This window comes from Epinephelus moara, chromosome 16 (assembly GCF_006386435.1).
Source record: "Epinephelus moara isolate mb chromosome 16, YSFRI_EMoa_1.0, whole genome shotgun sequence".
NCBI classification, from domain to species: domain Eukaryota; kingdom Metazoa; phylum Chordata; class Actinopteri; order Perciformes; family Serranidae; genus Epinephelus; species Epinephelus moara.
In genome coordinates, this window is record NC_065521.1 from 33,554,060 (window position 1) to 33,626,148 (window position 72,089).

Consider the following 72,089-nt stretch of genomic DNA (forward strand, 5'->3'; position numbering starts at 1 on the left):
GGGCTTCAAATATTTGCTGATCAGCGCAGTCGTTTCCATGATGTATCTTTGAATCGAAAGTGTTTTAGGCACAAGATTTGACCCTAAACAACACGAGTAATCAGTACTCTAATATTGATGCCTTTGCTTGCATAAATTAACCTTATCTGTTATCAATAGTCAGCTGTTGGTGATCAGAATTAGGTAATCGTCATCATTACACAACAAAGACCAGCTTTGTGACCTTAAGAATCATTAACGGGCCGTGACGCAAGCAAAACATGTAAAGTCACAAACATTTTGGTGGTAAAATGGTTTTAAAAGTTTCATCCTAGCATTTGTTTTGTCTGTTTAAAGAAATAATCTGTTATTTCTTCCCTTAATAATAAATGTTCTCCTCAAGCGCTTTTAACACACCTAATTATTTGAGGATGAATAATAAAATAGTTGAATCGACTTCTGTGGTGGAAAGTTATCAGCTGTTCATCATCTAACTGCCTTTTGTCACTCTACTTCTGCTGAATCTTCATTGCAGAAACTCCAAAATAACACAGCAGCATGTACATTAAGGTAAACAAAGACAGTGTGATGCTAATAAGTATATTTTTGAGATTCAGCTGGCGTAGGCTACTAAATCCTCACTGTATGCACAACTAGTGAGGGGCAACTGTGGACTTACAACTCCATAGGACAAGCTCCTAATAGCAAACGTAGGGTAGTCATGGCAACGGCAAAGCACAGAAGTATCAAGACAGTGCTTTTGTGTGTGAGTGAGTGTTGTCAGCACTTGGCAGAAACAAAATATCATGAACTCTGAATAGAAATAACACCACCTTGATATTTTTCTGGTGCAGTTTGGTGCAAATAAACTACACTGTTTTAGTCCACGTTATTGTTCTCATTCAACTTTAAAATGACAACATTATATTTTTGCAACTTAAAAGCACCGAACACTGACAGTTTTTTTTTCTGGCTCATTAGACCCCTACTGCAGTTAAAGTTCGGCATGAAATCATATAGGAACATTCATTCATTATTTTTTTTATCTTTGTGTCATGCAAAATCACTTGGCCCATCCCACACGAGATTATGAAACATTATTTTTCAAATATCGAAACAACATCCCAAATTAGCATGATAAACTACTTAATTTCTAAAGAGTATCTAATAAAGGGCTTTCTTCTCTTCTCCCAGGCTTTCTTCAGATAATTGGGTATTTTATAAGCTTCGTATGTGAACATCCATCTCAGTGTTTGTGCATCTCCCATATTTAGAAAAGCTATTTTTATCTCACTAAACAAAGCATCGTCACAATGAAAAGGACAGTACAAAACAAACTGCCACTGGTTCCCGCCCCCTAACTGGTGTAACAAAACTGGAGAGTGGAGGAGATGTCAGTCAAGCTCTCCCTGTGCACGCTCACTGCCTTGAAATCAGGCAGAAAGAAAGTGAGTGGTGGCATAATGCACCACAATGGTATAATGGTATAACACAGATGCACTTGACAGAGATGGCAAACTAGCTCAACGACATGGCCAAGCGCAAGTATGACGCTGAATATATTAAACTGTGGGACCTTGACTAATGACTACAGAGAAATCTGGACTCCCTGGCTGGACCAGTTGGGAACCACTGGTCTTGATTACTGTAATGCCTTATACTGGCCTACCAAAAATTACAGACCATTCAGAGTGCTGCTGCCAGGAGTTTAACAAAAACTAAAATGAGAGACCAAATAACTCCCATTTTACGTTACCTAAACTGGCTCCCAGTATCTTTTAGATAGATTGATTTTACAATCCCTCTGTTGGTTTTAAAGGCTCTTAATGGCATCACCCCCTCTTATGTAATAGATTCCCTATCACCTTATGTTCCTCCACAAACCATGAGATCCTCTGCAGCTGCTCTTTCAACAGTTCCTAATGTCACTACAAAAACCTTTGGAAATGCTTCTTTTAGCAAATACACCCCAAAAATATGAAACACCCTGCTTTTAAATATTAGACTTGCTGGCTCAGTGGACAGTGTTAAATGACGATTCAAAACATATCTTTTTTAACATAGCCTATAACTAGCAGCTAACTGTTTTAACATTTTCAATATGCATTTTTTTTATTAATTAACTGATTGGTTGGTTGATTAATTAATTAATTAATTAATAAATGTATTTGTCTCATTTCTCCTTGAATGAGTGTTGTATAATTGTATGGTTTTATTTCTTTGCTGTTTGTCTCTGCCGCTGAATTGTAAAGCACTGTGTGCTGCATTCTGTGCATGAAAGGTGCTATATACATAAAGTTCATTCATTCATTCTCCAGTTATTCCATGCCTGCAATTCCTCACGTGCCCACCAGTTGTCTGCACTATGTCCTCCCACCAACTTGCCAGTTGAGTACCTGCACCCCTGTGCTTTTTTTTCTTGCCACATTAGTGCTATATGAGCCTCTATTCCTTCAGACAATCTACAGTTCTGTTCTTCCTGCCTTTGTTCATAGGACTTTTTCATAGATGACATTTTGACATGTTAGAGCAGGAAAAGCAACAGATGTAAAAACAACAGAGATTAAAGGAATACTTCGCCCCCAAAATAACCATTAGTATATCAATTACCCACCTTGTGATACCTCCAATTTGTGGGGAAAAGTTTTTTGTTTTTTTGTTTGGTTTTTTGCATGCCTCCGGTGAATGAAGAAGCCAAAAACGGAAAAATTCTTAACAAAATGAAGTCATAGATGACCATGTTTACAAGGTTAGCTTGGTTTCACCAAAGTCCCACAATAACAGAGACAAACCCAACTGATTGAGGCAATGTCAGACCAGCAGCTCCCCTGTTCAGTGAGGTAAAATTACTATTTTTGTCAATAGAGTCTGGCTTTGAAGAGAGCATTGGTTGGTGTGAGAGCAAAGTTTCACTTTTAGTTCAGTTCCCTGTCAGAATGGGTCTGTTTGGGAAGTACTGAGCCTACGACTGGATAAATGAGACTTGACTTATACCGAACAGGTTGTGTGAGAGTGTGTAAACAAATGTTTTGATATAGATTTGATGTTGTGAAATGCAGACGTCCATGACTTTAATTTGTCAAGATTTTTTTTTAGTTTTTGGATTATTCGTTTATCAGAGGCACGCGAGAAAAATAAAGTCTTCAAACAAGAATTCCATGTGATGTGGTGTGTCTCGGCTGATGATGCCTGCATTTGGTTCAAAGCCTGTTAGATAGTAACACAATGTTGGTTAGTTGAAATGGTAGTTTAGAGACTTTAGGCTTAGTGTTCAGAGGCCCTCAAAATTATTAAATATGTCAGACAAAAGAACAACAGTTGATTAACTGTGGAATGTAGAAAAAGATTAAAAAGGATTCGCAGAATGGACCCTTTTAATGTCATATAAGCAAGCAAAGCACAGGTGTAATCAGTAACATTAATCGTGGCTGCATGACATTTAGGTGTGGTAATATGCATGCTGGTTTACTGGCATAGCTTACTGCCTAAATGGAAGTCATCCTTTATGTTACACCTGTGATGAGAATAACCCTACACAGATTCCCTCCAATAAAGAACATAATAATCATTTGCACGGTAGTAGTTAGTGTATGAGGCAGAGGGAATTCATTATTCATGTCATGTGTAGCTTTAATCCTCAGACTCTTATCCAAACTTGTGTAGAATTATTCAATAAAAGCTTATCAGAGAGGACAAAGAAATGCTAATGACCACAGTTCAGTATATGAAACACAAATCTGACTTTCACTGTCTGACAGTCTATTGTTTTCTTCCCTTGTATCTTTCCCTTTGTGTGTTTTCTTTTTATTTATTTATATATTTTTATACCATCAACTTTGATCTGTTTCTACTGAAACTGTTTCACCTTCAGAAGGGCTCCATAAATCTCTCTTGATCTCCCCGTGGATGAAAAGGCAGGTCCAGAATATGAATCAGCACCGGGCCAATACGGACTGTAGTCAGGCATAGCAGCATCTGAAACGTCTTTTATCTGTCTGCAGGAACATGTACATACACATACACACCAGAGGATGGTTTAGATTACAGGAAAAACATAGTCTGGTCTCTGCACTAACATCACTTCTTGAATGTTAATCTGCTGCAGAGGATGGTGATTTTAAGTGATACTGAGAAGGCAGACCTATTTCATCATGTCTGCACTATGGGCCATGGGCCACAATGGACTGACAGGCCCTTTAGTCTTTTTCTTTTTTCTTGTGATTGCATTTCACAGTTTTTATGGTTTTAAAGTTTTTGTATTTCTGTAGAGTTTACAGAATGTGTTATTAATTCTTCATATTGTTGTAGATAGATAGATAGATAGATAGATAGATAGATAGATAGAAAGAGCTTTAGTAACAACTTAACATTAACTTTACAAAATCTGATTAATAACAGAAGACATTTTAATTTAACTTACCAAGCTCACTTAATACTGAAGACAGAGTCAAAAGTTACGCGAAAAAGCTCATAAAACCTAAAACATATCGTTAATCTCTCCATATTAAACTGAAAAAATGCACCAACGGTTAACCGTTAGCCGTTAACTGCCTAAAATACAAAGAGTAAACGGTGGTGGTCGTTTAGTGCATATCGAATTATTATTCTAGTTAATTTGTAAAAATTTGACCAATAATGTGGTGTGAGATTCTGCTTAAAATATATATTAACAAATATACCGTACTAACTTGTAACACGGTTGCCACCTTGTGCCTGAAAGGGCAAACATACAGTCTAAAGTTATTTTTGCTCAGGCACTTTAGGTGTTCATGTACAAAACAACCGGGGCCCTGCGAAAACCTATCCACTTTGCTGGGAAATGTAGTGTAAAGAGCCGTTATCTCCACTCTGTATGTAACGCTCAGTACTACGACTCCCACGAACCCTTGCTGGCGCTCGCTCGTGTGGAGCGATATGGCGTCTTCTTGAAGCGTACATACATCGCAAGTATTTTATTGACAAGTGATTTAAGGTAAGTTTTAAATGTTATTAGTCGCGCATTTCACTGCAGTGTTTTATGTAGTGTAGACGTTTAACTCGAGTCAGGTTCAGGTGTTGCTTGTTTCGGCGGTTTATTGAAGATAGTTAGCATTTTTTGCTAAGTTGTTAGCTAGGAGCTAGCTTGTTCCAAATGATATGCATTGATTCTGCAGAGTTACTTGATCTTGTCTTGTTGTTCACGTCCCATATCATTAGTTAAGTTGACTTATTATTAGTGGTGAACTTTGATATGTTAGTCTGTTAGTCTTATAATGTACTTTAGATACTCGCAGGAGAATTACATTAAAGTGGTAAGGTAAAATAAAACCGTACAAGCCAACGACGCATGGATAAGAGCTGACATGCATTTGTCATAAACCAAACGTTTGTATTTGGAAGGCTGCAATGTGTTGACCGTTAACAGCATCCTCAGTGGACATTTGTCTTGCAGTCTAATAAAGCATGACACAAAAACATTAACAGAAAAACGAAATACTAGTCATATATGCTAAATTATGTAAAACATGATCAAACTCACAACACAAGCAATTTCTGTCAAATAATAATGTCGTTGGTGCATGGTTAGTGACCATTGTTTTTTACACTTTTTGCTTTATTATGAAGTTTTGACTGGAAATCAATTATCACCCTGGTTACTCTGAGGTAGATTATAACCACTGGGATATTTCCTTGTAACAACCTTCTGTTTTTGGCTGAAAAGGTAATAAGTATACCATTTAAAAAAGTACAAAAATGTAATTTTTTTATCCTCTGATTTTTTTTAATCTGTGCTCAAATAAACTTAAACTTGTATAAATTAAATATCCAGTATGCTTTTACAAGTTACCTGAACCTCTCATACATTTAGTGCATCCTAGTTTTATGTTCTGCAGGTAATCTGTGTGTTTATTTGTTGTAGAACTTGTTTTGTGTTTTCTAGCTATCATTTCAGCTCTGCCTTTTTTGTTGTATGAACTAAAGAGTTTGATGAAGTTGGAGCATAAACAAAATTAATGTTGCATTTGGGATGCTTAGCAATATAGTGAATATGATTGGTGGACTACAACAAAGAAGTTCTATGCTGTTGAATAACCAGACACCAACTACTATATTGCATTATGCATGACCTGAATTAAATGTTAAAGGTTTACTCAAAAATTACCTTGTGAGTAAATACCTTACAGTGCTGAATACCTTAAGAGCGTAACTGTGAGCTAGTCATTAATTCATGTCCCCTTAAAATGAATAAAGTACAGTTCATTATTAAGACCTACCCAAGCAAATGTCAAATAACTGTTTTTAACAGTAACAACGTGCTGTTTTTGGATTTGCAGATGGCAGCCGACTCCACAGACAAGAAGGATGCTGAATCCTCAGGGACCAAAGACAGAGAAAGGAAACGTAGCCGTTCACGAGAACGAGATCGTAAAGGCTCACCTTCTCGCAAAAGCCGTCGTTCTCGTGAACGAAATCGCTCAAAGTCTCCAGATAGGTAACTGAAATGCACCACAAATCTAGATTTAAATTCTTTTGTTATAATGTCTACATTATTATGTACGTTGAATTTATTTTGTTTTATTTATTTTGCACTTAACCTAAGTTTGCCTGATGTTGAAATTTAAAAAAGAAATTAACCATTTGTATCTGATTTTTATTCTTATGACAGAGAACGACGCAAAGACAAGGACAGAGACAAGGAGCGTGACAGAGATAAGGACAGAGAGAGAGGCCGTAAGGACAGAGACAGCCATCGACGTGATAAAGATCGCAGCAAGAGGTCCAGGTATGTGAACGCTGAAATACACAGCTTTGTGAGATGGAGAAGCATCACTTGTTAACATTAATACACTTTCTCAGAGCAAAACAAAAACTATGCTTTGCCCATTACTCTAAAGATTATTCATTCTGCGTTCAAGTCAAAGAGTTGTTGTGATTAACAGTTTACAACTTGTAAACAACATTCAAGCCAACGTCCAAGTTGTAATTGTGACTAAGAAACTGACAGCTCCAACGTATCTGACCTGGCACTTAATGTTCCAGAACTGTTCAACTGTATCCATGTTATTTTTTCGTATTTAAGAAAGTGTCAGTTAAAATAAGATGTTTCTTTTTCTGGCTCCTTTGGGTTATTGGACGTGTAAGAGTGGGTTAGATTACAATGAACATTTTGTTTAGGAATCATGCATTGAAATGACTGAATGTTTGTAATTTTGAAAGCGGTTGATCACACCTGTGTAAATTCACTTTCCTTTGTAGAAGTCTTTCTCCTAAGTCGAAAGACGCCAAATTAAAGAGAGAAAGGGATATAAAAACAGAAGAGGAGGAAGATGAAAAGAAGAAGAAAGAGAAGGTAAAAATCTGGTTTTCCTGAATCTTTCATACCATTACATCGTTTCTGAAGTCGTTAATCTGGGCGTTAAAAACATGTTGCTTCTGTTCAGGTCCAGCCTTTATCTTTGGAAGAGCTTCTCGCCAAGAAGAAGGCAGAGGAGGAGGCAGAGGCGAAGGTGAGAAGCTTCCTGAGGTTCTCATTTATCTTTTTCTTCTTAAACCAAAGGTTATTTTTTCCTGACTTCTGTTTTTGTTTTGTTCTTTTCAGCCCAAGTTCCTCTCCAAGGCAGAGCGTGAAGCTGAGGCTCTGAAACGGAGGGAGTTACAGACGGAGGAAAGGAGGAAGATGCTGGAAGATGAGAGAAAGAAGAGAAGGGTATTCCAGGACATGGGCAGAAAAATGTTGGGTGTGTATCAGCCTCTGGTTTATTCAGTTCTGCATGCTGTTTACAGAAGCATCAATGATTGTTAACTAAGAATACGTGTTTACAGAGGACCCTCAGGAACGTGAGAGGCGAGAACGAAGAGAGCGAATGGAGCGAGAGAACAACGGGAATGAAGACGATGACGGACGACAAAAGCTGAGAGAGGAGAAAGATAAAAGCAAAGAACTTCACGCCATCAAGGTTGGTCTTTAGAGAAACTGTAGCACAGATGAAACGCTGTATTTGTAAATATAAATTTGATTTGTATTGAGTCTGAAGCCCCGTTCAGTCTGGGTATATGTTTCTAGGGGAGGTGGGGTAATTTAAAAATGACCTGCGCTGGTTTAAAGTCAATGGAGTGGCCATGGAGCTCCCTGGTTGGCTTCCTGGCTTTGGGGTGCTTTAACATGAATCTATACTCCGTAGTATGATGGTATTCTGTTAGTACCCTTAACGATACTGATTTGGTGCCCAACCCTACAACAGACACCAAATATCGAATGAGTTTTGTGGCTCCTTGCACAAACATCCTGTCATGTTTGAATCAAACAGTAACAAAGATTTATGTAACAGAAACCTGCATGAATGATAAAAAAACCATCATTAAACAGATGAAGCCAACAATGTCACATATTCTGTGTTGTAAAAGTAAAGCTGCTGTGTGTAGCTGACCTTTCTGACCTTTGAACTTTTGTTTTCTAGGAGCTTTCCTAGCATGATCAAATTATGTATTAAAATTCAATATCTGAATGATGTAATTTACTAAATTTAATATCTCATCTTTACAGGAGCGTTACCTGGGTGGGCTGAAGAAGCGCCGGAGAACTCGTCACCTGAACGACAGGAAGTTTGTGTTTGAGTGGGACGCCTCTGAAGACACTTCAGTCGACTACAACCCGATGTGAGTAAACACGAAGGCACCGTCTCACTAACCCTCTTAAATTGAAGTAGCTCTTTTGTTTAGTTTTGAGTGTGTACCAGTCTGAACAACATGATGTTCCCAATCTGTGTCCCAGTTACAAAGAAAAGCACCATGTGCAGCTGTACGGACGAGGCTTCATCGCTGGCATCGACTTGAAGCAGCAGAAAAGAGAGCAGTCACGTTTCTATGGTGACCTGATGGAGAAACGGCGGACGCTAGAAGAGAAGGAGCAGGAAGAGTGAGTAAAACAGATAATCTGCTCTGTTTGTGGCTTTAAGAAGCCACAAGAGAAACTCAAAGTTTTGAAGCCTAATCCAAAAAATTAGGACGAGTGTATATTAAATAAAACTGACTGGAAAGTAGAAAATCACCCTCAACATGTGTTTATAAGACACATAAAGTATACACAGTTTGCAGTGCTTCAACAACTTCATGACGATATCTTTACTGTCTCCTCCACTCAGGACGAGACTGAAGAAGATGCGTAAGAAGGAGGCGAAGCAGCGCTGGGACGACAGACACTGGTCTCAGAAGAAGCTGGACGAGATGACGGACAGAGACTGGAGAATCTTCAGAGAGGACTACAGCATCACCACCAAGGGAGGAAAGATCCCGAACCCCATCAGGAACTGGAAGGAGTATTCGCTGCCTGCACACATCCTGGAGGTCATCGACAAGTGTGGCTACAAGGTCGGCACCCTGAGTCTCCACGTTGAAGCTTTCATGAGAGGAATATGACTCTCTGTAACTTTGATAAGAAAATAAAGCTGTTACTTAAGTTTCAGTTTTTATTTTCTTCTAATTGTCCTACAAACTGACATCTTCACACTGTGTATCACTGTCTTTGGTCCAAAGTAAATTTAATCACTGACAATGACTTCTCTCCTAATATCCAGGATCCAACGCCTATTCAGAGGCAGGCCATTCCTATTGGTCTACAGAACCGTGACATCATCGGTGTGGCCGAGACAGGTAGCGGTAAAACAGCTGCTTTCCTGATTCCACTGCTTGTCTGGATCACCACCCTGCCAAAGATTGACAGGTAACACAGTCCAGCCTCAAATAGTATCAAGTAAACTCAAAAATAATTTCTTCATTTTTACTGAGAGAACTATCTACTAACCACCATTGTTTTTTACAGGATTGAAGATTCAGATCAGGGTCCCTATGCTGTGATTCTGGCCCCAACTCGTGAGTTAGCACAGCAGATCGAGGAGGAGACCATAAAGTTCGGTAAACCGCTCGGTATCCGAACAGTGGCTGTGATTGGAGGAATCTCCAGAGAGGACCAGGGCTTCCGTCTCAGGATGGGCTGTGAGGTGAAGCATTCAGAAATTTAAATCTTTTGTTTCTTTTGGAGAAGCAGAAAAGCCTCTGAAACAGTCGCTAGATGATCTAAGTGTCTAAAGATAGCAGCAAATGTCACTGAAGTCTGTTCTCTACTTAAATAATTAGTCTTGATTCATTTTCTTTGTAAAAAAATGTTGAAAAAGTTCTTCATTATACTCTTAAACTCTAAGCCATACATTTGCCCAACTTTAAAGCAAACACTGAGAGATGTCGCAGTGGAGACAGAGAAGTGAAGATAACTTGTGCCTGGACTCAACATGTAGTGACTCTGCTAAAAGCCTGTTAATCAAGGGAGTAAAAAAGGGATAAAACAGCCCAGGGTTCAAAGGGGTTTTGTTGCCTTAACTTTTAACAAAAAAACATAATATTAGCCTCAGTAAACACACAGACTGTAACGATGCTTCGTACACAGAACACACACACACATTCACCAGCTGTGTGCCTTTCCTGTTTAAACAGATTGTGATCGCCACCCCCGGTCGTCTGATCGACGTGCTGGAGAACAGGTACCTGGTCCTGGGCCGCTGCACCTACGTCGTCCTGGATGAGGCTGATCGTATGATTGACATGGGCTTCGAGCCCGACGTCCAGAAAATCCTGGAGTACATCCCAGTGACGAATCAGAAGCCAGACACAGACGAAGCAGAGGACCCTGAGAAAATGATGATGAACTTTGAATCTGGGAAACACAAATACAGACAAGTATGTTTATCTGCAAACATCATTTATAAACCAGCTGCTCTATCTTTTTGTTTGTTATTAAGCTTTGTTTTTCCTGTTTCAGACGGTCATGTTCACAGCCACTATGCCTCCAGCTGTGGAGAGACTGGCCAGGAGCTACTTGAGACGTCCTGCTGTGGTGTACATCGGGTCTGCCGGCAAACCTCACGAGAGAGTCGAACAGAAGGTGTTGCTGATGTCAGAGGGAGAGAAGAGGTGAGACAGACACAAACAAGTGTAAACATGATACATGTAATTTATCTCTGGCAAGGTGTCTCACTGAGTGGTTTTGGATTGTGTGTGGTGCAGGAAGAAGCTGCTGGAGGTGTTGTCACATGGCTTCGAGCCTCCCATCATCATCTTCGTCAACCAGAAGAAGGGTTGCGACGTGCTGGCAAAGTCTCTGGAGAAGATGGGGGTAAGTCGCTGTAGACTGCACCAGTGGTCCAAAACTTTCTTCAAAGCACCTGAAGACTTGTTTTGCCCCTACTCCTTACTTTTAAGTGCCCCTTTGCCCCTCAGAGCAGAGTTAGAAGAGGTAGTGGTTGAAATCTTCCACTATAAAATCCGCTGTCTGTAGTCTTGAATGGTGCTTACGTAAACAGACCCAACTATGGCGATAATAGTATATTCACAATGACATTTGGCATTTATCTGATGGAGACAGAAAAGCAGCAGGCACCCCACATACAGAAGCTACACCCTTGCTGCAGTGACCACAGGCGTGAATCCGACCTGCAGCCCATGCTACCACTGTGCCATCAAATAAAGGCCAAAAAGCCCCAAAGAAATCTTAAAGAAAAGCTGGATTTCTTCCTAAAGTACAAAAACAACAAAAACAAAGTTTAACTTCTGTTGTTGTCTTCATCACGCAGTACAATGCTTGCACGCTGCACGGTGGCAAAGGCCAGGAACAGAGAGAGTTTGCGCTCTCCAACCTCAAGGCAGGAGCCAAAGATATCCTGGTGGCCACAGACGTTGCTGGTCGTGGTATCGATATCCAAGACGTCTCCATGGTGCTTAACTACGACATGGCGAAGAACATTGAAGGTAAGAATCCTCATTCTCACTTTTTGTTTTCTCTTTATTACCTTAATTTTTCCTTTACCTTCAACATTGAACTTGATATTTATTTTGTGAAAACAGTTGTGTAGAATTCATACACATGAATAAAAGTATTCACTAAGCTATCTTTGTGTTCTCCTCTTGCAGACTACATCCATCGTATTGGTCGTACGGGTCGTGCTGGTAAGAGTGGTGTCGCCATGACCTTCCTCACCAAAGAGGACTCGGCGGTGTTCTACGACCTGAAGCAGGCCATCCTGGAGAGTCCCGTCTCCACCTGCCCTCCAGAGCTGGCCAACCACCCGGACGCTGCGCACAAACCTGGAACCATCCTGACCAAGAAGAGACGCGAGGAGACCATCTTTGCCTAAAACTGGACCTTATATTCAGAACACAAACACACATCAGGGTCTCAGACTGTTTCACCGTGTTGTATAATTAATGTTTTTGGTCTCTAGGTAATTTACGCCCATTTCTTTTGTTCCCTTTCCACCTTACCTCTGTCACTGTCTGTCTGTTTTTGTCTTTTCACCCAGTCTGTTGTTGTTACCAGGTGCAGAAATAACCACAGCATCAATTTTGAGATTTTAAGGCTCAACCGTGGGCCGTTTGTCATCAATGTGCGCAAGTTTTTACTTACAGACGTGTAAATGTGGACTCAGTGTGAGATGTTTTGCTTCTATAAACAAGAAGTGATGCTATAACTGATCTGCACTGTATAAAGGCTACTCTTCAGATATCAAATGTGATAATTAGCAGCCAGGATGTGAGTGTAGACGAGTAGATATTACTGTGTTTCATTCATTTTCTGTTAGTTTGAGTTTCCTGACTGTTTAAGAGACCAAAGCCAGAGGTGACGGCCATTTTCTTTTTGCTTTAGACACATCCTCTGACTACGTTGAAATCCATCATTTTAAATATAAACATTTGTAATGAAGTGAAATACAGAAAATTTGAGTGACGTCTGGCTCATAATTGTCTTGTCTCTTAGTTTAAACTCAGCAAAGTCACACAACACAAACTACTGATACTACCTAGTTCAATGAGGTGAAAATTACGGTTTGGCTTCGAAGAGAGCACAGATGAGTTTCGTTTTTAGTTTAGTTCCCCTCTGAAAATTCTGTTTGGTAAAGTACAGAGCATATGACTGGGTAAATGAGAAGTGAATTATACCGCACAAGCTGTGTGAGAGTTTGTAAACAGATGTTTTAATGTAGTTGTGATGTTAAACATGCCCTCCTTTGACTTAAATGTATTAAGACTTTTCTCAGTTTTTGGATTCTTCATTCACTGTGGAAGCATGAGAGAAAAACAAAGTTTGCTTCATGAATTCAACCCAACACAACATGAGTAATATTAAACAAACGATGTTTTGAGGGGTTGAAGTATTCCTTTAACTTTAATTTTGGCTTATATTGCCATGAAAATTAAATGAAATGGAGTGAGGGGAGTGAGGGGAGATGTTAGCATAATGAAAAGCACCCAGAGTCTAGGAAATATACACTCACCAGCCACTTTATTAGGTACACCTTGCTAGTACAGGGTTGGACCCCCTTTTACTTTCAGAACTGCCTTAATTCTTGGTGTCATAGCTTCAACAAGGTGCTGGAAACATTCCTCAGAGATTTTGGTCCATACTAACATGATAGCATCACACAGTTGCTGCAGATTTGTCAGCTGCACATCCATAACGCACATCTCCCATTCCACCACATTCCAAAGGTGCTCTATTGGATTGAGATCTGGTGCAAAATTCTGACCCCACCATCTGAATTTTACAGCAGAAATCGAGACTCCTCAGACCAGGCATCTGACAGGAGTGGCACCTGGTGTGGTCTTCTGCTGCTGTAGCCCATCTGCTTCAAGGTTGGACGTGTTGTTGGTTCAGAGATGGTCTTCTGCAGACCTTGGTTGTAACCAGTGGTTATTTGAGTTACTGTTGCCTTTCTATCATCTTGAACCAGTCTGATCATTCTCCTCTGACCTCTGGCATCAGATGCTCACTGGATATTTTCTCTTTTTGGGACCATCCTCTGTAAACCCTAGAGATGGTTGTGTGTGAAAATCCCAGTAGATCAGCAGTTTCTGAAATACTCAGACCAGCCCGTCTGGCACCAACAACCATGCCACGTTCAAAGTCACTTAAATCACCTTTCTTCTTCATTCTGATGCTCAGTTTGAACTTCAGCAGGTCGTCTTGACCATGTCTACATGCCTGAATGCATTGATTTGCTGCCACATGATTGGCTGATTAGCTATTTGCATTAACAAGCAGTTGATCAGGTGTACCTAATAAAGTGGCCGGTGAGTGTATGTCTGTAGAAAGGTTCACAGCACTGTTAGAGTATATCTAATAATGAGTGTATTATTATGAAACAACAAAAAAAGCACCCAAACAATTAAAAGTACATAAAATGTCATGTTTATTTTGTTTTAAGTCATATTTCACTTAGCATTGTAAATCTATTTTCAAATAGAAAGCATTCTATACAGCATCAGGCAGGAAATGTCTCACTTTTTACACATTTGCTGTCTCTTTTTGATAAATAGAGGGAAGAGGCGTGTTGGGTCACGCTAGCACGCTGTGGTAGTCTGGTGGATACACGGTTATATTTAGTGCAGTTATTGCATTACAAAGCAACCATCCCAAAAAAAAGTAGTGCAATTTTTTTTTTTCATCTACTCACACAAAAAAGAGGAAGTCCAGATGGTCTAAGGCGTTTAAAGTTTTTCAATGTTAGGCTTAGTATTGCATACAGAATAAGACAGAGGAAACTAAATTATAACCCTTTGTAAAAATTGTGCTTCATAAATTGAAAAACCTCAACTGCTTTATCAGTTGCTGAATTGGTCCGCTTTGAAAAACATACTCTGCCAAAATATGATGACAATAGCTAATTGGTGAACTAAAACATGCAGGGCTTTAATAATAATAATAATTCACTCATTCATTTTATCACAAATTAACAAAAATTGCAGGCCTGATCTGGGACCGGGACAATTTTTAAAGTGAGTGACTTTTTAAAAGTGCCAGTGTCCACCCGATACTGTGGAGAAGAAAACAAATGTCCCCAATATTAATGTTTGTGGATAAATAAAGTGATGCATTCTGATTTATTTTTTTAAGTAATAGTGTTGTTAGTGGTGTGAGGAGTGAGTAGCCCCAAAGACAAGACTATCACTACAAGACAACGAGGAGAATCAGAATCAATGCATTACTGAAATACTTAACTGTAAAAAGAAACAATCAGATTTCATGCAACACTTGCATAGATTTTTTTTTTTTTCAATCATGCTGATTTTTTTTTGTCTTCAAAATATACAGAACACTAGATAGAGATACCTGTGAGACATGGAAGCAGTAAACCAGTAACTCCTAAAGCCAGCTGTCAACAGTGTCGACCCCCCCCCGCCCGCCCTCCTTCTCTCTGCTCGTGAAGCGGGTCACTGCTCGTCAGCATCACGTCCAACTTCATCATCGGCTCATGGACTAATAATGGTGCAGGAACAGAATGACATCGTGTCACGGGTGCTACGAGTCCTTCAGGAGCACGACACATTCGTGGGAGCTGAGCGCGACGATGAGTGTGTAGGACTTACACCTGAGGATCTGCTTTGATAATCAAACTGCAGTACGTAACGCAACGTTATGTGGCAAAGACACACAGGGAGGGGGTAGGAGGAGTGAGATAAGTGTAGAAACTGTGGATGCTACAATCAATAACGTGCTACAATCGAATTACAGGGCGATCGGTTGGGTTTTTTGGAGACACCGGGTGGTGCTGGAGGTGCAAAAAGGCATGCAAGCTTTACATTCTCTGAAGATCTGAAGAGGAGCTGCAGCGTGTCGCAGCGTGTGCTTGATAATATGTGAATGATTCAATGTAAACAAGCAAGTTTGGCAAATAATTCACCCTTTGAAAGATAACATTCCCTTTTCTTAGTTGTGTTTACATTCTCTGTGCGCGTTTTTTAGATTTTTTTTTTAAACCGTAGAGGTGTTAAGAGTGATTGTGCAACAGCAAAGACGGGTGAAGCCCATAATGCACTGTACTGTAGGTGACACTGACGCTGTACTGCAGCTTCTTAACTGAAACTGAACAAAAACTTAAACGCAACACTTGTTTTGACTCCCATTTTTCACAGATTTAAAAGTGCAGTGTGTAAGATTTAAGGGGATTTAGTGGCATTTCGCTGTGGCTGAAACATCTCCTGGTTTGGATTCCTTCAGTGTTCTTTGTGCAGGAGGTTTTCACCAGGAGCTGAATTATCAGCAGAGGTCTCTTCCTCTCAGAAACAAACAGACCAGGTGATTAAAACTGGTAAAACGACTAAATAACCCAATCTTGGGGCGGCAGCAGCTCAGTCCATAGGGACCTGGGTTGGGAACCAGAAGGTCTTTGCCCTTGAACAAAGCACCAAACCCCCAACTGCTCAAGACGCCTGTCCATAGGCAGCCCCCTTGCTCTGACATCTCGACATTTAATACATGTATAGGTCCTGTTTGTGCGTGTATTTGTGTGTGTGTATTTCAGGCCTGGATGTATGTGAGTGAAAAAAACTTAATTCCTCTCAAAGCAGCTTCATGTTAGAGTCGTGTTTTTGGCATGTCGCAGACAGGCCACTAGCCCAGCACCTGCTAATGAGTGCTCACCTGTTTTCTCTAATAACTTAAGATCCAGACTTTCAGAGGCCAAATTGTCGACAAAGGTCTCTCCAAAACAAACAGACTTGGTGTTTTAAACTGATAATACACTAAATAAAGGAATTTTACATTGAAAAAATCTGTGTGTTCCCGACACGCTCTTCGTGCAGGGGTTGTTAACTACAGTGGCTGACGCGAAAACACAAATGGCCTTATTTTAGAGCCAGTGTTTAGTTTGTCTGTTCTGGGCCTCTGTAGTAGCATGGTGGACTTTGTGGATGAGGACCCTCTCCATATGTAGATACTAACGGTTCATTCTAAGGTAACGAAAACTCAACTATTCTTATTTTCAGGTGATTATACACCGTACATTCCATTTCTGCCAATACACCCCTCTCAATCCTGCACACTGGAACTTTAAGTTAAAGATCTAAGACTTTTTTATGCACACAACAGACTAATTTATCTCAAATTCTGGTTGCAAATTTGTTAAAATCAGTGTTAGTGAGGACCTCTCTTTTCCCAAGAAACTCTATCCACCTAACAGGTGTGGCATATCGAGATGCTGATTAAACAGCATCATTACTATGCAGGCGTGCCTCGGGCTGGTCACAATAAAAGGCCACTCTAAAGTGTGTAGTTTGATCACACAACACAGTCCAGCGACACAATCTCCAGTTTCTTTTCTGTGACTTTGGCAGTACATCCAACCATCCTCACAACCTTGATGAGTGCTATCAGCAGCATGGGACACACCTGCGCCTGGTGTACTCCATGCACGTAAAAGACAGAACAGTGGTCGGACCAGGTGTCATCAGACCTCCTGAACATGCCTCTTTGTTTAGTGTGTTTTTCAGGGAGTGTCATCCACCCCCTACACTACTGACTCTGGTGCATCAGTACCACATGTCCAGAGTTTGTAGTAAACCTTGCAAGTTGCAAAAAGCGCGACAGGGAGACACTTTTGGACGGATATAAGCTGCTTTCAGTAAGTATTGTCGATGTTCTGGTTCTGACACTGGAGGTTTCTGTGGGTTTTGGATATATGAACTTCTGTTTTTCCACCAGATCGGAGGTGTTCTGGTGATTTTTTTTTGTGGCAAGGACATGCTGTCCATAGCACATTTAATATTGTGTTTTGGAGCTTATACCCTGGCTATGCAACTAGAGCGGGCTTCCTTTGGAATTCATCCGAGGGGTTGTTCATGTGGTGGTGAACATGGCTAAGGCAGTTGTCTCGGTGGCACGTTTGAAGCTGCAGGAGGGTTGCCAATTGCCATGACACCATCATTTGCCACATGCAGCATGGCACATCTCCTTTACATTGAGCTGATCAGGTTGTTGATTGTGGTTTGTGGAATGTTGGCCCACACCTCTTCAATGGCTGTGCGAAGTGGCTGTATATTGGCAGGAATTGGAAAACACTGTTGTACACGCCAGTCCAGAGCATCCCAAACATGCTCAGTGGGCGACAGGTCTGGTGAGGATGCAGGCCATGCAAGAACTGGGATCTTTTTAGCTTCCAAGAAATCTGTATAGACCTTTGCAACATGTTGCCATGAATGATCATGTTGCAACATGAGGTCATGGCGGTAAATGAATGGCATGATGATGGGTCTCAGAATCTCGTCAATGTATCTCCATGCATTCACACTCCTCGTACCATAACCCCACCACCACCATGGGGTACTCTGATCACACAATTGACATTAGCAAACCGCTTGACCACACAGCTTTAGACGCAGCGTCTAACATTTGCCCGATATAGTATAAACTGGGATTCATCTGTGAAGAGAACCCTTCTCCACAGTGCCAGACGCCATCAAAGGTGAGCAGTTGCCCACTCAAGTCGGTTACGATGACTAAGTGCTGCCAAGTCAAGACCCTGATGAGGACGACGAGCACGCAGATGAGCGTCCCTGAGACGGTTTCTGACGGTTTGTGCAGAAATTCTTCAGTTGTGCAAACCCATTGTTGCATCAGCTGTTGGTGGTTGGTCTCAGACTATCTCGTAAAATGAAGACACTGGTGTGTAGGTCCTGAGCTGGTGTGGTTACACATGCTCTGCAGTTGGCTGGTTGGATGTACTGCCAAATTTACAGCCTTGGAGACGGCTTATGGTAGTGAAACGAAGATTTAATTTACCAGCAACAGCTCTGGTGGACATTCCCGCAGTCAGCATGCCATTGGCGTGTAGGTGTGACCCTACCATGACACACTTGTGTAGTAATGATGCTGTTTGATCAGCATCTTGACATGCCACACCTGTTAGGCGGATGATTTGTCATGGAGAAGAAGTAGTCCTCGCTAACATGGATTTTAACAAACTTGCGACCAAAATTTGAGAGAATTATATCTTCTGAGCGCATAAAAAAAGTCTTAGATCTTTACTTAAACTTGTGAAAAATGGGAATAAAGGCAAAAGTGTTGCGTTTAAATTTTCGTTCAGTGTACATTGTGACCGTTAAGAGACTATTAAGTGTGTGTGTAGGTGTGTGTGTCTCCATTCACCGTCTTCAGAGTAAAAACTGACTGAACACATGGGTGGCAACATTTCTCTGAAACAACGAACAAGTCCATATTTAACATAACCAAACAAATATAGTAGCAATGAAACAAAACCAGGTGCCCATTCAGTATATACATTGTAATCAAATGCATTACTATTCCCCATAAGTGGATTCAACAGTAGACATTCCTACATTAGTTTATCCGTAAGGTTCATTCAGTTCCTGTTCTGACGTCAATGTGCAAATAGTCTTAAAATAATTATACTCATACATGCAATAGTAAAGATAGTTAAAAGTCTTAGGAATTTTAAGGCCAGTATATGAGACATCCTACAATAGAGAAACCTTAGGCAAAGCAGCTAAAGTTTGAGTTTGCGTACAGCTGGTAGCCTGAAACCTTTCCATTGCAGAGTTGAGTAGCCCTGTTGACTTTAATCTGAATGACGTGACCCTGGAGAGGTCAGTGCATCCCCGAAAGATAAATTAAAACTGGGAGTCTGGAAGAGAGCGACTGTTAATACTTTAAAAATAGACCTAAAGATGTCTACTTTATAAACTGGGCATCTGATTTTGGGGCAAGTGTTTCATCTGTAAATCGTTTGTTTGGGAACGTACGACAGTCGTAGGGCTCGATGCTGATCTGGAGGCCGTGTGGGTGGGAGGGGGGGCTTGTTCCTCAGTAGGTGTCTCGGGGCCAGGGGCGGCTGCGCTGGCGGTTGTTCCTCTGGTTGTGGCCTTGCTGAGCTTCGCGTTGGAGCAGCCTGTCCTGTGACTCGTGCCCGTTGGCACTGTGGGCACTGCCAGTGTGCCCACGGTGAGGGGGGTACATGTCCCTGTATGTGCGAGCATGGCAGGGGGAGGCATACTCATCCTCCTCCTCCTCTTCCTCCTCCTCTTCCTCTTCTTCCTCCTCTTCTTCCTCCTCGCCCCCCCTGTGGCACGGGCTCCCCCTCCGGCCGCGAGACAGGGAGTCGCTGGCCTCGTCAGACGGCATAAGACTGTCCTGCTCCAGGGGGGAGTGGGCCTCCTCACCTGCCTCCTCCTCCTCCTCACCCTCCAGGCCCACCGCCTCATGAGGCTGCGGCTGGTTCTTGTTCTGGTTCTGGAGGATCGAGTTGTCGAGGACAGGAATAAAAAGAAAGAATGAGAGTCAAAAGAAAGCTCTGAAACTGAAAGTAGCCTCACACTTTCTGGTAACAGTTTCCATTGACAGCAAACACACAGAGGATCGACAAAATAATGCAAACACTACATCAAGAAGGACTTTGAAGGAAAGGTTCAGATCCATCTTAAAGCAACACTCAACATGCCAACACGTACACTAAGAAAGTTACTGGTTGCTGCACTTGTTCCTTCTGTCCACACCGGCTGCATCCTTTCCAAAAGGGTTCATAAAGTTCAGCTAACATGAGGCTTTGGCAGACAACCAGTTGCTCACCCTGTAGTGCAGGTGTCCCATGTACAAAGGCTATGTCTATGCCGCAGCAGCTGCAGATTCCAATCCAACCTGCAGCCCTTTGCTGCATGTAATCCTCCCTCTATCTCCCCCTTTCCCACTTAACAACTGTCCTTTAAAATAAAGGCATAAGCCACCAACAGAGTGAGCTTCCTTACTGAGCTGCAGCGAAGAAATATTTACATAAATATTTAATTTTATCATTATTTTTATGATTTTTTTTATATTTTTTTTTACCATCTCTTACATTACACTTTAGGAAAGGATCCCTTTACACCCAATACAACCAGTAGGAACAATTACAGCAACCAGTAACTGTTTCATCCTGTGGGCACGTCAGTGTTGTTTCAAGACAGACTTGGGGAAAAAATTAAACATATCTTAAGTAACTGTGAGAATTACAAACACTGCAACAAAAAAACCACCTATGATGCCAATTAGCAGCATTTGTCAGCTATAAACAGATCTGAGATACCAGCACTTGGTATTAAATTACAAAAAGAATCGAAGCTCTCTTTATTTTATTAGTGATTATTAATAAAATTAAAGGCAGCTGTGATTCCAGTCAACGGGTACTCCTTATAATGCAGTTTATAGATTTTATGGTAACCAGCACCTGTGTGCACATACTCTGACTACACTACTCTAACTTATAGTATAAGAAACATAGGCTAAAAAATATTCAAAGAACAGTTCATCCCAAAATCAATAATACATATTTTTCCTCCTCCCTGTAGTGCTGTTTATCAGTCTAGATTGTTTTGGTGTGAGTTGCCGAGTTGGAGATATCAGCTGTGAAGACGTCTGCCTTCTTTCCAGTATAATGGAACTAGATGGCACTCGGCCTTGGTGCAAAGTGCCAAAAGAATACGTTTGAAAAACTCAACAGCAATGTCTCTTTCCAGAAATCATGACATGGATTCATGTAGGAACTATTTTCTTACGAACTACACCCGCAAACCGTATCATCACAGAAGGAAGCGTGCATCTACTGCTAGCTCACCAAGCAGCACTGAGCTAGCTAATGTTACAGCTCAGCCAAGGAGTACAGTTGGAGGGTGTACTTCAGTAGAAAGAAAATAGTTCCTATATGAAACTGCTCACAACAAGGTCTGTGGATTATCTTGAATAACCAAGTCATGGTTTCTGTGAAGAGACATTGCTGTTGAGCTTTTCAACTGTATTTTTTTGGCCTTTGGAGAACAAGGTGGCAATGTGCTTGAGGACTGTCTTTATCATATGAGACTCAAGAAAAAACACAGGTGTTCTTGAAGACAAGGGTCAGCACATGGGAAGAAAAAATGAACTTCATGCACACATACGTGATTTTTCTCTTTTTTTTTATTGTCTGAACACTTGTGGAGGTGTGTCACCTTCAAAATGGCCTCTCATTGTGACCCATTGCTGTCACCCACCTGCATTCACTTACTAATCAGGATTGGGTGACACCTCCTACCAAGTTTAGAAAATGTTTTGCTTGACTCCCTTCAACCCTTTTGCACCCTGATGAAGACCTTAGGGTTAAAACTGGTTGGCGTTTTCATGTAAGTAGCCATGTTTTTGGATAAAGGCTTTTTTTTTTTTAACTTAATTCAAGTGCCTAAAGTTTATTTTTTCCTCCCATATTTTTTGGCGCTTTGAGCACCACAAGCTGAGTGCCATCTAGTTCCATTATATTGGAGAGAAGGCAGACATCTCTATGGCCGATATCTCCAACACTTTGCAACTCACACCAAAACAATCTAGACTGATAAACAGCACTACAGGTAAGAGGAAAAATATGTGTTTCTGATTTTGGTGTGAACTGTCCCTTTAAACTATGTGTGAGTGCTGTCTTTATTTCTGGTATTCAAAGCCATGTGAGACAGCGAAAAGAGCAACTAAGAGGACGGATCATCTGAAGCCAAACTGCAGGTGCACTGCTAAAAAAAAAAAAAAAAAAAAAAAAAGTTTCTAACTGTACAATATATACAATATATAGGGGGTTGAGGATGTTAATAATTGGCATGCAGCAGTGTTTGCAGTGTTGGTAAAGTCTCTTCAGAGTCCTTTTTCAGTTCACAGTGTTTTGTCTCCGTGTACACAGATTAATAGTACAGACACCGAACAAAGAGAAATGCCAGTGAAACGGCTGAATGGATGGTCAGGAGGTTATTCCAGAATATGAGATTGTTACTGTGCTGATGTTATGGTCTCAGTTTATTGTTGTGTAAATTGTGCATTATTTAGTTACCAGTGAACACATTATTTAAGCATTAATCATATGCCTTTGTCATTCAACAGAGCATTATGTGCAACTGTGAGCGGGGGAACCATTCACAAAGCATGCTTAGAAGAGGATCAGTTTGAAAATAGAGACAGAGGGTCAGATTTTGACTTTACACACAAACACTTTGTTATTTCCAAACATGATGTTCTCAGTTATTAAACTGAAGCTGCTCTGTGAAATTTCCTCCCGGAAAGCTTGTGGAGCGGTGATTCACCTGAGACCATCAACTAAAGGAAAGGAGGCAGGATGCAGTGGAGAAAAAACACGCCGTCTTTTCTGTGGTGAGATCTGAATGAATAAAATGCTGTTCATTCACTGTCTCAGCCGCCGTGTCGTGTTCAGGTGCGTCAGAGGGGACTGTTGGGGTTTAGAGTGCAAATATAAATATATTAAACTATATTTATATACGTATATAAACCCTACTACTCACCCCATTTTGTAAGCGATCATTCAATTAATTCCTGTGTTTCAGAAAACTGCAAAAATGTTAAGCATGGATGAGTGAGAGGACAGACAAGACAACTGGAGACAATCACATCAAAACAAAGGAGTGAGAATCTGAGATGGGAAGAGCTGGTAAAGACAGTGACAACATACAACATGTTCAAAACTACTTAAAGAGTCTTATATGAGTATTTAAACAGTGCTCTTTAAACAGATGGAGACAAGCTGACCTGGAGGCTGGAGATGGCAGAAGGCGGGGTCATCAGACTCTGCTCCAATAAGGGGTTGAGAGGGGTGTTTCCTGGGAGGTGAGTGGCACGCCAGTAGACCTCCAGGTATTCAGCCAAATGCTCACATGCATCTTCAAGCTGGTTCTCATCCAAAATGACATCAAACATATCCTACAAGGCAACAAAAGAAAAAAAAATCAAGGCTCTTGTGGGACCACAGGGTCATATCATTAAAAAATAACAACATAATTTATGACTGACTCCCAAGGTCATGTCATTGGTCCACCTTCCCGAGCCTCGAGCAAATATACAGTATACAAACTGCATATATACACGTAGAGTTTCCATGATAAAATTATCCCAGTGAGGACAGCTCAAGTGCAAACACTGTGTTTGTATGATTAGAACAAGACAGGCTGCGGTCGAATACTCTTTTTACTGACGAAGGTTCCTAACTGAGTCAGAGAACACTGAAGTATCTAAAAGGCAGCCATGATAGGTGGTCGAACTCTCTACATCACTGTTGCTCAAAGTGGGGCCCGTGGGCCAGTGGTGGCCCTCAGAAACATTTTATGTAACCTCCAAACATGAAATGAAATGCATGAATTCTATTTAAATCAATCACAGTCCATTTCCTTCCTTCCTTTTCTTTCACTTTCTGTATCTTACATTTCATGCACCGCTAGGAGACACTGACATCTTGTAGAAAACTACCTCTTGCATGACAGCTATTGGCACCTCAGGAGTGTCACAGGAATGTCCTTCTGTCTTCAATGTTAGTACCGTCAACCAAAGTTAGTGATTTTGGTGGGCAACTCGCAAATCCACTTGTCTTGTGTCACTGTCAATCTCCTCCATAAACTGGCTCTAAAACTTTGAGCACTCCTGCTCTAAATGCAAAGAAAAGGTTCTTCAGTGCTTCTTTTCTTATCTTTTTTAGCATAGGATACACTGTATCATCATTTACATAAAGAAAGGAGCTAATGTCGTCCCACAATTCATTGCGGTGGCAACATTTAAAGTGACCAACATCAATAACATCCAGTGTTGCGTAGAGCCTTGTGTGACTGGAGCCAGATTCTCTTCTTAAGTCCTAATGAATTGTCCATCACATCTTTCCTTGACCTCATGACATTTTCAATCAAGGTTGAGAAAAGTGTTTAAGACATAAGATGTTATTTTTTTGACTATTTGACCGCAGACTAAGAGTCAGCAGCCCTGCTAGCAGCTCAGTGAGACTGTAGCTTGACACGGCTGTATATTGAGCTAACATGCTCACAGTGACGATTCTAACATGATGATGTTCAGCAGGCGTAATGTTTACCATGTTCACCATCTTAGTGTAGCATGTTAGCATGGTAACAAGCGGAGACAAGCGCCTAATGTTCGTCACAACCTGCATCTCTGTCCTCCAGCCACATTCTCACTTCCCCATACCTGTTCACGGCCATTCTCTACCTGTCCACTAGATGCCCTCCGACTTTCCCACCTTCCCTCACCTGTCCTGTAGTAACCCCTGCCTCTACAGTCACCTGACCTTCCACAGCCACCTGCTCACCTGTTTCCACTTTCACTCATCCGACCTTTTCCACTCATTCCCTGTCAGATCGTCAGTGTTGCTTTGTTTTGTTATTTTTGAGCCTCTGTTATCAGAACCTGGACGTGAAAGTGCATCTGGTACATTGTTACCTGGACGTATATCTGAATCCTATCTGTACCTGCTGGTGGGCAATTTTCCTGGACCCATTCCTGCTGTCCTGTGGATTCAACACTTTGGACTTTTCATCATATGCCTGTAAGCTTATATACTTAAATTTTGGCAATAAATCCCTGAACTGTTTCTGTTGTTCTGCATTTGGTTCCTTTCCTCTGTGTAAATCAAATTTCACAGCAATCCATTCAGTGATTATTGAGTTATTTCAATAAAGACCAAAAATGTGAACCTCATGGTGGTGTTAAAGAAAAAGTCAGGGGGTCACCAAAGACAGAAGCCTTCGTCCTCTGGGCAAATGTCTGTATAGAATTTAATGGCACCTGATAGTTGAGGTACTTTATTTGGACCAAAGTGAAGTTGGTGCTTCACACACAGCCCATCTCTTCCTCTTCTTCACCTTGTAAACATCTAGATTAGGAACAACCAAACATTCCAGCACTAAGAAGAAATCCCACACTCACAGGGGGGCACTGAGAGAGTTTGTCTGCAGCCATCATCTGCACATTCAGGTGCTTGCTCTGAGACTTCCCCCTGGATTTGACCAGCCTCTGGAGCACCTGAGAGAAAAGAGGTAGAGGTAACGTTAAAGGTGGAGGAACACGAGGCAGCCTGAATCTATGAGTGAGGTAACCTGCTGTACCTTTGGTGAGGAAACTTTCACGTAGACAATGATGGGTGCGAGGGAGGTTTTGGCTAGCTGTGCGGGATGGTTGATGGTGTCCGCGTCCAGAACCACCAGCTGCAGCGTTTTGGCGAGTTCGAATATCCTCTCAATCTCACTCTGAACCTCCGCTGCACAAACACATCAGGCTTAAGTTTAAACTCATTGTTTATGTATACTAAAAGATTTCAGGAGTTTTCATGATGGAATTAGTCACCTAGGCTGGAGCGCGTGTTGGATCTCTCCATGATGGGTCTTTTGTTGAGGACAGATCTCTTGGCTAAAGACAGGTCGGCAGTTACACGGGTGATTGAGATTCTGTAGCAAACACAGAGAGAAAAACATGAGGTGAAACTTTTTGATTAAATTTATTGAAGGCCCGACTATCCACAATCACAAACATCATTCTGTAATCTCTCCATTTTACTGACCTTCCCTCAAATCTGTGTTTCAGGAAGTCAAAAAGAGCTTTCTGCATCATATCCGTCACCTGGGAGGAAGATAAGAGGTAAGAAACAGATTTTTTAAACACAGAACACAACCACAAATTTCAGAATATGACAATAAATTGGTCATGTAAACCATTTGGATGTTCCAAATTGGGCCTTATTCCAAATTTAGCATTTTCAGATGATGACGTGAGGGATATGTCGGTATTATTCGGGTTTTAGGAGCATTTTTTGGATGTGTATAGAGAACATGCAGAACAAGTGTCTCAACTGTGGTTTTAACTGCAGTTACATTGTACACAACCCAATTAGCCAACAGTTTGCAAAGCTTTGAGGTAGGGCTGGGCGATATGTCCTGCAAATCATATCACAATATTTTTCAGCTATATCTCGATACAGGATATGTCTCTCAATATTTTTAAGTCTTCTCAAAAGCACTTCATTAATGCTAGGACTGAGAGACAAAATCCAACATAACAATATTTCTGACCAAATACCCTCTTAGATGCAAAAAGTTGTAGAGATGACTAGTTTTTTTTCCCCAGAAAATTTTAACAGGAGATTTTTGATAAATAATCATCAATAATGTGGATATAACAACTAAGTAGGTTAAGACAAGCGTTACAAAAATAGAAAAGTCTGATAAGTTGATTAATTGACATCACTTTACTGTAATGCAGCCTTTAAAATGAGGGGAAAAAACACAGTTTTCCAAAATCTATGACAATTCATAGTCTCATATCTCGAAAACGACATAATATCAGCATATTGCTCAGCACTGCTTTGAGGTACTGATGCATGCCCCAAAAAAGCCCACATTTTTAAACATTTTAAAAGATTTAAAAGATATTAACAGGTTTTTGGATATGTGCAAATAACATAATATCAACCTTTTCAAGAAGGTGGCTAAAGGAATGAAAGATTTAGGCTGTGTTTATAGAACAAGTCTGCCGAGGGGTGGAAAAACTCAGACAACAGAAAACAGAATGCATTTTGTATGTAAACATACTGATTGTGTGATGACATTTTCAATTGTAATTTTCTAATAAGTTACGCATCTTCCAGGACATCATTTCTAGTTTTAATGTCTTGCGGTTGATCATAAAATGTCCATATACATTTTAGGCTACATCAGTATTAAAAAAAGGAATGAATAATGAATAAATACATTTAGTGTGATAAATGAATGCTAATGTAATTTAGTACAAGTATTTTTCTCCCAAAATGTACTCACAAGAGAGTAAACAGTATACTGTGTTAAATCTACTCTAACAAGTATATTCATTCACTCATTTTCTGTAACCACTTATCCTGTTGGGAGTCACGGGGTGCTGGAGCCTATCCCAGCTGACATTGGGCGAGAGGCGGGGACACCAATTAAGCCAACCTGCATGTTCTTGGACTGTGGGAGGAAATCGGAGTAACTGAAGAAAACCCAGGCTGACACGGGGAGAACATTCAAACTCTGCACAGAGGGGCTCCCCAACCCCAGGAACCCTCTTGCTGTCATGGGGACAATGCTAACCACTGCCCCACCATGCCGCCAACAAGTATAACTGACCCCAAAAAGTTACATGAGTACATCTAACATCTAAAATTCAACGTCAAGAAAACTGTGTTTGCTTCTTGTCCATGGCCCTTAGTTAAATTTAAAAATGAATGGACAATGTATTAAACAGGTTTCAGAGGTAAAATATTTCTGCCTTATTTTAGATTCCTCAGTTTGAACAACAACATGCAGGAACAGAGCAGGAACAGTTTGAGCTGTTAAAAGAGTCAGGCAGTCGTTTTGTGTGTGCTGGAGGTGAAACGGGGAGAGGCTGACCTCATAGCCCTTCAGCGATGGTCCCACGAGGACCACCGGCCTCATAGAGGGCACCACGTCGTAGGGAGGGACGTGTTCCTGCCAGAAATAGGGGAGGACGAGGGGAGGGGGACGAAGAACAGAGAGAACAACGGTGAGACATGATGGGGGTTGGGTTTGTTTGTTGTGAAAAGCTGAAAAAATAATATCAGGGTTTCTGCAGCTTACTAAATTAAACTGAATCATTTTTATTATCCCATAATATTAAATTTAATACCTTTTTCGTGACCATTAAAAAGAAAATCAGTTAGAACTTTAAGGCCTACAAATATCTATTAAGACCTGCAGATACCCTGATAATGTTCCTTAAAGTCAAACGTCACAAAGTTTGTATTATAAACAAACACTATGTCATCACAAAGTACCAAACCTACCTGTTTTTGCTTCTGTTTGGCTTGTGAAACAAGAAAATAACAATCAATGAAAGGAAAAAGAAGACAGCAGAGGGAAAAGTTGGTTTTTATTCCAGCACTAATAGGAGACAGATTTGTAGTACTTACATTCACCTGCAGATGGCGGTGTGGTCCTCCAGCTCCCAGTCACCATGTCCCCTAAACTGGAGGAGTTACCTCCTGTTTTCCTGCAACAGCAACACACTAAATTATCAGACTTACATTGTGGGAACGAGTCCTGTGAGACGTTTGATACCATTAACAGACCTTTGTTTCTGCTCCTGTTTGAGCCTCATGGCCTCGAGTCGCAGAGGGCTGGGGATGAAGGTGATGTCTGCACCCTCTTTTACTAGCCGGCCGATCCACCAGTCATTATTATACTTCTGTTGAGTTCAACACGACACAACAGAACCGTGTCACACATATCTTGTTTTAATGTAATGGAAAGGGTTCATCATCATTAACAACACATCACCACTCACTTCTTTGATGTGCAGGAAGTCTTTGGCATCGAAATTAACTGCAGCTCCTTGGACAGGACAGTCCTCATCCAGAGCTCCGCAGTAACTCACATTCGTCTTTACTGCAAACGCTACAGGTTTGGACTGAATGAGAAAACACTTGTTAGTGATGGAAACTGTGGTATAAAGGTGTGAGACTGTGTGAACCAGAGGTTTGGACTCCAGTCATGTGTCTGGTGGCTTCAGACTTGACTTTTGATTTGACTTGACTTGATGTTCTCCCCAAACCCAAAGATGAAAATTTACATTACAAATATAGAGTGCAGCAAATCAGCTCCTTATATTCCTGAAAACACATATACATTGATTCAATCTTACAGCAGCCAATCACGTAGCACGAGCAGGAGGGAAAGGTGCACTGGACAGATGAGAACTTGGACTGTCACACTGGGCTATTGGGACAGTTCAGTGACCAACAACCATTGGACACCATCATGCCAAACATGAGGCCCAAAACTGAAAAGTTCAATGAGCTTTGTTTGACATTTGAGGCCACACAAAGTTGGTTAAGTTGAGTTTGGGACACCCTGAAATCTTGGTTTCACCCAGATGGGATGGGTTTTGCAGGACCTAGCAGTACAAGCATTCGTAGGCTCTGTGACCATCTCAGCAGCCGGTGCTCTGAGTGCATGTTCGTACTTTATATCATAACCTGCACCTTTGTGAGAATGTAGAACAACAATGCTGAATTATTTTTGGTTTGAAAATTAGAATCTGGACTGTGTGTCAATAGATGGGCTATTTTTCCCCCAAAACCTTGTAAACTTAGGTACACTAGACTGAATAATACACACTACAAGTATGAAGGCACACAATATACTGTAATATTTGTATATTTGGTCTCACACCTATATACATGGCAATTAATCGTCTGCCCTGTAAACCCTTTGGGCAGGACATCTGTTGATGAAAGGTGCTACATTAATATTCGAATACAGACCCATCCAAGTAGATTTTTGTTGTTAGACATAAATAAAATATTAAATGCCGGTATATTTTAGCATGTAATTAGTTGTACATATTTACCAGTGTAACATTATAATGATCATTTTAAGGCCATGTAAAAGTCATCTGCAGGAAGGTCGAGTTGTGGTTGTAGCAGCACAAGGAGCAAAAAATCTAAGCACCTTCATAAAATAATGATCACAAAAAAACAACAAAATGAAGTTAATAATACATTTTTTAAGTTACGGTTTTGCTTGCTCATCCAAAATGTCATGAGACCACCCAGTGTGAGCTGACAAGAATGTACATCAGATGTACAACACTTTGTGTGACGCAGGAACTAAGGCAAAGCCCTGTGGGAAATACCGAGTTTTAGGGAGTCCTAGTTGAGTTTAGCATTTATTCTTTGGCTGTGGGCCAAAATGGGTCATCCACTAATCAGAAGATGAGCAGTTCGATCCCCAGCTCCTCCAGTCTGCATGTCCAAATATCCTTGAGCAAGTTGCTGCAGATGACTAGAAAAGCGCTATGTAAGTGGAGACCACTTACCTGTGGCTGAGCCAATGGAAGATTTGAGTTAGTATCAAGGCTAGCACAAGATTTTTGCATCCAAGATTTGGTAGTTAAAAATTTGTCTTTTAAAATCAATAAACAATCACCAATATCTAACATTGGCTATCTGTCATAGATGTCATAATTCCATGATTACCTGTTTAGGACTTAAAATAGAAAATGTAGGACTTAACTTGGGACATGTTGGTCTGGATTTGGGGCTTGACTCTGGACTTTATACCCAAGACTTGAGATTCACTTGAGACAATTTGTCTCCACCTCTGGTTTGAACTAAAACCACCATTTTGGCAGTAGCTGTACTGTAGATTTAACTCAGTTTTAGTTTTGGTTTATAATCCTTTACAGATAGTGCGGTTTGAGTAGAATTTGTTTCACAGCAAGAGTTTAGAGACAAATCAATTACACACTGTTTTTAAATGGCAGGTGATACTTCATCATCCTCTAGTCCAGTAGTTCCCAACTGGTCCAGCCACAGGGTCCAGATTTCTTCTTAGTCATTAGTTCATGGTCCGCACAGTTTGGTATATTCAGTGTCATACTTCCATTTGGCCATGTCGTCCAGCTAGTCTGCTGTCTCTGTCAAGTAGCTGTCCGTTAGTCACTCATTTTACAGCAGGATATGGTGCTTCAAAATAAAAGCTCTGTGCCGGAAGTTCACTGTACCTTAAAATAAAGTGTGTTTGCGGTCCATTCAGAATGGACCTTGAGAATCACTGCTCTAGTTTGTTTGACATCTGACCAGATATGTCCTTTAGGGGCAGAAACTGGTTGATATATAACGTGTGTCTGCGATGCTGTGATTAAACAGATTATGTTTTAGTTGTGTTTACATGCGAGTTGCTGGTTGAGCACTAACATGCAGTAGGAGGAGCTCAGTCTACACCCAGTATGTTTTGAGTGGGTTTAATACTGAATATTGAGAGAAGAATATTTGTTGTCTTTCATCTGTTGGAGGATCTGGTGTATGGTTGGTAAGAAATATCTGAGGGGGCGGGCGACCCATTAACTAGAGTGGTTGGGCACATACCACATGGGCGCATCACTGAGCAGGGAGTCCCTGGCTTGATTCCCAGTTGGCCGGACCGTTTGCTGCATGTCATTGTCCTTCTCTCTTTCCCCCTCACTACCTGTTTCTTTCTACTTTTACCACCGAAGAATAATGAAAAAAAAACAAAACAGACAATGTGGAGGTGGTGGTGGAGGGGAGTGGCTATATATTGAAGTTCTTCTGGAGGAGTAGAGGCCTACATGTGACTCCAGACTTCACCTCTACATATTTTGACTCATGAAACCGTTAAAACACTACACTTTGTAGTTGTGTATGTCGCCATATGACGTACCTTAGCTCTGTCGAGCTGCAGTTGTGCCTGGCGCTCGGCTTCACGCCGATACGCCTCGCGGTCCTCCTCTGCTGACAGGTCTGAATCCGACGGTCTACTGGTGTACGAATCAGCCGACCCCTGTTGGGAGACATATTACTTGTAATTAATCATTTCTTACATGACGACCAACAAGTCACGTGAATATTGCTGAGGTGTAACACTAAGAGGTGGGGAAGGTAGATCTACTATTCCTGTTCATGCTTTCATCTGTCTCTCTGCTCTGCAGTCTTTGTGTGCAGGTGTGCATGCAAATACGTGTCTGTATTCATGAACACATTCATGTATCTCCAACACAATGCGTTGCTCTCCCACACCAGCCATCCTCTGGTAGACCAAATATAGCACAAAGGAGGCAACTGCTTCCTCTTCTTTCCTGCTTGGCCCCAATCCATTCCATCATCCCCCACAGTGCAGCACATATACATCCTCTCTTCCCCATGTTTATTCTCCAAGGACGTCTCCTCATTAGGAAAATATATGCTAGCTATCATTTTTCATTGTAAGAGGTTTAAGGACACATGCTAGGGGTGGCTGAAAGTGACAGATACAAGTACACAAAGAGACGCTTTACACAAAATAACAATGGTGAAAATGGCTCGACAGGTGCTGCTGTGAGGCTTTTACTCAAAACCTGCAATTATTTAATGAAATGTTTGCGTCATAGCCTATAGAGCTGAAACTATCAGCTATTTAACTGATTCTGATAATAATTTAAATCTTTTCTAAAGCCAAAATGGCAACATTTCCCTGATTTCATCCTCTTATATGTGAAGTTATTTTGCTTATATTTATCTTATATAAGGGTAAGCTGAACATAAACAGAAAACAAAACAACACCATGGACTCTGGAAAATTATTGTGGACATTTTGTTTTACAATTTTCTGACATTTTGTAGCCAAAACTACTAATTATTTAATTGAAAAATAAGATGGAATCAATGATGCTGAATTCCAGAGAGAAAATCGTGTAAAGGAGAGAAATATGAGGTGGTGATCTCGATGCAGTTTGGGTACTCTGTGTGTGTGTGTGTGTGTGTGTGTGTGTGTGTGTGTGTGTGTGTGTGTGTATGTGTGTGCGCGTGTGTGTGTGTGTGTGAGAGAGCTCTCCTATATTTGGTATCTATTTGGCTTCTCTGAAGGAACTCAGTCCTGAATCTGTCAGTAAAAAGAACCGCTGCAGCAAAAACAAATCCAAGTCAGGCAACACATAGAGAGAGAGGTGAGACAGGAGGCAAACAAGAAATGAAAAGAATAAAAGGAGTGAGACGGACAAGAAAACACTCACGGATAAAGGTAACCAGTATTCATGACAACACTTATATGTGTGACAAGATGATCAAACATATTCATCCAAACAAACCAAGGTGTTAAGAAACTAAAAAGCAGCACATAATACAGTTTTCCCTTTGGTTTTCCTCTCCTCCAGAGTGCAGTGACTTAGTCCTGGTCATCCATCTTGCCAACATATACAAACGAATCCTCTGGAGGACCAATTAGCAACAGCACAACAAAAGGAAAATCAGGCTTGAAATACAACAAAAAAAGTGCCCAGACATGAAAAACAACCACCACCTTTAGCTTCCTCTGCACTTCAGAATGCATACATATAATCCAAAATATTTTTTTACCACCTCAAGCCCCCGAGAAAACGGCAAGCGAACACCTCTCCTCGTTTATTTTGTGTGTGTGTGTGTCTATGTTAGATAACTAGATCTGATTTCTAGCACTCACAAGCTCTGCAAGGCAACACTGCACCAGTGCCAGAGCAGCACCGAGAGAGAGAAAAGGAGGGTGAGGAAGAAGAACGGGATGGATAGAAGGAGAGACAGAGAAAAGGAGGGGAGGGAGGATGAGGAGGAGGTGGAGGAGGGGGGTGAATACCGTTGACAAGATATACTGAAAAGAGAAGGATGTTTACGAGGACGGAGAGTGACTGAAAGATGGTTGGTGAGACGAGAGAGTGTATAAACGATTTATACGACAAGATAAAGCGAGGCTATCTCGAGGGGAAGATGAGATTAGAACATAATAAAATGCTATGAAGGAGTGGAGTGAGACCTAGATATCTATCCTCATCGCAGATAGAAGAAAAGAAGGGAAACACAGCAGGAGGAAGGACCATGAAGAGACAGAGACACACAGATAGAGACGGTCAGAGAGTTGCATACCTGGCTGATTAGGAGGACGGCGCTAGAGCCTGATAAAGACATGAATCTGATATTTTTTTTCTCACTGTAACGGCTTCCCTGTCTTCACTGGGAACGCGCTCAAACACACACAGACATAAAAGTGGAATAAATATGGTGGTGGGCGCGAGGGAAAGGCGTTATGTCAGAGAGCTGTTTAATGATGTTAGAACACAGAGAGCTGCCTGGGCTGTGATTGCTGTTCATTATTAATGTTTGGACATGAGGCTGTGGACCTCTGCTGCTACCTGTCAAATCCTAAAACAAAACAGTGTTGCCATCGATGCAACTGAGCAGGAAACAGTGTGTTTTGCAGGTGAAGCTGAGCTGCAATGCAGAGTGTAATGATCTGAGTACATCTTTATTGTCTGGTCTGAGGGTGTCTTGTTTTTTGTGTTGTTTTTTTTTACTGCTAATGTCCCCGTCTGGGGGCTAAATTTAACTCTGTTCTTTCCTATTCTGCTTCTGTGATTATTCTTCACACACTGCAACACTGATGGCCTCAACTCCACAGGGAGGGGCCAACAAGGAAGTGTGTCATCCAACTAGTCGAGTCCTCGAGAGGGCCAAGTCATCCTACGGTCTAGGGACAGAACAGCAGGGGATTTCTACAGTAATTCTATCACGATTTTACTGACACTGTGTTTGCTGGTTTCACAGTTTGCATTCAAATGTGTCCTAGTTTTCTTTTGGAAAGACATGTAGAGATGTTGACTGATTAGCCATGCTAGAGTATGCCTAAGAGCACCTTTTATTGCAACAATTATTGATCGAATTGTAAACAAAAGCTCAGAATGAAATACATTGATGGGTCTTTTAACACAAGGAATAACACTAGACCACAAATAAACCTGTTATTAATGTTACTAGCACCTGTTAGGAACAGGCCTGCTCCAATAACTTGGCCTCCTGTATTGCTGCTGGCAGCTTTCTCGAGAACTGCTCATCCACACGACTTCACACTCGATGCTGCGCTTCTTTGGGTCCTGAGCAATACACCTGCCACGACACAGTTGTGTCCCGTAGCAATGCTAGAGTACACGCATCATTTGTTAAAACCTAACTATTTGGGAACAGACTATTCCTGGGAACAAAAGCGTTCTCAAAGTTACACTGCTGATGCTTGAAATGTTTCAGTTTGCTTCAGTGTAACATCTCTGGTTGAATGTACTGTAGTGCGCAACGTAGAGCGAGCTGTTCGGCGGTGTAACAGTTAACAGGGGTCCCCAAACAATACACTTCAACAGTCGTGCTCAAACTTTTTCAATAATGCCTGCCTGTTCAAAGTGGGAATATAGCGCCATAATGCCGCCTCGACATTCTTTATAACTATGGTTGGGTAAAGGGAGGAGCCGGGAACGGAGGCAGTAACAGCGCAGAAACGAGGTCTGTATAAAATGTAAAGCCAGAAAGTTGTGACCATTGGTGGAACGGTTGTGACACATTTGATTTGGCATTATGTTGGCGACCACCCATGGGAGATTAAAAAAGCAGCTGTTAGCAGTTAGCGGCTATAAATGTCCACAAATCAGGACAACAATGAGATTTGTGAGCTCCTTATCCTCTGAGCAGAGGAACAGATCAGCTGCCATATAACGGAGAAAGTAAATGGTTGTGATTGACATATTATACCATTGTTTTTGTTTAGAAAGCACTGCCAACATGTTTGTCATATATCACACTAGAGGCCGACGCTGTTGTGTTACATGTATACGCCTCTTTTGATTGTCGATTGTTGCCGCGATGTAATGTATAGTCACACACACACACTCTCAAGAGCTCACACAAGACATTACACTTCCTTGGGTCCTCAGCAATACACACACCAAGCGTGAAGTCGATCAGATTAAAAATTGTCAAGAACATCAAAGGACAAACAGACAGAGACTCCCTCCATTTGAGTTAGATTAAACCTGAATTCATTGATTTGGGGGTCACTAGGGGGCAGCAAAACATGCTGTAAACACAACACTGACACATTATAACCATATATACCAACATTTGTACAGTACAGTCAGTTTAATAGGACTTTTTTTGCTGATAACAGCTGCCTGTTATGGCTGAAAACAACCATGTCCAGAGCAGTGAGAGTAAAACAAATCAGTAAAATTAGGAAGTCAAAAACAGACTGTATAGAATAATGGACGTAGCTACTGTGACCTCAACAATTGGTTTGTGGACTCCTATTTTGAACCTGCGAGTTTGCCATCTTGTTTTTTAGAAGCCAGATGTGACCATATTTGGACAAGTGGGTGGAGCTGCGGAGGAACGAGGGCTGGATCTGACTCATAGACTATAGTTACGCTTTGCAAACAGCCTGTTATGCAAGTGACTCCACCTTCCTATAGGCATAACTTTAAGCCTTTATAAAATGTAACAGGTGAATTATATAAAAATCCCCCACCCCCCGTACACTTGTCATGAATGTAGAAATTAGCAATGGAGACCGAAACTGTTATTTGCACCAGGCTGTAAACATGTTAATTTCCGCTGTAAAGATGGGCATTTTAACATGGGTGTTTATGTGGCTTTCAAGGAACTGCCATTTTTGGCACTTCAGGTTGGCTTTTATTTTTCAGCCCTGGTGGTTGCAGCTTGGTGAAAAAATCATAATAATAAGCTGAAAGACACTGAAACCTTGAGTCTGTTGCAGAGTCCAGTTTTAATACTTCTGGGGTTTATCATTATGAGTGACTCCTTTCTCATCACACAGTGATTTGATCTATTGTTAATGTAAATATATGGAAATCCTTTCATTTATAACTCAAACTATTGATTTAAAAGTAAGTACCTCCCATTGTCACAATCAAAATGTTACCTATTCAACCAAAAGCAGCAGATGTCGACAGGTTTGGGTTGTCGTCATTCAGTTACTTTAAACTCACTTATGTTTGATCTCACTGTGAAACTGCAGATCGTCATGCAGCATTACATGGAGATTCATGTTTTCAAGTCCTGTTGTGCCAGCAGCACAACTTTCTGAACAACTTCTGGAAAATAAATATAAAACTGGAGTGCATCTTTGCTTCATAAACAAAACGTAAAAAACAAAAGAGTCACACTCAGTAAACAAAGGTGTTTGCTGGAGTCAGAGGCCACGTATATTCTTCACTCGCAAATAGATAATGTCAAACTATGGACGACACATTTGCTTTAACTTATCTTAACACCATCAGCATTTATATTAGTTCCCTATAAGCCTCACCTCCACTACGTTGTTGTCTGTCCCCGCGTACGATCTCCCAGAAACATGAAGGCTCAATTTACGGCACAAAGGAAGTGCATGAACCATTGCTCAACCAAAACAGAAAGAGGACAGCGCTTTCATTTCCGATAGCTATCCCCAGTTACCAAAGATTATCAGTGTAAAATATTTGCAGTCACTATCCCAGTAGCAGAAATGGTGGACGGTGGAACAACTGAAGTAACTGTGGAAAACAAAATGTGGCATGTTCTGTGTTGTTGGTAGCTGCTATAGGGTCTGAATTTAACTGGAGCCTTATCAGCAAAAAACTGCAGATACGATGCATCTGTTCAGTGTTACTATCAGCCGATAATACCAGTGAACCAATAACTAGGGCTGTCCTGAATACCAGCTTTGGGGCATTGAAGAGGTTGGTGGTGAGGGGCAGTGATGAGAGGACGTCTTTTTGAAACATCAGTCAGTTATTGCATCTAAAATAATGTGACAATAGGCCTCTTTGTTAGCATGCAGGTCGCAATAACATTAACCATAATAGCTAGAAAAATAATACTAAAGAATGCTAAACGGCTAAGCTGTTAGAGTTTTCAGGTGAATTGCCAAGCTGGTTGTAGATTTGTGATATCCCAGTGTCCTTTGAAATATCTAGCACTTGACTTTTTTGGGGGCGTCATCTTTATAAATCTTAAACCTATTCCAGACGCTTGATTTTTTCGACATCTTTCTAGCATATCCGTAAACCTGCCACTGGTGGTCAAACCGTCTATCATTATCACTAAATGTCCTCATCTGATAATAACTAATATTAATGTTGATGCATAATGAATTATGGTGGAGTACTATTTCTTAATTTATGGGCTATTAAGAAATGTCAGGGTAACTGTATAGAAAAACATCTATAATGATTTGGACATTGATTACCTTGGCAACGATCAAAGCTTCGAAGCATTTGGGACAGCTCTACCAATACTTCCTCATATTACAGACATTTTACAAACACACACACACACACACACACACACACACACACACACTGGTTGAAGATATTTGACCATCCAACAGTTGAAGCATACAGCCCCTTTAGGCCCACCTGTGCTTTGAGCTAAATGAATGCATACTACTGTATGAATGCTAATTTGCTCACAGTGACAATGCTAGCACGTTGATGTTTAGCAGGTGTAATGTTTACCATGTTCATCATCCTGGCTTAGCGTGTTAGCATGTTGCTAATTAGCACAAAGCAAAAAGTGAGTTGTGTTTGCAAATATTTGGTAAAAAACCAAAGTACTGGACACATTTTTTGACCTGATGATGCTACTTAATGTACAACTAGATGGTCACTAAATTAACTTAAATTCATCCTCCGGAGGTCATGAACATCTGTGCAAAATTTCATGGTAATCCACCACTTAGTTGTTGAGATATTTCAGTCTGGACTGAAGTGGTGGACTGACCGACACTGCTGTAACTATTACCATCACACTAGCGTGGCCAACTACAATGGGTACCTGGAGTGCAGGAAAAGCACGACTCAGAAATCCACTGCAAGCCTTAAAAATGGTTGGTAGTAACGCTGTATTTATTGATTTGTAATAACTGGATTAAAAGGCAAAACACAGCATGTTCCTTTAAAATTGTGTGAAAGAGTGCGGGGAGTGCACACTAAAGCTAAAATCAAATTTCTCTGGCTTTATTTGCAGGACGGAGATTCTGCACAACAGCAGAATATATTATTCAGGAGGCTGAAACACCAAAAAAAAAACCCTGCAAGCTTCAGTGATTTGGAAATCCAGTAGCCAAATATCCAATTTCAAAAAGTGTTCGATTAACTGTGCGGTCGTAATTCAATGTCAGCAAGTTACACATGCACAGAGCTCTCTTGATACACAACGCAATAAATCATTCTGCAGTTACATCGATATCAAAGTCAAGCTCAGGCATACTGTATGTCAAATTGATCAATCACGAGAGTCGGCGAGGAACTGTGAAGAGCGCGCACGGGGCGACGGCAATCAAAAAGTAAAGCAGGTGAAGGAATGAGAGAAACAGAAGCGTTGTTGGAAGAGGGGGAGGCGAAGGAGGAAGACAAAGGAAAACAGAGAGAGGAGCAGCAACAATGTGATGGAAATGCTGTGAAGAGATGAAGGAGGGAGATGTGAGGAGAAGGAGTTTCAGATGGAGGAGGAGAAGAAGAAGAAGAAGAAGAAGAAGAAGAAGAGGAGGCTGACTGTGTCCAGAGTCATTTGTACTTACTCAGTTAATGTGGTGATGCTGCTGCTGCCGGTCCCTCCCTCTCCCTCTATACACTACATGCTGTAAAATGCAGACAGACTGTACTGTGTCCCGTCCCCTAACCAGGGACGACCTGCACTAGAGCCGGCAACACCTTCTTTTCTATTCTTAACCCACCTCATCCCATCCACACACACACACACACACACACACACCTCACACACACATAACACCAACAACCAACGCAGCTTTTTGCGTCACTTGATCAAACCACCTCTCTAAAAAATCATCCCCTTCTTGGTTAAATTCCAATTCAACATGCACAGGTAGAGAGGGAAACAGCTGCTATGATCACAACACACAGCTGTAGATCTCGCCTCCTGTCTCAGCCCCTCATGTCCTACATACAACACATATATCCACACTTATGGCAGCATACTGCTTATTGTATCCTGCTGCAGAAATGAGTCATACTCCACTGCTCCTCCATAGACACCCCACCCCTATCACAGACAAGAAACTATCTGCTCTGTTTGTGAAATCTACTACTCCTGCATAAAACCCTTCATCCTATCATTTGGAGCTGGCTTAGGGGGGGGGGGGGGCTGTTGTGCGTGCNCTGGCTGGGGGGGGGGGGGGGGCTGTTGTGCGTGCGGAGAGAAGGTATAATGATTGAAAAGAAGCTAAAAGGTGCTCGTGTGAACAATGAACCCACACATCACATCGCCCGAGGCCTTCAAAATGAGCATCATGAATATTTTAAGCTGTGCAATATTCTCAGGGAATCTGGAGATTGTCATTAAGCCCCCCGATCAGGATAACTAATGTCCCCGCCTGAAGAAGATGTCTGCTCAGCCCTTTTTTTTTCTCCCTCCTTCTCACTAACGTCTCTCAGATAGACTGCTCCACATTCCCTCATGCTAATGGTGCTGTGCATGAAACTGAGGTATTCTTCATAATGTTTGCACTGACTCGTTCCTGTAAGAGAGGGATATCAAGCCTCTAGTCCTTAACACCTCATGAGGGATTGTTAATATGGGGCTTTATTTTAATTTATGAAGTGTTGCAACTTCTTTCTTTTCAACCGTATTTTGATTTGAGCTGCAACGATCAGTCGATCAAAAGAAAATGATCTGGCTTCTGTTTTGATAATCAATTAATAGTTTGGGTCAAGCAGGAATGCTAAATATGTGCTCAAATATGAGGATCTGCTGCTTGTTTGTGTAATATATTATTATATTTTATTCAGCGGGAGACCTCAGTGCGAACTGTGAGGAAGCAATATCTTACCTCTGAAGTGGCTGCAAATTTTATTCAAGTTTTAGATAAATGTCCTCCAGTTATTTTACCTGCTTCCTGCAATTTTATTGTTGAAGATTTTAACAGTAAACTAAAGTCAAGTCTTGATTCAGTCGCTCCACTAAAAACAAAGCTGGTACAAGACAGTCATATAACCCCATGGAGAAATGAAGAAATCAAAAAACTGAAAAGAAATTGCAGGATAGCAGAAAGGAGGTGGAGGAAAAACAAATTAACAATTAACTACCAGATATTCCATGAGCAACTTAAAATTTACAATAATGCACTCAGACATGCAAGAAACACTTACTTTGCCAATATAATCAATAATCATAAAAATAATCCCAGAGTCCTCTTCTCCACCATCGACCTTTTAATCAACCCTGATTTTAACAAGTTCCAAAGCACTTCAACAGATTCCCTTTGTGAAGACTTTGCAGTCCACTTTAGAGGTAAAGTTGATGGCATCAGATCTGATATTTTATCCCATCAAAATACAGTTCTTAACACATCTGAATGCTTGTTTTTACCTGAGGAAGCACTGGACAGTTTTGCTCTGGTTGATGCTGAGATGCTTGGTAGAGCTTTCTTCCAAGTGAAACCAACAACCTGTCTTTTAGACCCAATTCCTACATCACTTTTTAAAACATTTTATGGATTCTTCGAAGATGAGCTTTTAAACATTGTGAATTCTTCTCTTCAAATGGGTACTTTCCCCGATGCCTTTAAAACAGCAGTGGTGAGACCCCTTTTGAAGAAGAACAATTTAGATCCTAATGTTCTTAACAACTACAGACCGGTATCCAACTTACCATTTTTAAGTAAAATTTTAGAGAAAACTGTTTTTATTCAGCTTAATGATTTTTTAAATAATAACAACATCTTTGATAAATACCAATCTGGATTTAGGAAGAATCACAGTACAGAGACAGCCCTGCTGAAGATCGTTAACGATCTCAGGTGTAACTTGGACTCACGCAAGTTATCAGTCCTGGTGCTACTGGATCTAAGCGCTGCCTTCGACACAGTAGATCACCCTATTCTTTTAAACAGACTCCAACAGCTGGTCGGCCTCTCTGGCACTGTTCTTAAGTGGTTCACTTCCGATCTCACAGATAGAAAATTATTGGTAAGTATGGATACATGCTCTTCAGAGATCCATGAAATTAAATGTGGTGTACCCCAAGGCTCAATTTTAGGTCCCGTACTTTTTAATTTGTACATGCTGCCTCTTGGTTGTGTCATCAGGAGACATGGTATTAACTTCCACAGTTATGCTGATGATACACAACTGTACATCTCCATGTCTCCTGATGACACAGGGCCAATTGATGCCCTTTTTAACTGTATCTTGGACATCAAATCCTGGATGGCAGAAAACTTTTTACAGCTCAACCAGGACAAAACTGAAGTTTTAATCATCGGTCCTGAGGCTCAGAGAGAGAAACTTTTATCCAAACTACAGGCATTGTTCTTAAATCCATCAATTCAAGTTAAAAACCTGGGCGTTATTTTTGACTCTGAGCTTACTTTTATTCCACACATTAAGCATGTAACAAAAACAGGCTTTTATCATCTAAAAAACATAGCCAGAGTCCGCCCGTTTCTCTCTCGAGCTAACACGGAGACGCTAATGCATGCTTTTATCTCTAGTCGTATTGATTACTGTAATGCCCTGCTTTCTGGTCTTCCCAAAAAAAAAGTATCTCAGGCCTACAACTTTTACAAAACTCTGCTGCACGTGTGCTGACGAAGACCAGAAGGCGGGCCCACATTACACCGGTTTTAGAATCACTGCATTGGCTCCCCGTGTGTTTCAGGATTGATTTTAAGGTTCTTTTAATGGTTTTTAAATGTCTTAATGGTCTTGGGCCTTCTTATCTTACAGAATTGCTTATACGCTACAAACCCTCGCGGACCCTGAGGTCCTCCGGCACTGGCCTCTTGACCATTCCCAAAGTTAGAACACGTGCTCAAGGGGAGGCATCTTTCCACTATTATGGACCCCGTCTGTGGAATGGCCTGCCGAAGGACCTGAGGGCAGCAGAGAATGTAGTTATTTTTAAAAGCAGACTCAAGACCTACCTATTTAATCAGGCATTTAACTAATATTTTCTTAGTTTTCTGATGTTTTACTGTCATTGACACTTTTACTTAGGTTTTAACATCATTCTTAATTTTTTACTGATATTTTAATGTCATTTTTAGTCTTGTACTGAGGTTTTAATGTCACTCTTAGTCTTTTATCGATGTTTTATGTTATTCTTAGTTTTTAACTCCAGTGTTTCCTCAGTGGGGGCCCTCTGCACTGGGGGCTGTGATTGGCCCTGGCTGCGTTGGCGCTGCCTCGTGGGTTGCTTCGACTGGCTGCACTCTGCCTTCTTGGCGGTGGTGTGGGCCCCTCTATCTGCCCATGTTGAGGTGGACTCCGTGTTGGTGTCCTGGTGGCCACGGGCTGTGATCAGCTCCCGGTGCAGACGGTTCCCTGCGGTATTGTTTCCTCACCTGGTTGCTCTGCGCTCTGCCACATGTTTTTATGTCTACATCATGACTGTGTTTGTGGGTGGGTGGGTGTGTGGGTGGCTGGGTGGATGGAAGGGGCATTTCTTCTAACCATGTAAAGCACTTTGTGCTACATTTTTTGTATGAAAAGTGCTTTATAAATAAAGATTGACTGATTGATTGGTTGATTGATTGATTGATTGATTGATAGATATTAGTAAATGAAATACTGTTTTGGTTTGTGAATGTTGGTCGGATAAAACAAGCAATTCAAGGATGTCACTTTGGGAAGCTGTGATGAGCGTTTTCCACTATTTGTGTCCACATCTTATACGTTAAACAGTTAATCAAGAGAATGATCTGCAGATAAATTAATGAAGATAATAACAAAGAAAATAATCGTTAGTTGCAGTGAGCAAAGCATTAAACAAACTGTTTAAATGTTATTCCACTGAGATAATTTATGTCATCAGTTTCATCATCATGCATCATCAGGCTTGCTTAAAGGCCCAGTGTCTAGGATTTAGGGTCATCTATTAGCAGAATATGGTACATAATATTCAAAGCTATTTTTCATTAGTTTATAATCACCTGAAAATAATAATTGTTTTGTTTTTGTTACCTTAAAATGAGCTGTTTATATCTACATACATAGCAGGTCCTCTCCTGTCATGTTTCGACAGTAGCCCAGATCAGACCAATTAAACACTGGCTCTAGATGGGGTCATTTGGGTTTTTGTGTAGGCCTCCATAGTTCTCCTACCCGCTTGGCACACAGGAGAAGTTTCAGTTCTGCAACCTCACCACTAGATGTCACTAAATGATACACATTGAACCTTTAAAGGTATGCTAGCCAGGACTGTTGGTTACTGATTATAAACACACTTGCCAGTGAAAGTGGAAGTAAAAGCCAATCCCAGATTCACTCTAGTTTGGCATTTTGCCTTGATATATTTGTGTCTTTTTGGTGCTGTGTCTCTTGGATGCCTGCTGCTTACTGTCTGGCACCTGGTACACACCAATAAATGTCCCAAACACAGGCAGAGGGCAGAGTCTCTGCATAAAAATACACCGCCACACACTGAGAGTGGGTCATAAGTGATGATTGAGGGGGGGATTACTTCTGTAGGAAGGAGGAAAATCCTGCATGGTATATCTTTAACTTTTTTTTTTCTTTTTTTTTTTACTAGAGATATATGACATCAAATATAAATACAGCAGTTGATGTGAGGGTTTAATTAACAACAGCAAACAAAACATTCATTATTGATTGATCAACCAATAACTGTTTGGTTTAAAATCTATATATATATATTTATAAAAAAAAAAACAATTAAGGGGCAGTTGCTAAAATTTTCTGAGAGTCTGTATTTCAGTGTATCTATCTAATGTTTGCTAACATTAGCTAACAAGTGAGGCTGGAGCTACAAAACATCTGAGTGTGCTGACTGTTTTACCACTTTTTTTGTAAGAGGAAGGTTGTACAGTGCTTCGCAGAAGTATTCACCCCTCTTGGCGTATTTTATGTTTTTATTTTGTTGCATTGCCACCTGTCATTAAAATGGATTTTTATCTGGATTTTTTGTAATGTACCAACATGAAATAGTCAGAATTAATGCAGTGACATGGGGAAAAAAGTTTAAAAAATGCACCTTAATGGGTAAATATTCTACTTTTGATAAGATATGGTGACGTTTTATGACATTTCTAGACGGGGCGAAGGCTACAGAACAACATAATTATGTGCATTTTTTCCTCTTTCTTTCCTTTAGACTGTCATTAATTGAATAGGCAGTATTTCTGATTATTTATTTTTGAACCTTGGAGAAGTACTCATTGTATTGCCCTGTCGTAGCAGCTGATATTAAGACCATGCCTTACTGTGAATGTTATATTTCGTACCTTACTTGTTTTATGTTGTTGTATTTGATGTAATATTTGAAGTATATTAAAAATCCAATAAACACACTTGATCAACTTGACTATAAAGCCTTTAAATAAGACCTGGTGCTACCAAATACATTAGTCATACAATATTGTCAATAGTCAATACAATATTATTGCGATTTTAAATGTGTTGCGATATGCTGAGAATAGCAATAAAATATATTACTATATGTTGGGATTTATTACCTGTTTTCACCAGCAAATAATGTCCCCAAAAAGACACTTTGTCAACATCTGTATTATCTAATAAGACAGTTTTCAGTCTGTTCATCTCACTTCAGTCATTTTCTTTTGAAGCAAAATGTACTGAAAAAGCAACTGATTATATTATTGGAGTAGGCTACCTAAAGTTTAATTTGTATTTGTAATATTAATAATTAATATAATAAAAAAAATGATACTTGGCACTGCGTGACGATAGGATATTGCCACATAGAAATATTGCAATACTATGCTGTATCAATTGTTTCCCCCCACCCTTACTGATTACCTTCAGAAGTCACAATAATTAGTTGGATAAAGTCCACCTGTGAGCAATCTAAGTGTCACATGATCTCAATATATATATACCTGTTCTGAAAGGCCCCAGAGTCTGCAGCACCACCACACAACAGGCACAAAGAATACCAAGGAACTCTTCAAACGAGTCAGAGACAAATTTCTGGAGAACTGAGAACTTACAGTAACTGATATGTTCCTGCTGAGCTCGGTTAAATCCATTTTTACCAAATGGGAAAAAATGTAGCACCGCAACAAACCTGCCAAGCAAGGGCCGCCCACCAAAACTCAAGGACCAGGCAAGAAGGGCATTAATCAGAGAGACACAAAGAGACCAAAGATAAACCTGAAGGAGCTGGAAGGCTCCACAGCAGAGACGAGAGTATTTGTCTATAGGTAGACTTTGATCTGTACACTTCACCGAGCTGGGCTTTATGGAAGAGTGGCCAGAAAATTCAATTTTAGGCCCATATGACCCAAGTACCTTCTTCCATATATTCAGGGAATCTCCTACATGCCTCCTGGCAAAACTCCAAACATTTTTAATTCTTTTTTTATGCATTGACTTGTTTCCTGGCCACTTCTCCATAAAACCCAGCTCTGTTGAGTGTATGGCTTAAAGTCAACCTATGGACATATACTCTAGTCTCTGCTGTGGAGCCTTCCAGCTCCTTCAGGTTTATCTTTGGTCTCTTTGTGTCTCTCTGATCAATGCCCTTCTTGCCTGGTCCTTGAGTTTTGGTGGGCAGCTCTGTCTTGGCAGGTTTGTTGTGGTGCTGCATTTGTTCCCATTTTGTAATAATGGATTTAACAGTGCTCAGTGGGGTGTTCAGATTCTTTTAAACCCAACCCTGAGCTGTACTTCTCTAGAACTTCATCCCTGACTTGTTTGAAGAGCTCCTTTTTCGTCATGGTGCCATTTGCTTGGTGGTGCCTTTCACAACAGGTGTATACTGACATCATATGACACTTAGATTGCACACTGGTGGACTTTATTTAATTAATTATGTGACTTGAGGGTAACTGGTAGCACCAGGTCTTATTTTAAGGCATCATAGGAGGTGAATACATATACACACACCACTGTTTTTCGTTTTTTATTTTCATGTCACTTTACCAATTTTGACCATTTTGTGTAGGCCCATTACGAAAAAATCTAAATAAAATTCCATTTAAATTACAGGTTGTAATGCAACAAAACAGGAAAAATGCAAAGGAGTGAATACTTTCGCAAGGCACTGTGTTATTTCCTCTTTTAGATGATACGGTCATTTTAAATGATCGAAAAATGTGTTTTCTGACAATAAACTCATCAATTCATGAGCACTACTTTATTCCACTGAAGAGGCATTTCCATTTCCTTCCTCACCCATATTTTTAGTTTTCCAGTTTAGGATTTAGTTGATTAAATCCAGACAAAAGCGGGATTAAACACTGTAGGTTTTACACTAACAAATATTTTCATTTTTGAATGATCTGCTGATTAACTGTCTCTATTCATCAGTGCGTTGTTTGGTCTATAAAAAGTCATAATATTGCTGACAACCCAAAGACTGATCAGTCCATCAAATGACAAAGAAAAGCTGCAAATCCTAACATCTGAGAAACCGCCTGTTAATTGTTTTTTTTTATAGTTGCAGATTCATTTTCTGTCTATCAACTTATCAATTAATCAACTGCATCATACTGTCAGTGTTGTTATGTTTCGTATGTGTATGTTTTAATGTTTTAATAAACTTCCAGATGGGCCAAAGACAATTTTCCACCATGGTGAACGATAAAGTTTCATTCAAATCTAATCCATTCTGTCTGATTCTGTTCTAATCGTTTCAGCTCTAGATTAATTAATCAGGACTAAATAGATACTTGAGACGGTGTAAAGCCTGCAGGAATATGGAGAGCCTTGTAGTTTCTGTCATTAGTACATCAGGCTCCTTTTGAGGGAGGATATTTGAATCTTTCCCAACTCCTGACTCTTTGATGTATGGAAGCTCATGAACTTAAGGGGTTCAGGATGAGCTCTGCATGCACAGTCCGTCTGTAGCCTGGTGAAACCCCTTGACTCGTCACAACCTGATTTGTACAGGGATCAAGTTCTCCCCTCTGCTGGACTCTCTCAGACACTACAGCCAGTCCAAATGCATCTTCTAAAACAAACACACGGAGGTCAATTAAAAGCGTCTTGATCACAACAGCTGATCCAGATGAGAGGGGTTTACAACAGCCCTGCAGTAACACCACGAGGCTCAGAAATCAGTTAGAGTTTTGTCTTGAATAACACCAAATCTCCATCTGAGTCTTCCACACGTGCTTGACCTGGAAGCATTAATTAAAAAAACTGGGCTGTGTTGGGATTTTGATGTGAGACACTGCCACTTTTCAAGCATTTTGCTGCTCTCTACTGGGCAAAACAACAACTGAACCTGAGGTGGCAGGTCTCAGGATGGAGATGCAGAGCAGAGGCATTAATGTATCGGATATACGGATAATAAATACAGATGTAAATGTCTTTTTGTAGCTGTTGTGAGTCCAAAAGACGAGCCTTGATTTCTCACCAATAGCTTATACCTGAAACAAATACTAGGCACTGCAGCACTGCCAACAAAACAATGCAGAGACACCTCTTCTGTTGAAAAAGCAACTTCACCCCCTTATAGATTTACTCAGACTTAAGAGCACAACATGGCCTACATTTTCTATAGAAGCTACAGCTCTCTCCTCCCACTGACAATGAGAGTGACTGTGATGTACCAGTGCATGATGTAGCCTACATTGCATGCATAAATAAGGAAAAAGGAAGCCAACAAATGGTTCTGGGAGCTTTTTCTTTCTTTTTTACCTGCCGTTTGATGAAGCTGGATGTTGTGTCAGAAGACGTGCTGCCATCTGAGCGTTTGAAGCGGCTCTTGCGTTTAGGCAACTTCCTGGGCAGCTGTGATAAAATAGACACACAGGTGAGGGAATAAAGACAGATAAATAGACAGATATGCAGTATGCTGATTTTTTTTAAGGCTTTTTCTTGGATTTTTGACAATGTAAAAGCCTACATTGTGGGATTAGAGGTGTAAAACCAGCTGTAGCTTTGCCAGTATCACATATATTCCAGGACTAAATTAATCCAGCTGCACTGCTGGTCTGTGTAATGCAGGAGACAGATTTTCCCCAGGCCTCTTGTACACAGTCCATTAATAAGAGAGCATGGTGGATGTTGCGGTGAGTGTGCTGACAGGCCCTGTAGATTCAGGCTACAGGTGAGTCAGAGTCATGATCTGCCTGTTGTGTGCCAATAAAATTCAGCATATATTCACGTCACTGCTTTGTGCTGCTTTACATCCATTGCTGTGAGCAAATGCATTGAAATAAATAATAAAAAATATCATTTTAAAAAAGGCCCGATGAGACTCAAGCTGTAAATGTATGAACACTTAAGATTTCATCCTCTCAGTGTGTGTGAGTGTGTGTGTATGACAGGCATAATAACCATATGTGAGCCCACCTAATGATCGCACCCACTGGCTTTCCACCGATCAAGCATCAATCTGCAGTTTCAGTGAAGGCGGAGGTGGAAAAAAAATGTATATAAATAAATAAATAAAAAAGTAGCTCGCTGCCAAACCGCGACGCCTCAATTGCAACAACAAGTAGCAGGACATTAGCTAACCATTTCCCTCCTCCGCCCGCACTTTGCTCGTTAGATGTGTGTGAAAAGTGTGCTGGATTTACCTGGAAATAGTGCGACTGGGAGCCTGTTTCCACAGCAGACAGAGGGTCTACGGGCGATTTGGACATTTTGACTTGCACCATCTATTGAGAGCGCAGGGAGGCGGGATGCACACAGACATGGGTTACTGGAGGAAACAAGGGACACAAAATACATCTAAAATGCAGTAAAAGACAGCGGGGGAAGCGGCATGAAGGAGCGGGGGGGAAAGCGGTTAATATCCGAGCTCAGATGAAATGAAAAGCTAAGCTAGGGATAAAAAACAAAATGTGTGTTTTAAGCTACATCGGGGGTAAAAATGTAAAGCGAACAGGAAAAATACCGGAGCTAAAATAAACCGTTAGGACTGAAGCGTCATCGCTGGAGCAACCGTACAGGCCCGTACTAAGTGTGAGTCTGTGCCGGGGGTGTCAAGGTTGGCTTAGCCGGTGCAAAAATCAATTCAAAAGAGGATACAGGTATACAGGTTTAATATTTCTTCATTTAGAGGCGTGTTGGTGTATATACACATCGTGTTACCGCTCGTTTGTGTGTAATATCTGTTTGGTAAAGGGGGGCTCAAACAGTAAACCACAGTCAAATGTATGTGGAATCTTCAAAGAGTGGATCTTTGAATTCATAATACAGGGGTGATTTTTGGGGGGTATCATATATAAACACAGTATGTGATAAACACATTTTTCTTTTCTTTTTTATACATTGTATTAACAAATAGTACCAGTGTCTTTTTTTATTTTAAATTAATCTCCACTTTTTCACAATCATGTGTTCAAGCTGAGTTCAAGAGCTACAGACTGTAGGGGAGACTGGGGTTGGTTGTCACTTTTTAATCTTGTGTGAATTGCTCATCATCAAAGCATCTTTCAATAGTCATTCCTGCATTAACCTCCTGAGACGTCAAAGTCCCAATGTCCTCAAATTACATGATAATAAAGTCCCAGTGTCCTCATACAAGACGATAATAAAGTCCCAATGTCCTCAAACGAGTAGTCTACTTCCTAACAGTGTCTGAGCTTGTTACTGTCGCTTAATTCGGTCAAATGTGTTGCCATATCAAACTACAAATTATATATAGTCATTCCTACATTAGATGGAAGCCTAAGATCTTGGTTTGAAATGGGTATCCCTCTCATTTTTAGAACTTATTGTAACAAGAAGTTATTAACCATCAAAGACACTGAAACATTGTGATGACCAACCCCATCACAGGGTTGGTTGTAGGCTACAGTACAGATGGGAATGTATTAGTTGTATATGTCCATGATAAAGACTAAAATGTAGGGATGCACGATAATGGATTTTTTTGCCCATATCCAATATGCCAATATGTAACAACTCATTTGACCGATAACTGATATTTTTGAATGATTAGAGTTTAAGTCATTTGGAGGGAGCTACGCTGGTATTGTGTGATCCCAACCATTAAGTGCAACAAAACCAGCAGGGGTGTGACAGAGATGTCATCCAGCACTGTCTGATCTGCACACACCCTCACAGTCTTGAGGAAAAGAGGTCTCACCAGGAAACATTATGTGGAAACATCCGTGTGGAACCTGGTTTTCCTGAATTTTTATTGCAGACAAAGTCAGCAGCTGCTTAGAAAATCAAATGTCCTGCTAAAGACGAAGGTATTTTCTAAAGAGTCTTCTTGGAGACCAAAAGGAGAGTGAATATTGGACTTATAACTACATTAATCAGGTGACCAGAAAGAAGATGAATATGTTGCTAGGGATGTAAGTTACCTTAGATAATGATGCGCTAACACATTAGCATAGTAACTTTAAAGGCTATAACATACGCCAGGACATATCTGTTTGCTGGTTTTGGTGCTCTGATGCCCCTTGTGACCAAACTTGTAGTAATTCAGCTTTAGCCTGTTTAGCAGACATATAATAGTTAGGTTGTGTATTAATACTCCAAACTGGACTTGCTTACGTGTCTGTTAGCTAGCAAACACAAACCCAACTGCTAATGTCATTGCAGTAAGGTTAATTGAGCTCAACCATAATTAAAATAGCACCAGTGGATAAGCTAACTGCTTGTCAAAATACATCTGGATTTCCATCTATACACCTATGAAATACATTATGTAACTTAGAGTTGTTGTTGCTTTGTGTACTAGCTTGACTATGGTAGCTGTTCAGGCTTCATGCTAACGATTCTGCTAACCATGTCCCAGACAGGACAATTTTACTAATAGTCCAGTCAATCTAGGTCCAAAAAGGGCCAAGCCTAGGAAAAAATGCAATTACATTGTTTCAGAGTTTTTAGTCCTAATACCCTCCTGTATGACATATTAAAGTATACCTTCATGGATATAGTGGAACAAATTTTTAAGTCAAAAGCAAAGTTTCAGCATTTTAGTGCGACATAGTCTAGGAAAAATGGTGTTAATACTGGAGGGTCATATGTGATGTTTTGAGGGTCAATCTTCCCAATAAAATCCATTTTGAGACAGTATTTTAATATCTTAAGCCTGTATTTGGGGTACTACTACAACAACACTCATTTTTTGGCCAAAATTTCATCTTATACTCAGTGCCACAGGACTCCTTTCTAAACTGCATCTAAATTGTTCTGTTAAATCACTGTAAACACAACAATAATTGTAATAATATTAACAACACACACTGAAAGTACTCCAATGTCTTAAGATGGTACAGACAAAATTTGTCAATGAGAACAAATCCGAATAAGAGTTCGTTGACGCACGACCCCTGGAAATGGCCAAAAGTGCACAAAAATGACTCTGAAAATTAAAAATGGCTGACTTCGTGTTGGATTTAGTCCAAGAGACTTTTTTGTTCATCTTGGGGCGTGACATGTGCCTACTAAATTTCATACATGTAGGTCAAACCAGCTTCGGGGGCTAACTAATTGTTAGTGTAGGGTCAGCTGTGATGATATTTACTCAGTGGTGGAAAAAGTACTTAGAAGTTATACTAATCTACATAAGTAAAAGGAGCCATACAACAGTGTAGAGATGATATTCCTAGTAAAAGTCCTGCATTAAAAACTTGTCCTTTCTTACATACTTACTTACTTTAGTGTCAAAATACACTTAAAGTACCAAAAAATTAAAGCACTCATTATGCAGAATGGTCCATTCCAGGATCATATATATTCGGATTTTATTATTGATTTTTCATTATCATTCGTTATTCATGTGTGAATTAAATGTTGCTACTGTGAGGCGGGGCTAATTTTTGTTACTTTCCTAGCTTGTGAATTTCCTCCCTGGGGAATCACTGAAGTCTTATCTTTAGTTTGTTCTCTCAGTGCTGACCTGGTGTATCCGCTACCTTCTTCCTGATCTCAACAGGGAGAAAAGGCCATTATCCGGGTGTTTGAGATCCTAAATGATTTTCCTTGCCTTATTCTAGCACCTGGTTTAAATATCCACTGCCTATTGTATTTTCAGCTGAATGAACCACTCTTTGCAGGGCCTTGTGCTCCTGTTTGGTGCTGTTTCTATACCAGACAGGGATATTCCATGTCAGGACGCTGAGGATGGATGCAGGATTTCAAATTCCTTACTATTTAAGGGGATCCACTGAATTTCCTCAGGTGTATAAGGTGAAAGAAAGTTGCCTTTCTCTCTGAGTATGCAGCACCCAGGTCAGGCATTGTGTGTGATGTGGAAACCCACATATTTGAAGCTGTCCTCCCTCTCCATGAGGACCTGTTGATATTAAGGGGGCGTGGTTCCTTCCCTGCTTCTTCCTCAAGTCCACTATAATCTCCTCAGTTTTGTTGATGTTCAGGAGGAGGTGGTTGCCCTGATACCAGCAGGTCAGGTCCTCTACTTCTTTCAGGTAAGCCTTTTCATTGTTATCTTTGATCAGGCCCACCATAGCTGTGTCGTCAACAAACTTGATGATGGTGTTGGAGTTGCAAGGAGTCGGCTATACAGACGTGTGTGTACAGGAGTACAGCAGCCCCTGGGGTGCTCTGGTGTTAAGAATGAGGGTCGAAGAGGTGTGTGATAGAAAGTCCACATGCACAGTGAGGTGTTTAATCCTAGGTTCCTGAGCTATTTGACGGGCCTGGAGGGAACTATGGTGTTAAACACTGAACTATAGCCAATGAACAACAGTCTCACATTGCTCCCTTTCTTTTCCAGGTGAAATAGGGTGTCTTCTGTTGATCGGTTGGGACGGTAGGCAAGCTGTAGTTGGTCCAGTGTGCTGGTTAGTGAGGAGCAGATGAAATCCTTAAACAGCTGCTCAAGGCACTTCATCACTATAGGCCAGTGCCATTAGGTGGTAGTCATTCAAGCAGGCTGGTCTTGTTTTTTTTGGGCACAGGACTTCTTGAGACACCTGTATATGACAGACTGAGTCAGTAACAGGTTGAGTACCATTGTGAACACATGCACTAGCTGGTCAGCACATAGTGTGACGGCCCAGCCCACTGATTCTGTCAGGTCCTGCTGCTTTTTTGGTATTTACACGCTTGAAAGCCCTCCTGACGCCATGCTCAGACAGGGTGATCAGTGTGAAAGGTGCACCCACCTGTCGTTGAACCTCTGCTTCAACTGTTTTTGCTTGCTGGCTGCTGATGACCTCAAAGAATGCAGTAGTTGTCTGTTTAACTTGCTAGAGACACATCATTATTAGTACTTACTAAAGTTATCAAATAAATATAGTGGAGTTAAAAAGTGCAATATTTTCCTCTGAAGTGTAGTGGAGTAGAAGCATAAAGTGGCAGCAAATGGAAATGTTCGAGTATAGTACAAGTACACCAAAATTTACTTAAATGTAGTATATCAGTGGACATACTTGGTTATTTTGCCCCACTGTATTTACCCTTCCTTGGCACTGTATGCACCATCGACTACATACATATTGTAGTTAAACCTAAAACTCCAAGCTGAGTCATTGTTACAGTTCAAGCTGGCCAATGAAGGACCTTTAAAATAAATGTCCCAGACAGTATACACCCGTAGAACATTCATTCATTCATATCTCTAACTGCTTATCCCGGTACAGGGTCGCAGGGGTGCTGGAGCCTGTCCCAGCTGATATTGGGCAAGAGGCAGGGTACTCCTCAGATAGGTCGCCAGGGCTGATACATAGAGACAGACAATCATTCAGCTCATGTTCACACCTATGGGCAATATAGAGTCACCAATTAACCTGCATGTCTTTGGACTGTGGGGGGAAACCAAAGAACCCAGAGGAAACCCACACGTGCAAATTCTACCCAGAAGGGCCCCAACCAACTGGAATCCTCTTGCTGTGAGGCGACAGTGTTAACCACCACCGTGCCACCTTCCCTGTAAAACAGGAATAGAAAATAGGAGAGGTCATCTACCTACCACAGTATGAAACCAGCAGATACTGAGTTTACCTTGTATGAGGTGGCAGATCTGTCTTGTGATCAGCTCTGAGAGGCAGCTGTCTGCATCGCCGTTGGTATCTTCCAAACTGTGGATTTGGAGTAGGTCTCAGTGCTCTTGTCTTTAATTCTTTAGCCTCATCAATTTCTGCTTCAGATTGTTTTAAGATGTCGTCTCTTGTTTCCTGAATAGTCCAGTGTCTCCTCTGTAACTTCCAAGGCCCGATCTGTCCCATCCAGTATCCACCCGAAGCCTGCCAGTGCTTTTCTCATGTCCCGTGGTTCATGTCTGCTGCCGTCTCATGCTTCTCTTGAGCTGTTTCAGTTCAGGACCTGTCCAGCTCTGTTTTAGCCTTGTGGGCCTCTGACCAAGTGTGGTCCTCAGCCCGTCCACATTGCTGCTTTGTGTGATTTCAACATGGCCTGATTTAAGTGTCAGAAAAGGTTCATTGGATTTTCTATGGTAGTGTCTGCCTCCTTTGCACTAGCCTGGTAATCAGACTGAATTGCCACTCTGTTCTGTTCATTCAGTCTCACGACAAGTTCAAGTCAGGTGATCTCTGTTTTTCTATCTGAACAAATTGGAGATGTGGGCAGTGATGCAGAGGTCTGGAACCAGGTTATCTCTGTGCCATCTTCCTGGGTGACCCCCCTGTTGATCCAGCACCTGGCAGACCTGTTGCTGCCATTGGTTGATATTAGAATTGACCACTAATGGTAAGGGTCTATACAGCCAGTTGGTCAAGTGACGGATCCTGAACAAATCAGGTTTCCGGTATGGATTGGGTAATGATAAGACCCCTGAATGTTCCAGCCTCCACTGTTTTCCTGAGCAGTCAGCCTGTCTCAGCAGTCCTCTGGCCTTTGTCAAGCCTTTTCACCCCAGTTTGTGATATTTCTCATTGCTATTGTTGACAACCCTGCTACCTTCCGCTGATTTGTTTATTTTTGCATGTTGTGCTTGTCCACTGTGTAACAATAGAATTGTTCCTAGTTCATGTTGTTCCGGGGGCTGTTTTGAATGCGACACAGTGTAAGAGCAGTGAGATCTAGTGAGAGCTAAATGTGTTGACTGCTGGAGTTAAATACAGTCCCACATTGCTGGGAGCAAGTTAAAACGCCATCCTTTCTGTCTATAGGTTATAAGAACAGAACTGAATGAAACACACTGTAATCTGTTCATTTCTATTTGTTTAAGACTTAGAGTTTTTGAGAGGGTCTTTGTCATCTGTCACCTTTTGTGAACATTGCCTAATCATGTCTAATTTAGTTCAGAAAATGAAAATAAATCATTTGATTTTTCTTAAAAAACAAACAGACAAAAAAAACAAACCCTGTAATGAGCCTGGTTTGATTCTAAGATTTTTTACTATACTCAAGTAAAGCACAAAAGTACAAAATTATGCTAAATTTCAGAGGGAAATATTATACTTTTTACTTTGCTACATTTATTTAATTGTTATAGTCACTTTGATTTTTACAGACAAAACTGATGACTACATTACTGAATATGATGAAATGTTAATGCCACCATGTCGACACAGTTGTTTTCATTTATGTTAGTTAGGTGTCCGAAGCTATGCAAGGTCATGATGTATTTATAAGAATAATTAAGTTGTAAATTTGTCTGCAGCAAAACCAACAGAAGAGCCCCTGAAGTCCCGATAAATATTGTCTGTCTTGTTGTACATGATGATAATGCATGTTTACAAACATTACCAAGTGTGCATGTGATAAAAACACATTATTAATGGGCCATTTTGCATAGTATGTACATTTAGTTTTGATACTTTATGTACATTTTGCTGGTAAAATTTATATTTATATTTAGGTCATTTACTGTCCATCATGTTGTGGCAAGTTGATACATATTGGGCAGGCAATAATAATAGTATTTTTTTTATAATCTAATTTTTATTGTTTTCTTTTGAACAGAAAAAGGAAGGACTGAAGAGGTTACACAGTTGTATAATTAGACAGAAGACAATGCTGAGACAAACTGACAATTAAAAAAATTAACAATACTAAAAAATAAAACTAGACAGATGAAAATAATGTCACATGATACATTTCTAAATATTTTTTATGGATTTGAGGCAGTATGTTATCACATAGTTACATCAGGGACTTTTAATGAAGGAGATGTAATTCACCGACTTATTTATAGTATTTCTCCACCTGATTAATAAGCCCTAAGGACAGGTCCTTGTGTGCAGCCACAGTACCCAGTTGGGAGAACCACACCCTGGCTGGCTGTGAGATGATCGCCTTCCATTCTGTTATAGTAATTTTTCTCCCCAGCATGAGGGATGTCTGGACCCAGTCTGCGCTGGGTGCACACAAGGGTTTCACAGGGGACAGGATCACCCAGAACAAACAAGTTTTGGCAAAATGGGAAGTCTAATTTAAGGATCATTTTTATATTCTCATGTACGGCAGACCAGAATTTTTGTGCAACGGGAGAAGACCACAACATGTGGAGGAGTATGCCAACGCTCACCCCACACCTCCAGCAATGTCCTCTGGGAGTATTTTTAAAATTTGAGACGTCATTAAGCACTTTGAAATCTGAAATTACAGAGTTGAACTTGCAGAAATAAATGTTCCTTATTTCACTGAATGTTTACGTTGTAGGAGGAAGTGCATTTCTGTCTGAGCCTCACCTGTCAAACAGTGACCACATGTTCTGTTTTCTTTTGAATGCCATGGTTTTGTTTTTTCTGGGTTTTTTTGCCGTTTCGTGGTCACTGAGCCTGTACTTTGTTAGGATCTGTCTCTGCTTTCTATCTCTAACAGTACTGAAATACTCTGCCAGTTTATTATCACGTTTTAGGGCTGGATTGCATTATTATCAACTTTGGCTTTAGTTTATTTTTTACGATCAAACATTTTAAGTCAGATTTTAAGTGGAATTCAGATATTGTAAAATGTTCTCTTAATTGCATTAAGAGCTCTTAGAACATTTTCTCTTTGGTGCTTTCACTGTCATGTTGAAACTCCCTGATGCTTTTATGGTCATGTTAATGTAGGTATAACTCATTCTATGTTCAGTGATGTGGTTACTTCTGGTAAAATGGTATTTGTTCTCCTGACATCTGGGGGCTTTATTTACCTAGTACACCCACCTCATCAACTACCAATACGTCACTGACTTACCTCTCTATCTAGGAGGGGGAGGCCAGGAGCAGCACATTGATCCAACTGAACAGCAAATTAATTTATATACACATTAAATAAATTGAAAATCTGACGAAAAACTCTGCCCTATGTGAAGAATTCAGTTTGATTGTCTCCAACTTCAACAGCACGCCTTTTTTCCAAATACAATTATTGTGGTATAGGAGGGAAAAAAAAGTCCTGCATTTAACATCTTACTCAAGAAAAAGTACATGTGTATTAGCATCAAGATATACTTTAAGTACCAAAAGTAAAAGTAGTACACATTATACAGTATGGCCCATACTATATAATGAATGTGTATATTGTGGATCTGGTAAAAGTGGAGCTGATTGAAATTACTATATAATATATATAATATTGCATATCCTCCTGAGACCCCAGCTTTAGTTTGTTATGCATTTTTAATTTCTCATAGATATTTGGGATGAGAAGGACCAAATAAGTATAAAAAACTAAGCAGCACAGTGAGTAGTTTTTGAAAACAACCACAACAAAAAAAAAACATCCTCATATGGGGACACTGAGTTTATTTTAAATAGTCACAAGTGTGTAATAAAGTATAAAATTGATTATTTTAATGCCTGAACATTGTTGTGTAAAAATTTTTTACAAACAATGCAACATTCGCTCAATGTTTTGTAACTCTGTGGGTTTGAGGTCACTGTTCAAGTCTAAGATTGTTCAAAACTGCAAAAACAAAACCGCAAACAATGAAACATATCTAAAAGGCTTGTGATTTGTCTATTTGATGAAGCTGTATGGATTTTCCTTGCTCCATAACTCAAGCTAGGGATGTTCTTTTTGTCTGTAGGAACAGTCTGTCACTGTTCACCTGTGTGAAATACTGCCAGTACAGTAATAAAGTCCTGTCTTAACTTATTACTATTGCTCAAATTAGTCAACTTTGTTGCTATATTAAGTGTTTAACTGAACACGTTTCAACCATAAAAGTTGATCAGGTGTTGTGCCCTGTCCACTCATGTCAGGATCAGCTTTAGGGTGACTTTGCGGGTATGGTGGCCATCTTGTTTTCACATAAAATAGTGTATTGTGCTTTTGCTACCACTAGGTGGCACAGGAAAAGTGTCCACGTATGAGGACAACAGCTTTAAGTTAAGCAGAATGAAGTACAAAGTGCAGCAAAGCCATAGTGTAATGTCCTCATATAGGAGGATATAATACTGCTGGGTAATTTATTAGTTGATTTTACATTTTGTATTAATGATCTAATTCTGCAACACAACTTTTAACTTAAGTTTTGAAATGGATATAATGCAGTAGAAGTATAAAGTACAAGTACCTTGATATTGAACTTACCTACAGTACACTTTACATTAAGTAATTCCTCCACCACTGCTGTGTGTCAGCCGTACAGGGTTTACACACTGTATTCAGTAAATAAGGATGAAGGTGTAAACTGACTGTGTCCTCCTCCACATCACTGTTCTCCCCTCCTGGGAGTCATGCTGCTGGAGATCACAGCTGGTGGTGTTTGACCGGCCCGGGCTCGCTGCAGACACGGCTTCACCTCTAGAGGGAGTGCCGAGTTACTAAAAGTGGGAATGAGAGAGTGGTGTGAGCAGCGGCGCGCCTGGGTTGAGGAGAGCTGCGTCAAACAAGCCAACGTTACACAGCACGACACCGGAACTGAGTGGAATTTGATTTCAAAATAAAAGCTGAAAAAAATAAGGCTATTGGGGTGAACGCGTGAGCACAACTGTTTGATTACATACTGAGAGAAAGTCCTGCTGTAACACAAAAATATTAAGATGTTTTAATGTTATGGCTGCGGGGCGTAAACCTGACACTAAGTTTTGTCTTTCTCTTTTTAAAATCAGAATTATCTGCTTAGTTTAGGTTTGTGTCCACATACAAGGGATTTAACTTTCAACATATTCACACATAGAAGAACCATATACAGAAGGATGGATAGAAAAAGACATATAGCCAAAAACGAGGACAATAAAGTTAATATAACTATTACACACACAAGTAGGTAAAACATTTTCCCATATGTTTAAAAAAGATCAGATAAGATAGGATAAGACTTTATCATCCCCACACTGGGGACATTCACACATTACAACAACTTAGCAGTCAGAAGCAAGAGAAAAATTGAAGAATAAAAATATGACAAAAATACAAATTTGATCAAATATAAATAAAATAAAATAATATAAAATACATACACTATGTCCACATTTCACTTATACAGAGACTGTATACCCATGATTGATAGCTGCACAGGATAATTGTGATACACCAATGTTGTGCAGTATTTTTTTTTACTGGAAATATATAGAAATTAATTATTTATGTATTTATTTAACCTTTATTTTACCAGGAAGTCCCACTGAGATTGAAAATCTCTTTTGCAAGAGAGACCTGGCCGAGGTAGCAGCAAATCAAAACACATTTAAATGCAACAAGTACAACATATAATTCAAAAATCCACAATAAAACAACAGCGTTAAAAAGCACACTTGGAGGAGTGTAGCTGGTTAACTACCAGAGCTGACACACAGAAGGGGGCAGAGGTAGGCCGGAAGTTTGCCCAGTATTGCTGTATAAATAAAATATAAATATATATACCCATCAAAAGTAAATACTGTTACACTGTGAGTGGGAAAATATTGCACAGTAGGGAATGGCACAGGAATGTTGCACAGTGCAAATATAAAGGATATTATAAGATTATGTTTATGTATACAGGCTGATTTAAGTATATATGATATAGTATAATTTATAAATATCTAAATGAATACTTTCCGGAAAACAAAAGTCGTCTTTTCTAATAACTGCAAGCATAATATTTCTTACCAATAAACTGGCATTATGAATTAAACGGCAATAATATAACCATGAAATTGTAAAATAATAATTTTAAAAAATATTTATATATTAGATTCAATCACTTTTTTATTTATTTATTTTTTCTTAAGCGTGTTTGTTTAATCCGTACAAACACAGAGGTGTAAATATAATGCGATGGTCCTGTGCCAGGCTGTTTTGTGGCACTTGGCAGTTGCCAGGCAACCAATTTAGACTCCAGGAAGTTACCGGTCCAAACCGGATGCTAATTTCTACACTTTGGTTTTAGGCTAGCTGTCTCCTCCTTGTTCACAGTCTTTTGCTAAACTAAGTTAAACGGCTGCTGGCTGTTATATTACAACAGTAATGAGGTATTGCAACAGTCAAACATATAATATCGTGTAAAATGTGAAGTTTGGTTTTTAAACTTCGGTTTTTGGTTAACTTAGCTGTTGCCGGTCTTTTTATGCTAAGCTAAGGCAAGCTAAGCTAAGCTACGCGTCTGCTGGCTGTAGCGTTACATTTAATGGACAGAGATGACAGTTGATGTTTCCATTTAGAATTTCTTCACGTGAATGCTAATTTACTTAAAGGATGCGAGTACTTCCGCCACAACTGCCGGTTGTGACGGTTTTAATTTGAAAACGGTAACCGGAAGTGTGATGTTGGTATTTCCCCCGTCTTGACAGTGGTGCTTGGAGCCGAGAGGGTCAGGGGGAGGAGAGGAAAGGGAGTGGAGCGAGAAGACGACAGGAGGAGATCCACCACAGGGTGACCAATTTAACCGGACCATCCTTGGGCAGCTAGGCTACAAATGGTCCTCCACCCTGGCCGCTCCGACCGGCGACCACACAGAATCGGATTGTCTGCTGCGGTCCTGTCGGGGAAACAGAAGATGATCACGGTGAGTCCGTCATTCTCACTGTAACTGCTGCTGCTGCTGCACACTGCAGGCCGACATATATAATATATGTTCTCCTGTCACACAAACGTCTCAAACGCTGTTGCACAGAGACGTAGACGCCTCTGCCACCTCTCTGTCAATACACCACGTCTGCTGGAGTGAATGACATAGCTGGCAACAGTTGCTGTAAGGCCTCCGCTTCACACTGGTGGTGGTGGCAGAGGATACACGGTCAGTACATGTTTTCCACTGGCGGCCAATAACAACATATCTGTGAGGAGGGGAAAAGGATGAGCTGCATCATTGTGTTTCTTATTACAGCTGACAGTCCTGGGGGATCTTAATGGGCTACAATCGGAGGCTGGAGCCGCTTGCAGGTCGCATCTGATGCTCTTAATGATCCACATCAGCCGCAGATAATATTCCATAACACAACTTAAACTAAACACCTCCATGTATGCCCTGCTTACCTCTATAGGGACACATGGGGGTTGTAGATGATGGGGTTTAGAGAATAATTCACCGCCAGCCCTCCATCCACTGACTGATGCTGAGGAATGTGCAGCAGCAATAACATGTTTGTATCTGTTTATTTACCCAGGACTCATGTTTGTCAGTGTACGTAAACTGCGAGCTATTGCTTTTGCTGCAGGCTGAAGGACATTTGCACTAAAATAAATCGCTGACAGATGCATGTTTTCGTCTCAACTTGGACAACCGGACTCATCGGCACGGTTTTATGGTCCCCGCTATGGTTGTCACATAGGCCATGGTGTTATGTAACAAGAAGCCTACGCTGTTTGAATGCGGGCCCTCACACACGGCCTGCCTGTGCATGGCATTTATACACCGGATCGCAAACACATCATCCGCACATGATGAAGAAAAGGGAAGAAAAATACAGCTCAGCGCGTTGCATACCTTTGATTTCCCCTAATTGGTTGATCTATTTTCGCATCTGTGTATCATCTGGCTGACACACACACACACACACACACACACACACACACACACAGAGAGAGAGAGAGAGAGAGGTAGATGCATGCACAGCTTCGGACTTGTCAAACTGGAACAAGCCCACAGTGAATGACTTTCCGCTCGCTGTAACGCCAGTGTAGCGGCTGTCCGGTTGAAAATGTCCCCTAGGAATAGTCAGTCACCCCCGCCTTCCCTGCTCCGCTTCCCCGCTTCCCCTCCCCTCTCCTAACGCTAGTGGGGGAAACCGGAGAGTACAGCCAAGCACCATGCAAACACACACACCAAGCGACTGGCAACACCGCGACGTTTGCAAATGGGTACAAGCTGGTCGACCTTGTGCAGGGGAGTGAGGGACGCAGCCGGGGAGGTGGAGGGGAGGAGGTGGTGGTGGAGGTGGGAGGAGAGGGGAGGTGTGTGTGTGTGAGAGAGAGAGAGAGAGAGCGCAAAAGAAGGGGGGGCTGGTTCTCCTTGAGTCTTGTCGATCCGCTGCCAGGGAGGAGGGATACGGCTCGGACGGATACGTGCCAGAGAAGGCGCATGCAGACAAGATATAGCGAGGAAATGCTATTTTTGCTTCAACAACACAGGGCACTTCTCTGGTGAAAATGCCGGTCGAGGAGGCGGCTGTGGTGGCAGCACAAGCGGCTGCGTTGCGTTTGCGTGTCTCTCTGCACTGTGTGGAGCTCAGGGCGTCTGGAGGCCTGGTAAGATCAGCTGGTAACAGTTGCTCAGGCATATGTGGACGTTTTATAACTCAATCGGGACGAGAAGGAGCACATTACAACACTATTATTATATTAACTCTTATTTAAAAATGCTGTAGTGTTACTATAGTAATATTGGAGGTCTTAATACTATTAATAAGGTCAGATTAAACTTACATATATAAACCTAGATATCAAATACATGCTTACTTTATCTCTCTAGAGAACATTTGAAGAATATTTTAGGTATTTTCTATCACAACTATGACCACAACTTAAATATAGCTTCATAAATCTGACTTTCTCTCTCAATACCATACCTCAACCCAGGTTATCTGCCAATCACATGCTCTCTTTTCCCACATTTCAATCTATATATCTTGCTGTGTGGAACTCATATTCTCTTGTAAAGCAAAATGAAGGCAGGCATCGTTGTGTTTAAAGGAGCCAGTGTCGGCCCACCACAACTGAATAAATACAAGTGATAACAGCAACGCAAAAGAACGGTATTTAATGTAGATCAGTCCCGTCTGGTCAATACCTGGTCCACTTTGAAAGGGCAGTGTCGTCTCAGTGCGTCCTTACTCATGGACAAATGACTGTCATACACTCAGAGGTTCCTGGCCCACACAGACTGACAAGACACAACTTACTTTACACACACAGCAGCAAGAAATAAGCAGTTTCTATAAAATATTGTGCATCAGGGGGCGTCGGTGGCTTAGTGGTAGAGCAGGCGCCCCATGTACAAGGCTGTTGCCGCAGCGGCCCGGGTTCGAATTCAGCCTGTGGCCCTTTGCTGCATGTCATCCCCTCTCTCTCTCCCCCCTTCACGCTTACCTGTCCTGTCCATTAAAGGCAAAATGGCCCAAAAAAAATATCTTAACAAAAAAAAATAAAAAATAAAAAATTGTGCATCAGATGTAAGGTTTAATACACTGATAGCAAACATTTAAAAGGACAGTTCACCCCAAAAACAAAAGTATTTTCCCCCATATCTGTAGTGCTGTTTAGCAGTCTATATTGTTGTGTGAGCTTCTGAGTGTCAGAGATGTCCGCTGTAGAGATGTCTGTTTTCTCTCCAACATAATGGAACTAGATTTCACTCAGCTTGTGGTGCTCAAAGCAGCAAAAAGACGCCAGAAATCATGACCCAGTTACTCAAGATAATCCACAGACCTTGTTGTGAACAGTTTCATGTAGGCACTATTTTCCTTCTACTGAACTACACCTGCTAACTTTATGAAAGCAAAGTAGGAAGCGTGCATCTACAGCTAGCTCACCTAGCACCACTGAGCTAGCTAATGTTACAGCACACCCGAGGAGGACGCCATTAATATTTACATCTCGCGCTGTCACAAGCACAAGTAGATGCACGCTTCCTTCTGCACAGTGATACTGTCGGCAGGTGTAGTATGGATGAAAGAAAATGGTTCCTACATAAAACTGTTCACAACAAGGTCTGTGGATTATCTTGAGTAGAAAGACACAAATATTTTGTGGCACTTTAAGCGCCACAGACCGAGTGCCGTCTAGTTCCATTATGCTTGAGAGAAAGCAGACATCTCTATGACTGATATCTCCAACAGTTGGCAACTTATACCAAGACAATCTAGACTGATAAATAGCACTGCAGGTAAGAGGAAAAATATGTATCTTTGATTTTGGGGTCAACTTTCCCTTTAAAGTTGCCTTCACACCTGCAGCTTGGTTCATTTGTGTGTGTATTTATTTTTAAAGAGATATAAAAGAATGATTATGAGAATTATTAGTCGAGACTGCAACAAGACAAACAAAAGATGCCTTGTTCCTTAGTATTACAGGTGGAAAGTTACTGTTTAGATATGTGTCCCCTTTTGTTGACTAACTGTCCCTTCAACAAGAACTGAAGTCACAGTGTATTTAAACCATCTACATTATCTGTCATGTCGAACAGACGGGGACGTCCAGCAGACACTTTTTAAGAGCAAGATTAATTTAAAGATTATGATGAAATGGACAGTAAATTTTAAAAACTTGTTTCATTCACAGGTGACGCTCTCTGTCCTTCTGGTACTCAAAGAGCATCTTAACGTATAGATTTAATCCAGCAACAACAGACTGATGTAATTATATGTACATCTGTGATATATGTTATATAATGCTAAAAGGAAAGTAGTCTGATTTTCTAGTAATTTCTAAACAACTTTTGGTTCAACGCTGCAGGGCCCACAGATCCTGTCATGCTGTGTTTCCCATTACTGGCTTGATATTTCTCTTGACAGTGTCCTGTTGTCCAGTGGCATTTATCTGTATTTATTACTCGTCGTTTATCATCGATTGTGATAATAAACAGAGCTCGAAGGAGTCGCTCTTTATCTTCAGCCAACCTGACTGTTGTGTGTGTTTATACCAGAGGGTGTGTTTTTGCAAGGGGGTCAAATCGAGCAAGTTCTGGTTCACCTTAAAAAACCCAAGCCTTCAAGCTATTTTGGGTCCTATCCTCCCCCTCTCCTCCCCCGTAGATTTGGAAGTCTCTTCTTCTTTGAATCTGTCTCAGTTTTTATGAGAGGAAATCTGAAGTGTGTCCGGGTATCCAGGAAATGAGATTTATTTTGTTTAGCAGACAAGGATGCTTTTTATTTCCTGTGAGATTTGGGATGGAGATGCCAACAAACTAAAGAGCTAAATGTGAGTCCAGCCTCTTCATTCATATGAGTATTAGCATCAACTGGCTGGACAACACATCCACATTAGCATCATGATCAGATGTTTCTCACTTGATCTCACTACTACATAGATCTATTTGTGCATTGTCTTTTACACAATCTACTGTACATGTTTGATTTTTCCTCCAGACCCAGCAGAAGCCGTGGAGATAGGCCTGGCAGCAGAGACTGGTCCTCTCATTAACCTTCGTCTCTGATCACTGGCCCTGGCACAAACATCTGGAGCATTGTGAAGCGACTGGTGCGCCTTTTGACCCCATCCAGCCAGTCCCACCCTGCGGCCCTGCAGTGTGGCCTCTACAAACCCCTCCTCACTTCTTCAAAATTTCGTTCAAGGGGATAAATGAGTGAACCGGCTGTAAGGGAAAGGGCTGGGACATGTACCAGAACCCCAACAGGTAAATGGTCCCCCCACATGGTATCAGTGCTGTAGCTGTAATCTGTCTTTGACCTGTTTGTACTGAACATTCCTCTCTGCTCTCACAGAATGTCCTGGTTCAGTGGTTTCCTAGTCGCCAGAGTGGACGACCGCAAGACTGCGTGGGGGGAGCGCAATGGCAAGAAGTCCAAACGGAAGGGAGGTTCATCTCTCTGCAACCCACGTTACATGAGCTGTCTGCGGGACCCAGATGCTATGGAGCCCCCCTCTGGAGCCCCCCTCCATCAGCACCACCGCGGAGGGGTGGCGGGAGCCGTGGGAGGCGGGGGCAACTTCGGCGTCCGTTGCGGATGGCAGGAGGACCACTACGGCAAGAGGGGAGGGGCTCCCGGGGAAGGGGTGGGGCTGAAATCGGTCGACTTGGGCTTTGAGGACGGGGAGCTGAAAGGCAGGAAAGGGGGATGTAATGGAGGAAGTGGGGACATGGGCGATGACGGTCCCAACGGCGCAGCAGGGGTGATGACGGCTGCGGACTGCTGGCTCAGGGTGGTGCAGGTGTTCCAGTCGAAAAAATTCCAGTCCCGCAAGCTGGAGCGCCTCTACCAGCGTTACTTCTTCAGGCTGAACCAGAGCTCCTTGACCATGCTCATGGGGGTACTTGTGATCGTGTGCGGCATCATGCTGACCTTCCACTGTGTCCACGCCGCCCCTCACGTGGCCTATTCGTCAGCCCTGTCGGTGGCAATGGCACTCTTCATGGCTCTTATGGTGGTGTGCAACCGCAACGGCTTCCACCAGGACTACATGTGGATGGTCAGTTACCTGGTGATCGGAGTCTTGCTGACGGTACAGGTGTTCGGGGTGTTCATGGTGGCACCCAGGAGCGCCTCAGAAGGTATCTGGTGGTCCGTGTTCTTCATCTACATCATCTACACTCTGCTGCCTGTGAGGATGAGGGCGGCGGTGCTGAGTGGAGCAGTGCTGTCCATCATACACGTGGTCACCACCTGGCAGATCAATCAGGAAGACCAGTTCCTCTGGAAACAGGTAAGGGAGCCTTGATGTCTGACTGTTTGACTGTTTATTGGTTGACTTGAACTGACACTGACATTGAACAGGGTGGAGACTCATCATACTCTGATCAAGTTGGGTTTTACCTCTTCTAATTCACTGACCCTTTGGTGTTTCCATTTGTGCAGATGTGTGTTGCGTAGCTAAGCATTGTTCAAGATAACTTTCTCCAAAGGATCTAGCATTATGGGGTCTAGAACAAACTTATAGTTGGAGGTTTTTGATAACATGTAGCAAGTAATGTTTCAACATAAAGCATGTTTTCATAAGGGTAAGACGTGGCTGTGTAGACGTTTAAACTGCCTGCATCAAGCTGATAACTCTCTCCTGATGAACAGGTTTTGGACTTTGCAATAGATTCATCTCTATTCAGTCTGTATGATTCAGTCCTCACACACCCAGCTGACACAGAGCATCATTAGCAATCATTTTGCAAAATCCTTCCCTATGTTCACCAGCTAGGTACTAGCTTTATCTGTGGGCCATTTAGTGCTACAGGTTTATTATAGATTTTTGCTACCTTCTGTGGCTGAAAACAGGGTTGATGAGCACTGTGAAACGGAATTGAAACAATGAAGTTACAGGCTGCAAAACCAAAACATGAGCTGAAAGATGCCAAACACACTGCTAAGAGGAATTTCAGAGACATGTGGTCATCGTGTGTGTGTCTATCAAGCTGCTACCTCCGGGGTTGAAAAATGAAGCCAACACAGAAGTGCCCACATCTGCAGTTCTTTGAATGCCCACTTGAAGCTGGATCCAGAAGTCGGTCAACCCCCATAGACCCTCATGTTAGAATGCCCAACTTCACAGTAGAAATAAACATATTTACAGTATGGCACATGAAACAGTTTTGGTCTCAATAGCTAGTTTACCCTGTCATAACAACTCCATAGGGGTTGAATTTACGCATAACTTTTACATTTTATTAGGGCTTAAACACATAAGGGCAGGCCACTTGAGCCACTGAGTGACAGGTTGTCTGCCGATAGCGCCCTTGGCTTCTCTGTCAGATCCACCCTTCACTCCTACACCGCACCAGTGACTCGCCCACATCTGGTCACTTCTGGCTCCAAAAAACCAAGATGGTGACAACCAGAATGCCAAACTCAAAGCTATAAAACAGGAGTCCACAAACCAATGGGTGACGTCACGGTAGCTACATCCAATATTTTGACAGTCTTTGGTCACTGTGAGCGACACCTTTCAACTTTTCTGAGGTACAAAATATGTCATGTAATGAATTATACACATGATTATTTTTCTTTACTTAAAGGCACAGTTCATCCCTTGTTGTGAGCAGGTTCATGTCGGAACTATTTTCTCGTTACTGAACTTCACCCGCCAACTGTATCACTGCGCAGAAGGAAGCATGCATCTGCTGTTAGCAACACTGAGCTAGCCAATGTTAACAGCCCATGAAGATGTCATTAATGTTTATATCTTGCTCTGTCAAGAGCACAACCCTCTCGTCCATGAAAAGATGCACGCTTCCTTCTGCGGGGTGATATGTTTGGCGGATGTAGTACAGTAGAAAGAAAAAAGTTCCTAAATTAAACTGCTCACGGCAAGGTCTGTGGAATATCTTGTGTAAGTGGATCATGGTTTCTGGAAAGAATCATTGCAGTTTTTCTTTTATTTATTTATTTATTTTTGGCACTTTTAGCACCACAAGTCAAGTGCCATCTAGTTCTAGGCTTTATTAAATTTTGATGGTCATTTTTCATGATTTTCTGACACTGTAGATCAAACTATGGATTGATTAATCATGAAAATAATCGGCAGAGTTAATGATAACAAAATAATTATTAGTTACATGCCTGAAATGTTTCTTTAAAATATGAATCTACTTTAAGTACTACAAAAACCTGGAAACACTGAGGTTAAAGTAGTTGATAAGTAATTGAGTACATCAGAAAACTGTCATTTGTGACATATAGTAGTAAGTTATAGCTGTAATTTAACTGAACTGTACACACTATTACGGTACTACAAGTCTGAAGGCATTAAAAACGTCTCCTGTCATGGTGTTTATGATAGCGTGGTGTTGTACCGTGAGAACTAGCAACACAGCGGACACAGTGTTGCTCTTCTGTGTTTTGTCGCTATGTTGTATATGTGCATTTACATATATTCTGGAGCTTATACGTCTTTCTGTACAGTGTGTTGTTTGTGCGTCATGCCAAGGACCTAGGGGCTCGCTGAAGGTCAGCGGGCTGAATGAGCTGCCCCGGCTGGACGGCTGTATGTGTGTGAGTGTGTACTGTTGTGTGACAATGGGAGAATACCATGATATAAAGCAGTATCACTCAGGTCTCTGTGCTCTCACACAAGGGACGCTTTGTACTTTTCTCCAAGGGTGGGGTGACGAGGGTGAGGTCGACTGGTGGTGGTGTCGTGGGGGGGGTATGGTGGCTGCTTGCTTTCTGTGCAGCCATAGATGTTTCATAACTGTCATCTCCTTGGGGAAGAGTTATGGAAAACATAATGGGAAGGCCATTAGATGAAAACAATAGGGGGATATTAGACCTAATTGTAAATCACTGAGTGTCACTTTAATGTCTCTGCCATGACTGTAAGGTACGCAATCAGTAACATATCCTCTCACGTGGTAGCCGGACTACAACCCATACAAGTCCTGTAAAGACAGATCATTTGTTATAATATTGTGATTATAAATTAATTACTGAACTACAGGAAGAGGTTAGGGATTCATGGGAACTCAGTAAGTGCTGTGTGTTCTGTAACATCATACATGATGTACCGTAGTGCAATCCATCACAGGCTCAAACATTGTTTGCCGTTGTTAAGTGAATGAATGTCATGAGATAGCTGCAGCCCGGCCATGCTGTTTATTCCTAAGGTCACCAGTGTAGTATATGTGACACAGTAAAACAGTGTCATCAATCACTGTTTCACGCTTGTGTGCAAGTATTTCCTCTTTCTCCAATAACTCATTAACCTCACAGGGTTTCGGTTGGTGTTCATGGGTATGGATGATGATAAAGGTGTGTGTGAAGAATGATGTAAATGCAGATCCGCTTTTCTGTCGTCTTTTCATTGCCAACTTCTGTTTGACGGCACTGCAGATTTAAACGGGGAATTGAAAGGGAATCTGTGTAGTCGGGTTTCTCCCCCCTCCTTATGAGTTGATTACAGGAAAAGTATGAGTAGCTGATTAATCCATCATCTGTAAAGTAAATGCTTTATTGTATTTGTATATCAGACTGTAGTTTTATGAGCTGAGTGGAGTGGAGTTAAATCAGTGACCAGCTGTGTGTGGTTCTTGAATGCACTTTTATTTATTTCAAACTCAGTAAAAGCAGAAATGCCTGAGACATGAGGATCATACACACAAAATGCGAAAAAAAAAAAAAATCATAAATGCACGAAAATTTATGGACACCTTGTTGAGAGAGCTTCGACACTTCTTCACCCGACCTAAATGCCTCAGAAACATGGGGCAAAAGGTCAGGGGTCAATGTCAGTGGTGCTTCTTATCACCACATCTGGGTCGGCAGCTCTGTGACGACCTTAAAAAGACTGAGGAGAACCTCATTCAAGATTCTTTTAAGGCCCTAAAAACCAGTTTCATCATGAGCCACATCATACGCCAACCATTTTCCAATTCATAATGAAGATAAAATAATTCCATTTAAGTAAGGTAACAGCTGCACCTGAGCAGATAATTGGCAGCCATCAATAACTGGAATAAGGTGTATACATGCTACAGTATCCCAGTTTCTTTTGGAGTACTTCACCTTGCATATTCAGGTTTCTCGTAAACAGGATAAGGCCTTATCCTGTTTTTTGTGAACTGGATTTGATATTTACATGCTCAAACACATAAACAGGATACTCCAATAACCTGTCAATTAATAGGTTATTCATATACAAGTAAACGACTGAAAATTCCTTTTTGTATTGCGAATGTAAATAAGACTCCTTTTCTATTTCTGGGATATATAAAAAGGCATCAAAATAGAGCTTGTCTGTCAAAAAAAAGTGCAAGGCAAAGATATCCTAGAAGCACCCCTGCATACACCTGTAAATGGTTTTACCTCTTGGCAAAGACGACTAAGGACAGCAAATGTCAAAAGCTATTCAATCAAATGTTATTCAATTAAAAATGGACTGATGAATTTGCCTTCATTTTGCCACCTCAAGCCAATACTAAACCATTTAATTTAAAAACAAATACTTCTCAAAGACAGATGAGTTATGGGCCTTTTAATGTTGATTCATTTTATCTGATCAATATTATTAATGTTTGCTCATTAACTGGCCTCTGGCCTCCTGTCATTTTGCACATGTGGCCCCTGAGCATAGCAAGTTGAGTATCCCTGGACATGAAGACAACATTTTAAATGACAATAATTAAAGTCACTTCACATGAGAGATTTTCTGCGTGGTTATGTATATTTCTCTGCGCCCCTTTTACTGGTTTGAAGTGGAGGTTCACTTGGAAAAAGGTGATGTCCCGTATGTTTGCTTATGTTGCCCAGTCACAGTCAATCAAATGTGTTCAAAGCACACTCACACATTCCTGAAAAGGCAGATTAACTGAGTTATTGACTGTTAAACATCCTTATAATAAATT

At 41.1% G+C, this 72,089-nt stretch overlaps 3 protein-coding genes across 4 annotated transcripts in view; 2 read left to right on the forward strand and 1 right to left on the reverse strand.

The window, feature by feature from the left end:
- Positions 1-4,810: 4,810 nt before the first annotated feature.
- ddx23 (DEAD (Asp-Glu-Ala-Asp) box polypeptide 23) lies at positions 4,811-12,731 on the forward strand. The gene is made up of 17 exons (XM_050066013.1): positions 4,811-4,951; positions 6,294-6,451; positions 6,626-6,742; positions 7,216-7,309; positions 7,401-7,466; positions 7,559-7,697; positions 7,783-7,916; positions 8,504-8,616; positions 8,732-8,875; positions 9,102-9,327; positions 9,534-9,679; positions 9,779-9,956; positions 10,447-10,689; positions 10,772-10,923; positions 11,017-11,125; positions 11,583-11,757; positions 11,920-12,731. The coding sequence occupies exons 2-17, from the start codon at positions 6,294-6,296 to the stop codon at positions 12,141-12,143; spliced, it is 2,418 nt and encodes an 805-aa protein (XP_049921970.1). The 5' UTR covers positions 4,811-4,951; the 3' UTR covers positions 12,144-12,731.
- A 2,468-nt stretch (positions 12,732-15,199) lies between these two features.
- Positions 15,200-49,719, reverse strand: cacnb3a (calcium channel, voltage-dependent, beta 3a). The gene is made up of 14 exons (XM_050066014.1): positions 49,417-49,719; positions 48,533-48,625; positions 31,786-31,905; positions 28,889-29,011; positions 28,674-28,789; positions 28,515-28,594; positions 28,389-28,408; positions 27,976-28,053; positions 26,133-26,191; positions 25,919-26,019; positions 25,681-25,832; positions 25,502-25,597; positions 23,327-23,497; positions 15,200-20,029 (listed from the first exon to the last, which is right to left on the reverse strand). Exons 1-14 carry the CDS (start codon positions 49,495-49,497, stop codon positions 19,604-19,606), a joined length of 1,716 nt encoding a protein of 571 aa, XP_049921971.1. The 5' UTR covers positions 49,498-49,719; the 3' UTR covers positions 15,200-19,603.
- An 11,715-nt stretch (positions 49,720-61,434) lies between these two features.
- Positions 61,435-72,089, forward strand: part of LOC126403383 (adenylate cyclase type 6-like) — a 51,845-nt gene continuing 41,190 nt past the window's right edge. The window contains exons 1-3 of one of the 2 annotated variants that reach the window (XM_050066011.1): positions 61,435-61,649; positions 66,169-66,437; positions 66,526-67,465. In XM_050066011.1, coding sequence (XP_049921968.1) covers positions 66,418-66,437; positions 66,526-67,465 — 960 coding nt within the window. In that variant the 5' untranslated portion in view covers positions 61,435-61,649; positions 66,169-66,417. Of the gene's footprint in view, positions 61,650-63,075; positions 63,332-66,168; positions 66,438-66,525; positions 67,466-72,089 lie in introns of those variants that run through there. The other variant, XM_050066012.1, reaches the window with a different exon arrangement.

Excerpts from the sequence above, each read along its gene's own strand:
- ddx23 (XM_050066013.1), top strand. The coding sequence starts at position 6,294 with ATGGCAGCCGACTCCACAGACAAGAAGGATGCTGAATCCTCAGGGACC. Across the intron at positions 7,467-7,558 it reads AGGAGGAGGCAGAGGCGAAG|CCCAAGTTCCTCTCCAAGGC; the intron begins GTGAGAAGCTTC and ends TGTTCTTTTCAG. Across the intron at positions 8,617-8,731 it reads TCAGTCGACTACAACCCGAT|TTACAAAGAAAAGCACCATG; the intron begins GTGAGTAAACAC and ends TCTGTGTCCCAG.
- cacnb3a (XM_050066014.1), bottom strand. The coding sequence starts at position 49,497 with ATGGTGCAAGTCAAAATGTCCAAATCGCCCGTAGACCCTCTGTCTGCT. Across the intron at positions 25,833-25,918 it reads CAACACGCGCTCCAGCCTAG|CGGAGGTTCAGAGTGAGATT; the intron begins GTGACTAATTCC and ends GTGTTTGTGCAG. Across the intron at positions 23,498-25,501 it reads AACTCTCTCAGTGCCCCCCT|GATATGTTTGATGTCATTTT; the intron begins GTGAGTGTGGGA and ends GTTGCCTTGTAG.